This window comes from Coregonus lavaretus, assembly GCF_964263955.1.
Source record: "Coregonus lavaretus genome assembly, chromosome: 15".
NCBI lineage: Eukaryota > Metazoa > Chordata > Actinopteri > Salmoniformes > Salmonidae > Coregonus > Coregonus lavaretus.
This window is the reverse complement of record NC_140002.1, coordinates 38,122,660-38,194,182: the sequence shown is the minus strand read 5'-3', so window position 1 is coordinate 38,194,182 and position 71,523 is coordinate 38,122,660. Positions and strand designations below refer to the sequence as shown.

At 42.3% G+C, this 71,523-nt stretch overlaps 4 protein-coding genes across 9 annotated transcripts; 2 read left to right on the top strand and 2 right to left on the bottom strand.

The window, feature by feature from the left end:
• Window positions 1-16,722: 16,722 nt before the first annotated feature.
• LOC311143037 (uncharacterized protein) lies at window positions 16,723-23,924 on the bottom strand. Of its 5 annotated transcripts, XM_084178836.1 has the most exons (7): window positions 23,585-23,670; window positions 22,571-22,689; window positions 19,619-19,746; window positions 18,414-18,471; window positions 18,162-18,194; window positions 17,831-17,982; window positions 16,751-17,641 (listed from the first exon to the last, which is right to left on the bottom strand). In XM_084178836.1, the coding sequence occupies exons 4-7, from the start codon at window positions 18,460-18,462 to the stop codon at window positions 16,925-16,927; spliced, it is 951 nt and encodes a 316-aa protein (XP_084034962.1). In that variant the 5' UTR covers window positions 18,463-18,471; window positions 19,619-19,746; window positions 22,571-22,689; window positions 23,585-23,670; the 3' UTR covers window positions 16,751-16,924. The 5 variants fall into 5 exon arrangements, with proteins under 5 accessions (XP_084034961.1, XP_084034962.1, XP_084034964.1 ...); XM_084178835.1 differs by lacking the exon at window positions 19,619-19,746 and having other exon boundaries at window positions 16,723-17,641; window positions 23,585-23,702; XM_084178838.1 differs by lacking the exons at window positions 19,619-19,746; window positions 23,585-23,670 and adding an exon at window positions 23,886-23,924.
• Window positions 23,925-26,150: 2,226 nt separating this feature from the next.
• LOC311142294 (trimethyllysine dioxygenase, mitochondrial-like) lies at window positions 26,151-33,412 on the top strand. Its single transcript, XM_084177914.1, has 9 exons — window positions 26,151-26,261; window positions 26,986-27,086; window positions 27,318-27,495; window positions 29,136-29,312; window positions 29,936-30,215; window positions 31,316-31,435; window positions 32,091-32,327; window positions 32,680-32,818; window positions 32,992-33,412. Exons 1-9 carry the CDS (start codon window positions 26,213-26,215, stop codon window positions 33,121-33,123), a joined length of 1,413 nt encoding a protein of 470 aa, XP_084034040.1. The 5' UTR covers window positions 26,151-26,212; the 3' UTR covers window positions 33,124-33,412.
• Window positions 33,413-33,734: 322 nt separating this feature from the next.
• On the top strand, window positions 33,735-41,092 carry LOC311142785 (H/ACA ribonucleoprotein complex subunit DKC1-like; the record flags this gene model as incomplete). The annotated part of the gene is made up of 15 exons (XM_084178459.1): window positions 33,735-33,798; window positions 34,811-34,872; window positions 34,975-35,061; window positions 35,413-35,504; window positions 35,698-35,882; window positions 35,996-36,060; window positions 36,468-36,594; window positions 36,870-37,000; window positions 37,278-37,421; window positions 37,530-37,650; window positions 37,851-37,969; window positions 38,076-38,179; window positions 38,528-38,573; window positions 38,886-39,056; window positions 39,470-41,092. The coding sequence occupies 15 exons, from the start codon at window positions 33,735-33,737 to the stop codon at window positions 39,533-39,535; spliced, it is 1,584 nt and encodes a 527-aa protein (XP_084034585.1). The 3' UTR covers window positions 39,536-41,092.
• Window positions 40,667-65,645, bottom strand: LOC311142786 (55 kDa erythrocyte membrane protein-like). Of its 2 annotated transcripts, XM_084178461.1 has the most exons (12): window positions 65,297-65,645; window positions 51,683-51,811; window positions 51,202-51,280; window positions 50,939-51,024; window positions 50,724-50,792; window positions 44,039-44,235; window positions 43,649-43,752; window positions 43,430-43,510; window positions 43,236-43,316; window positions 42,929-43,131; window positions 41,571-41,645; window positions 40,667-41,411 (listed from the first exon to the last, which is right to left on the bottom strand). In XM_084178461.1, exons 1-12 carry the CDS (start codon window positions 65,417-65,419, stop codon window positions 41,235-41,237), a joined length of 1,404 nt encoding a protein of 467 aa, XP_084034587.1. In that variant the 5' UTR covers window positions 65,420-65,645; the 3' UTR covers window positions 40,667-41,234. The 2 variants fall into 2 exon arrangements, with proteins under 2 accessions (XP_084034587.1, XP_084034586.1); XM_084178460.1 differs by having other exon boundaries at window positions 43,430-43,752; window positions 44,039-44,256; window positions 65,297-65,513.
• Window positions 65,646-71,523: the final 5,878 nt, after the last annotated feature.

Here is a 71,523-nt window from a genome sequence, read left to right as displayed (position 1 = left end):
AGCATGGAGGTGGAAACATCATTCTTTGGGGATGCTTTTCTGCAAAGGGGACAGGACGACTGCACCATATTGAGGGGAGGATGGATGGGGCCATGTATCGCGAGATCTTGGCCAACAACCTCCTTCCCTCAGTAAGAGCATTGAAGATGGGTCGTGGCTGGGTCTTCCAGCATGACAACGACCCGAAACACACAGCCAGGGCAACTAAGGAGTGGCTCCGTAAGAAGCATCTCAAGGTCCTGGAGTGGCCTAGCCAGTCTCCAGACCTGAACCCAATAGAAAATCTTTGGAGGGAGCTGAAAGTCCGTATTGCCCAGCGACAGCCTCGAAACCTGAAGGATCTGGAGAAGGTCTGTATGGAGGAGTGGGCCAAAATCCCTGCTGCAGTGTGTGCAAACCTGGTCAAGACCTACAGGAAACGTATGATCTCTGTAATTGCAAACAAAGGTTTCTGTACCAAATATTAAGTTCTGCTTTTCTGATGTATCAAATACTTATGTCATGCAATAAAATGCAAATTAATTACTTAAAAATCATACAATGTGATTTTCTGGATTTTTGTTTTAGATTCCGTCTCTCACAGTTGAAGTGTACCTATGATAAAAATTACAGACCTCTACATGCTTTGTAAGTAGGAAAACCTGCAAAATCGGCAGTGTATCAAATACTTGTTCTCCCCACTGCCTCATTATTGTTATTTTAATGTGTTACTTTTTATTTAGTAAATATTTTCTTAACTCTATTTCTTGAACTGCATTGTTATTTAAGGGCTTGTAAGTAAGCATTTCACGGTAAGTTCTACACCTGTTGTATTCGGCGCATGTGACAAATACAATTTGATTTGATTTGATTCTCTCTACCACATGCGAATGCCTCCGTGGAGCTCATAAGTGTAGCCATGCCGCCTATTTTGGCGGTTCACAATATCTGCCGTACGGATGTGGAATGCGAGTGGAGGAAGCCAGGGTGCCCAACCAGGTGCAGTCAGTGGAGGACCTACACCTGGCTGAAGACTACAACCCTCTGTCCCGAGAGCCCACAGAGGAGGATCTTCAGTGGCTAAGGAACCGTCTCCGGGACAGGTTCAGTGGATGGCATGTCTCCTTGAACCTGAGCCAGAACATTGGCTACCCTCCCTGTCATGCCTGTCTGTACTGGACATTGTTAAAAAACAAGGGCACCTGGGGCATGCAGGCATCCTGGCTGGCATGGCACTGTCGGTGGAGCAGGCTATACGGCAGGCAACAGTTGGACAGCGCACCAACCCCAACTGGCACACTATGAGGAGAGGGAGGTTGACGGCCAGCAATTATGGAGCAGTGGTTAGGGCCAAGTGCGTTACTCCGTCACAGCTAAAAAGCGTTCTCAGATCACAGTCGTTGGATGGGGTGTTGTCTGTAAAGTGGGGCACAGACAACGAAGAGGAGGGCACCAGACCATCCAGTGAGGCATCAAGGCAAATGGCTACCGGGATGGATGTAAAGAAGTCAGGGCTTTGGGTCTGGGATCCTGGGCGCCTCACAGGATGTTCTGGTGGGCACCACAGCAGTGGTGGAGGTCAAGTGTCCCTATGGTGCAAGGGACCTTACCATTGAAGAGGCAGTGAAGTCTAATAATTTCTATATCAAGGAGGGAAGGTCTTACAGCCTCCGTGGTCCAAGGTCTGCTCCACATCACTGGACCACCAAAGCCTCCACCTTCCCCATCAGCGTGACGACCTCTGACAGACTCATATTGCTCCTCCTGTCAGTACCTGTTTTCAGAGAAGCCAATAGTCCAAAAATATTCCACATAGTTCATACACACACTCTAGGCTCCCAGAATAGGATATATTATAAGCAAGTTTTGCACAAAGCAGCCAACTAAAGTAATGTAGTTAACTGTATCATGGGCGCAGTGGGAATTTATATCTGTGAATCTTACCCCGTGTCTTACTTGCTGAAGGCCCCAGTCATCCCTGCCTGTACCTGACATTGTTGAAAAACAAGTAAACTATGATTAAAGATCATACACAAACAATGGGCTCCTAGAATAGATTATATTACATAAAAGTTTTGCTCAAAGCAGCCAAGTAAGGTAATGTAGTTAACGTAAGTTCAATCACAAAGGCTGGTCTGAGTGCATCTCCTCAGTTTATTCTGACCTGTCCGTCCACAGGCTCGATCTGCTGTAGTCCCCACAACCGGACCACACTGGCACAGGATGTCCATGCCTGAGGGATGCGCTCCTGTTGGACTGGAAAACAGAGACATGGTCAGTGGTAGGTATTTTCCAATGCTGTATCACCATCTTTATCTGGACAGAAAACGCATTGTTTATCATACTCAACACCCAATCCTCATGACTCATTGTTTGTTCTTGTTTCCTCTTCTGCCACGATGGACAAGCTTCCTTTTCTGGTAAATACAGGGCAACTTCTCTTTCCCACCGGAAAATGGCAGCTACAGACCCAAGTGTTGTCACTGGGTTTCCGGTCCACCCATCTGAAAGACCAATTTTTTTTTTACTTTTACTAGCTAACTAAGTAGATTAACATCTGTATTAAAATACCATAACCCACAAACTTGACTATAGTAACGGTAAAATAGACTGGGCTTTGTTCTATCTGGAGATCTACAATCCTACTATGTGGATGGGACATTTCTGCTGGGATGGAGGAATTATCTGGAATGCTCAACTAGATGATCGGACAGTCTAGGGTACTATTTGCCCGAAGAGGTGAAGTATTGCGATGAGCTATATGACTGTACTTCTAATTCTAATTCTCAAGAGGAAAGTTAAAACCCTCAGCCGTAAGGTCACTTAGGAGGACCAACAGTGATAGGTGGATCGTCTGAAAGGGACTGACATGCAGGGATGTAACATAAGGATTTGGGGCACTGGCCAGCAGACCACGATTTCTACATTCTGGTCCTAAATCTGTGGCATGCGATGTTTGAAAAGGCAACATTTTACTGCTGTGTCAGGCTAGTCAATTAGCCCAGTCTGAAAAGTACTAGACTCAGGCTAGCTTAATTTCCATCCCTGCTGACATTTCTAACTGACTTCACAGGTCATTTGATTAGTCATGTACAACAGATGCCCTCATAGAACAAAACCGTTTCTGTGTTTTTGTATGGGAAAAACATTGAGCCCATAAGTCCTTTGTGAGCTAGCTAGCTAGCCAACTTTAGCTAATGTCGCTAACTAGCCAACCAAGGTGCCTAACTAGCTAGCCCACCAGGTGATATTTAGCTAGCTAACATTAGTTCACAGTTCGTGTAGTCAGACTTTTCTAAGTGGTGACATGCTAGCTAACCAACTATCCTTGCCATGGTGCCGGCCTAACGTTAGCTAGTCTGGTTTATGGGTATTATGATTCATACTGTGGTACTCAATTGTGGGAAGCTGTATTGCCAGCCAATCATTAGGGTGTTTTTGTTTGACCCACGCGAACGTGACTAAAGACGTGACTGAAACAGGAACCATCTTTGTCGCAATTCATTTATACCACGTGTCAAACTCATTTCACAGAGGGCTGAGTGTCTGCAGGTTTTCGCTCCACCCTGTACTTTATGAATTAAGGTTACTAATTACTAATTAGTAAGGAACTCCCTTCACTTGGTTGTCTAGGTCTTAATCGAAAGGAAAAAACAAAAACCTGCAGCATTTGGACCTCTGGGAACGCTCCGCAAAGCAGACTCGAAAGACCAGAACGGTTGTCACTAGTTACCACAGACACAAAAATTCCCTTTTGGTCTTAATATAAGGTTAGGCATAAGGTTATCTGTGTGGTTAAGGATAGCTATGGTTAGGGTTAGGTTTAAACTCTGATTTTTAGAAGAAAGTTACAGATGCACAAACATCACAAAGTGATTCATCCATTGATTCTGAGAGACAATTACTAAAAATATGGCTTTGTTTTCTTTATTTACTTACCCATCACTGCTAGTGAAGCAATGGGAGTGGTAGGGCCTATGGCAGGATGCTTCAAAATGCATGCCCAAATCCTCAGTCACTTCAAACCAAATGTTATAGCAAACCAAATACCATAACAAGTTACACATATAGAATATTGGAGGCTGTGGCGATTTTAGCATGTAAATCTTGGTGGGGCAAAAAAAAAAATGTTTTAGATGCATGCCAGCAAAGCCACTACACAACACTAAACATTACATTAATTACACTATAACGGTGACAAACGGTGCCCACAAACTGTTAGGGCCTACATAAAGCTGTCCCAAGAGCAGAGTTTTCTTTTCAGCACCATGGAGTGCATCCTTACCACCGCTACACCTGGCTGGCTATCAGCGGAGCCTTGTCTGGCTGCGAAACAGTTAATTCAGCCTAATTTACTACCTTTTTAAAAAACATAGCTGATATGGCTGACTTGCTTAAACAAATGTGGTTTCTACTGACAATTGAGATGTACAAACAATGACATAAGGGAACGACGAGCGATTAAGACATTAATAAACGAGCTAGGACGGACATAGTCAATATAACTATTTGTTCAGCGCTTTTGAAATGTACAGTGACAGAATTCAGAACATGGGCCGTTCTTACAGTATTCTCCCTGTACACCAAGTCAGAACCGTAGGATAAATACCCATACACAAAAATGTATGCACGCATGACTGTAAGTCGCTTTGGATAAAAGTGTCTGCTAAATGGCATATTATTATTATTATTATTATAAATAAAGGGGGCATATAAGCAGACAATGAAAGCTCTTACAATATCCTGGTTTGAATCCAGGCTCTGTCGTAGCCGGCCGCGACCGGGAGACCCATGGGGCGGCGTACAATTGGCCCAGTGTCGTCCAGGGTAGGGGAGGGAATGACCGGCAGGGATGTAGCTCAGTTGGTAGAGCATGGTGTTTGCAACGCCAGGGTTATGGGTTCGATTCCCACGGGGGGCCAGTATGAAAAAAATAAAATAATTATGCACTCACTAACTGTAAGTCGCTCTGGATAAGAGCGTCTGCTAAATGACTAAAATGTACATATTCAATTATAAAATTTCTCTAAAACAGGCTATAGGCTACATGTGCACAACCAAGTCAGAACAGTAGGCTAAGTTATGAGGGGGAAAGGGACCACATTGTTATGGTGAGGCACATGGGCTACTAACAGCTTACTACACAACATACACTTAGTATTACTTAGCTACAGTATGCATATCTCCCTGATATATTACATCATTTATGCAGCAGCATACAATACATTTTTGGACTCACCTTGTTGTGCTGTGCTCACTTGAACAGGAAGGTGGCGCGGCGGTCCTTCTTGTGGGCAAAGTTTTTCACCAAACTTTGTCATCAAAGTCTGGCATTCTCTGGATTAATGGTGCTTTCAAAACAACTGGGAACTCGGAAAAAAACAATGTTGAATCATGACGTCAGTGATCTTCAGGTCGGAGTTCTAGAAAGAGGCCCAAGCTCCCGACTTGGAATTCCGATTTGGATGACCATTCAAAACGTATTTTCCCAGTCGGAGCTCGTTTTTTTCTGAGTCCCAGTTGTCTTGAACTCACTGAAGTCTGAGATTTCCCAGTTCTGAGTTTCCAGTTGTTTTGAATGTGGCCGGATTGACAGCATGGCCAATGTATTCAAACTTTTCTGGCCCATGCTGTTGCATGTGAATGTTTATCCTTTTAAGCTTGGAAAAGAGACCCTTAAATCCAGACTTGGACCACACAACCACTCCACTGAATAGCAGGCTAGTGATTGCTTTGCAACGCTTGCAGTTAGCCACTGATTCCTTCCAAACCACTCACTGTTGAATTTGCAATTTCCAAATTGTTGTGTAATGTTTATGTTCAATGGCCGATGAGCACCGATACGTTTTATCTATAATTTCTCTTCATATGACAAGGATTGAAAAGGATTTGCCAGTAGATTGTGTGAGAGAAAAATTAACATGTAACATGTTTACCTGCTTTGTTTAATATTAATAGTTAACAATTATATACTGTTTTACTAATGCTGTGTTTTTTTCAATGGAAGTTTTCTACTCCAGCTCCCTGCAGCTAGTCTAAGCGTGTGGTCAAGGACATGGGTTTTACTTGAGATAGGGGTATCTGGAGCTGACAATTGATTTATGAATGGTTTGGTGATAAAACCTACAGCATGCATTCCATAGAATTAGTTGGTGTTTGTGTAATGTAAAATACCAGGGAGAGATGGCTCGGGTATGGATAATGATGAGAGGAACCTTGTCTTGGGGGCCAAACCTTGTCTTGGGGGCCAAAGAACAGTCTTCATAGCAAATGCTATCTGGCTGGGGGATACTCCTTTCTCATATATCAAGTCTCACCTTTTGACTCATTCCACACATCTGCTGTTTGTCATGTAGACAGAGGGTGTATCGTGCTCTAAAAGATCTTTGTATTTTTGTATGTCAGAGCTCTCTCGGCCCAACACTCAAGAGTGTTGGGTCGACCAGCCTCACTTACTACCTTATTAATAAGTTTTAAATAAAGTAATATCCTGATTGGTGATTGACGTTGTCTCTCCTCATTATTGATTAGAATTTCCACTACAATTGTCGACTTGATTCATGACGGCTTGTCTAGCTAAGATTTTGAAAGTATGATGTTGATATGATCAGACCAATCAAACCTACAGTAGATATAACATTTTTTTAAACATTTTTAGTCATTTAGCAGACGCTCTTATCCAGAGCGACTTACAGTTAGTGATTACATATTTATTTTTTTATACTGGCCCCCCGTGGGAATCGAACCCACAACCCTGGCGTTGCAAACGCCATGCTCTATCAACTGAGCTATATCCCTGCCGGCCATTCCCTCCCCTACCCTGGACGACTTGTGCGCTGCCCATGAGTCTCCCGGTCGCGACAGAGCCTGGATTCGAACCAGAATCTCTAGTGGCACAGTTAGCACTGCGATGCAGTGCCTTAGACCACTGCGCCACTGACGTCATTTTATCTGTGGCCAATGACCTTGAGCATTCTTGGATGGGCACTTCTAATGTAAATATATGGCAGCACCCAAGGGGCTTGAATTTTCGAGCTCTCCCTGTAGATTTTGCGGTGACGTAGTGTCCCCATGAGTGACAAAACACTGAGCCAATCACTGAACAACTAGAGAACATTGCATTTTGGAGCTGCCTTACTCAAGAAAGCAAAAAAGAGACCATGTTTGTATGCAGCTTTATTAACTCAATTTTTTTAAATGACATTGTTTGCAAACTGATATGTGACACGTATTAATGACAAAATAACATGCGAAACAGGCAAAGAATTACAATATATACAGTACAAGTCAAATGTTTGGACACACCTACTCATTCAAGGGTTTTTCTTTATTTTTACTACATTGTAGAATAATAGTGAAGACATCAAAACTATGAAATAACACATATGGAATCATGTAGTAACCAAAAAAAGTGTTAAACAAATCCAAATATATTTGCGATTTGAGATTCTTCAAAGTAGCCACCCTTTGTCTTGATGACAGCTTTGCACACGCTTGGCATTCTCTCAACCAGCTTCACCTGGAATGCTTTTCCAACAGTCTTGAAGGAGTTCCCACATATGCTGAGCACATGTTGGCTGCCTTTCCTTCACTCTGTCGTCCTACTCATCCCAAACCATCTCAAGCGTTCTCTAGACTGTGTGCTTAGGGTCATTGTCCTGTTGGAAGGCAAACCTTCACCCTAGTTTGAGGTCCTGAGCGCTCTGTCGCAGGTTTTCATCAAGGATATCTCTGTACTTTTCTCCGTTCATCTTTCCCTCTATCCTGATAGTCTCCCAGTCCATGCTGCTGAAAAACATCCCCACAGCATGATGCTGCCACCACCATGCTTCACCGTAGGGATGGTGCCAGGTTTCTTCCAGACGTGACGCTTGGCATTCAGGCCAAAGAGTTCAATCTTGGTTTCATCAGACCAGAGAATCTTGTTTCTCATGGTCTGAGAGTCCTTTAGGTGCCTTTTGGCAAACTCCAAGCGGGCTGTCATGTGCTTTTTACTGAGGAGTGTCTTCCATCTGGCCACTCTACCATAAAGGCCTGATTGGTGGAGTGCTGCAGAGATGGTTGTCCTTCTGGAAGGTTCTCCCATTTCCACTTAGGAACTCTGGAGCTCTGTCAGAGTGACCGTCGGGTTCTTGGTCACCTCCCTGACCAAGGCCATTCTCCTCCGATTGCTCAGTTTGGCCAGGCGGCCAGCTCTAGGAAGAGTCATGGTGGTTTCAAACTTCTTCCATTTAAGAATGATTGAGGCCACTGTGTTCTTGGGGAACTTAAATGCTGCAGACATGTTTTAGTACCCTTCCCCAGATCTGTGCCTTGACACAATTCTGTCTCGGAGCTCTACGGACAATTCCTTCGACCTCATGGCTTGGTTTTTGCTCTGACCTGCACTGTCAACTGTGGGACCTTATATAGATAGGTGTGTGCCTTTCCAAATCATGTCCCCACTTGCCCTGAATGACTGGTCGCCACTGATTTGAGGATATTAATTAATTAAGGGGTTTTATGGTATTTATATAACATTTCGCGTAGAATAACTATTTTTGAGAGAATACATACCAATACAGTACTATTGTAGCGGGTGATTTTGGACAGAGTGAGGCACAGGAGGGTAAATCACAGAATACAATGGTTTATTCGGCAATACAGCGGTACGAAGCAATGTGTAAAACACTACAGTGCGGTATAACGGTGCACTGGAGAAAACAAGGCACACGGGTCAATATCCCGGCGATACAAAATACAATATAGCTCCATTGAGCTATAGTAACCTCCACAATAAACAATCACACACAAAGACATGGGGGCATAGGGAATACTAATAAAGGTACTGATGAGGGGATATGAACCAGGTGTGTGTAATAAACAAGACAAAACAAATGGAATGATGAGATGAGGAGCAGCAGTGGCTAGAAGGCCGGTGACAACGAACGCCGAAGCCTGCCCGAACAAGGAGAGGAGGCAGTTTCGGAGGAAGTCGTGACAGTACCCCCACCTTGACGCACAGCTCCAGTAGCGCGCCAACAACAGCCTCGGGGACAACCAGGAGGACATGGAGCAAGGCGAGCCGGATGCCGACGGTGGAAATCCTGCAACAGGGATGGATCGAGGACATCCCTCACCGGGACCCAGCACCACTCCTCCGGACCGTACCCCTCCCACTCCACAAGGTACTGAAGGCCCCCCACCCGATGCCTTGAATCCAGGATGGAATGGACGGAGTACGCCGGGGCCCCCTCGATGTCCAGAGGGGGCGGAGGGACCTCCCGCACCTCAGACTGCTGGAGCGGACCAGCCACCACCGGCCTGAGGAGAGACACGTGAAACAAGGGGTTAGTACGGTAATCAGGAGGGAGTAGTAACCTATACGTAACCTTGTTTACTCTCCTCAGGACTTTGAGCGACCCCACAAACCGCGGGCTCAGCTTCCGGCAGGGCAGGCGGAGGGGCAGATTCCGGGTCGAGAGCCAGACCCGATCACCCGGTACAAAGATCTGGGCCTCACTGCAGTGGCGGTCAGCGTTGGCCTTCTGGCGATGCACGGCGCGCTGGAGGTGGACGTGGACAGCGTTCCATGTCTCCTCCGCGCACCGAAACCAGTCATCCACCGCAGGAGCTTCGGTCTGGCTCTGATGCCACGGTGCCAGGACCGGCTGATAACCTAAAACACATTGAAATGGAGATAGGTTAGTGGAGGAGTAGGGGAGAGAGTTCTGGGCATATTCAGCAAGAACACCAACCACTCCCCCGGCCGGTCCTGGCAGTAGGACCGCAGGAACCTACCCACATCCTAATTCACCCATTCCTCCTGCCCATTAGACTCGGGGTGAAACCCAGAGGTCAGGCTGACCGAGACCCCCAGACGTTCCATGAACGCCTTCCAGACCCTGGATGTACACTGGGGACCCCGGTCAGACACTATGTCCTCTAGCACCCCGTAGTGCCGGAAGACGTGAGTAAACAGGGCTTCCGCAGTCTGCAGGGCCGTGGGGAGACCGGGCAGAGAAAGTAGGCGGCAGACTTTAGAAAAGCGGTCCACAACGACCAGGATGGTGGTGTTACCCTGAGAGAGGGGAAGATCAGTGACATGGGGGCAGAGGGAATACTTATACAGGTACTGATGAGGGGATATGAACCAGGTGTGTGTAATAAACAAGACAAAACAAATGGAATGATGAGATGAGGAGCGGCAGTGGCTAGAAGGCCGGTGACGACGAACGCCGAAGCATGCCCGAACAAGGAGAGGAGGCAGCTTCGGAGGAAGTCGTGACAACTAATTGTACATTCAGAGGGTAGCTGATTTCTGTATGACAGTTCTACCAAGTATTCATACCACTGACAGACTTTTATGAGCTCTTTGGACTGCAACAAAGCATACATCTGAAGTTATTTTGATTTTTGTACACGTCATACCAATATATAACCAGTTATGGCCATAGACGAGTACATGGTGCTCCATCTCTGCAAGTGATCTATCAGTTCAGCATCACTCCAACAGGTCCCCCTCCACCCTCTGAGGATATGTCTTACTTAATATTATGTCTCCAGAGAAACCTGCATTCTAATAAATAATAAAAAATGTATTTGCCCTAGAATAACTACTTTTCGGAGAATACACACCAATACAGGTCTCTGCGTAGATTCAAAGTGTATCTTTTTTTGGCTGGTGTGAAAATGAAACCCAAAGGACTTGAATGTTTAAAAAATCCATATTGATACAGAAACACCAAACAATAATTTAGATTTATTAAGAACAAGTTGATTGACAAAGTCATGACATTTTTCAAAAATTGAATAAACCACTTTTGGGCTATGAACAAAAATATGTATTTGGGGTCAAAATGACTCCAGTAGGTAGTATGAGGGTTAACTCTGGTTGTCATAAGAGATAAATTCTGTTGAAAAGAGTATTGCAATGACTTAACTCTGGCTAGATAAAACATTAAACAGTGATGGGGCGTCATATCCTGCAAACTGTAGGATAGTGGCGAATGAAATGGTGTTCCATTACATTGGATAGAAAGTGATAATAGGCTAGGACCAGATGACTTGAAACAATGAGGCAATAATTTAATGATGTAACTATAATGAATCAGTAAATTCATATTGAAATCAATTGGGTCAGCATGGGTTAGCCTACCTACTACAGTCCTGCTGCTGAAAGGGTTTTCTGAGTGTGTTTCTTTCTGTCACGGTCTCAATAATAAGCAAGTGCAAATGCAATGTTTATGGGAGCAGCACAGTCTTGTAAGTTGTTTGGTGTGGTGATGTCGTTTTACTTTTCTGCCGCGGGGAGCAGCAGCCACTCGCTTTTTGAAGGCAGCAGAGAACCTTTGCTAGCACGAGTGCGGTATAAGGAATGGAGTAGCGGTCTCGCTACTTTATTTCCGACCGTTCTCTTTTGTATTTATTCAGCGAAATAATACAGAACATTTGGACGAAGTTCATCACAAAACATTTGCTTGTAGAAATAGGTTGTTGTGATTAAGATGATAGTACAAATGTGCCACTTTAAAAGCAAATAAACCAACCAGAGTATGCACCAATGGGAAGGCTGGTGGGGCTGAGGTTATGCTAATATTCGCCGCAAAGCATTCTCAAATAAGCTGAAGACACTGACTTTCCATGACATGTACGTAAATGTAACGACAGGGATACAAAATATACATTTTTAGATAGGGTTGACATGGAATTACGGTTTGAAATGTATGAGCATCGGCTCAAATGTAATCCTGTAACCATGACCTAAAATGAGTTGCCACGCATACTTCTACATTGCTGCCATTGAATGTTAGTATCGTCAGTGAGGTACATCCTTACCTGTTACTTCAGTAATGAAGTATCAGAACATGATGAATGGAATTTCATGAGAAATGATTATTCTCACCTGGTCCTCGGAGAAACGCAACACTCCGAGGATCCCATTCTGATTAGCTGACGATGAAATAAGTCATGTTAAAATAAAACTGAAATTCGGTGCGCTTGCCACAGTCTTCCGATTTCTGATCAACAAGTCTTCCACCCACGCACACCTTCAAAATACTGCGTCCATTGTGATACTGTATACTTGAGACTTAACCTCTAATGAGAATTGGGAAATATAGTTGAAAACTAAAATTTGTTGGGAATAATTATTTTTGTTCATGAGTGTTTTAAACAATATGGAACTGGAACAGCGGTTACACATACGACGAGGTGGCCGAGTGGTTAAAATACTGCGTCCAATGTGATACTGTATACTTGAGACTTAACCTCTAATGAGAATTGGGAAATATAGTTGAAAACTAAAATTTGTTGGGAATAATTATTTTTGTTCATGAGTGTTTTAAACAATATGGAACTGGAACAGAGGTTACACATACGACGAGGTGGCCGAGTGGTTAAGGCGATGGACTGCTAATCCATTGTGCTCTGCACGCGTGGGTTCGAATCCCATCCTCGTCGTGGGAAGAGATTTTGTCCTCGATGGAAGATTTGTAAATGGAGTTTTCTGCTAAGATCAATATGGTTGGTAATGTTACGTATAGCTGGAATTCTACTCGAGTATTTAGGAAGATGTGTTGGAAACAATATCTGGTTGCGGAGCTGTATAGTTAAATGTAGGCCTATTCACAAAGATACCACCATGCTTGCAAATACTGTAGAAATTAGTTACATTTTCTATATTTGACTAGTTTACAGACTAAATTATTTCGTCACCTTTAAATTAGCGTGCTATTAATTACTACAGTCGGAATCATTTTCGCAGTTAATGCACTGACTGGACAACCTACAAAAAAAACACTTCGCCCTACGAACTGCAGGCGGTGCCGTGGCTTAGATGGTTAAAGCGCCTGTCTAGTAAACAGGAGATCCTGAGTTCGAATCTCAGCGGTGCCTTTTACCTCTATTCACTTGATCATAAATACATTATAAAAGGTGTATGAAGTATCAGTCACTAATTAATTTAACAGAAATGCAAATGTTGGGTACAGTTATTCATATATTAGGTGCTTTGCAGTTCAACCGTCTATATATCTAAAAAAAAATTCCTGTCAAATACTCTAGCTACATTACTGTCGCTGTTAAATATTTTATACCACCATGTTTACTTGTCTGGCTACCAAAACATATTGCGTCGGCCAAACACTACGCCACCGCGATAGACGATTGGGGGCACACTGGGCTTGTTTGAGTTGTACGGCGAAGCAACCGACTGTAGACGAAAGTCGAGGAGTGAAGTCCGAGGAGGTGCATCTGCAAAAACCCTAATGATTGGTTGACAATAGAGGCTCCCACAATGCAGGCAAAGGCTGCAGGATGAAGTTCGATCGAGTACAGGCTTAAAGCTGCAATAGTCACTTTTTGGGCGACCTGGACAAATTCACACACAAATGTGGGTTATAAATCTGTCATTCTCATTGAAAGCAAGTCTAAGAAGATCTGGCCCATGTGTGCTATTTCTAAGCTTCCCGTTCTTAAGTTTGTTTTTGCATCTTACTTTCGGTTTTGTACACCAGCTTTAAAGAGCTGAACACAATATTTTTGGTTATGGAAAATATATTTCACAGTGGTTTAGATAGTACAATGATTCGCTACACTACACTTGCTTGTTTTGTCACATAAACTGAAATTAGGCAAACTATTAGAATTTTAGCAACCAGGAAATAGCAGCGCGATTTCGGCATAGTGCATCTTTAACTGAATGACAACGGATAGTTTGGGGGTAGGCTGGGCAGCTGGCATCGACTGTTTCTCCTGATGTTAGTTTCTTCTCAGCAATGACTCTGGATGATGTTTTTTCTGAGGTCTTGGCTGATTTCTTTTGATTTTCCCATGATGTCAAGCAAAGAGGCACTGAATTTGAAGGTAGGTCTTGAAATACATCCACAGGTACACCTCCAATTGACTCAAATTATGTCAATTAGCCTATCAGAAGCTTCTAAAGCCATGACCTCATTTTCTGGAATTTTCCAAGCTGTTTAAAGGCACAGTCAATTTAGTGTATGTAAACTTCTGACCCACTGGAATTGTGATACAGTGAATTATAAGTGAAATAATCTGTCTGTAAACAATTGTTGGAAAAATTACTTGTGTCATGCACAAAGTAGATGTCCTAACCGACTTGCCAAAACTACAGTTTGTTAACAAGAATATTGTGGAGTGTTGAAAAACGAGTTTTAATGACTCCAACCTAAGTGTATGTAAACTTTCGACTTCAACTGTATGCAGCGAACATAGAACAGCGGAAGAATTCTGTTTGGAGTCGTCAGGCGACATATTTACATGATACTACAACAGTTGATTAAGTGAACATTTGATCATAGGATCACGCGAGAATTGCTATTAAAACTCAAATGGCAGCAGTGGGATTCGAACCCAAACCTCCAGAGAGACTGGAGCCTTAATCAAGCGCCTTAGACTGCTCAGAGGTGAAAAGTAAAAAATAAAAATAAAAACTATGCACAGCAAGCGACTTAATAAGAACATAATTGTTTTGCTTCTTTGCCCGTAGACCATTATACATACTAACATATTATGTCGACATACTCACACACTATGTTGTCCTGCCAATTACCCAGTCATAATACTCTAGCATAGTGTGTTGTTACAGTATCCAAACCTTAGAAAATGCGAAAACTACACATTTACTAAACATTCCAGTCTATTTTCCTAACACTGTCTGGAGAACTCGTTTCATTTTCTGTTTCTCACCACTGGAGACCGCCCTTTGGCCACAAACAATCTAAAATTTGACTATATACAGTGCATTCGGAAAGTATTCAGACCCCTTCACTTTTTCCAAATTTTGTTACGTTACAGCCATATTCTAAAATTGATGACAATTTTTTTCCATCAATCTACACACAATACCCCATAATGACAAAGCAAAAACAGGTTTAGGAATGTTTGCAAATGTATTAAAAATAAAAAACAGAAATACCTTATTTACATAAGTATTCAGACCCTTTGCTATGAGACTCGAAATTGAGCTCTGGTGCATCCTGTTTCCATTGATCATCCTTGAGTTGTTTCTACAACTTGATTGGAGTCCACCTGTGGTAAATTCAATTGATTGGACATGATTTGGAAAGGCACACACCTGTCTATATAAGGTCCCACAGTTGACAGTGCATGTCAAAGCAAAAACCAAGCCATGAGGTCGGAGGAATTGTCCGTAGAGAGCGCTGAGACAGGATTGTGCCGAGGCACAGATCTGGGGAAGGGTACCGTAAAATTTCTACAGCATTGAAGGTCCCCAAGAACACAGTGGCCTCCATCATTCTTAAATGGAAGAAGTTTGGAACCACCAACTCTTCATAGAGCTGGCCGGCCGGCCAAACTGAGCAATCGGGGGAGAAGGGCCTTGGTCAGGAAGGTGGGCCTTGGTCAGGGAGGTGACCAAGAAGCCTCAGTAAAAGGCAAATGACAGCCCGCTTAGAGTTTGCCAAAATGCACCTTAAGGACTCTGACCATGAGAAACAAGATTCTCTGGTCTGATGAAACCAAGATTGAACTCTTTGGCCTGAATGCCAAGCGTCAAGTCTGGAGGAAAGCAGGCACTGCTCATCACCTGGCCAAATCCCTACGGTGAAGTATGGTGGTGGCAGCATCATGCTGTGGGGAAGTTTTTCAGCGGCAGGGACTGGGAGACTAGTCAGGATCGAGGGAAAGATGAACAGAGCAAAGTACAGAGAGATCCTTCATGAAAACCTGTGTCAGAGCGCTCAGGACCTCAGACTGGGGCGAAGGTTCACCTTCCAACAAGACAACAACCCTAAGCACACAGCCAAGACAACGCAGGAGTGGCTTCGGGACAAGTCTCTGAATGTCCTTGAGTGGCCCAGCCAGAGCCCAGACTTGAACCTAATTGAACATCTCTGGAGAGACCTGAAAATAGCTGTGCAGCGACGCTCCCCATCCAACCTGACAGAGCTTGAGAGGATCTGCAGAGAAGAATGGGAGAAACTCCACAAATACAGGTGTGCCAAGCTTGTAGCGTCATACCCAAGAGGACTCGAGGCTGTAATCGCTGCCAAAGGTGCTTCAACAAAGTACTGAGTAAAGGGTCTGAATACTTATGTAAATGTGATATTTCAGATGTATATTTTTTATACATTTGCTGTAAATAAAAAGCTGTTTTTGCTTTTTCATTATGGGGTATTGTGTGTAGATTGATGAGGGGGGAAAAACTATTTCATCCATTTTAGAATAAGGCTGTAACATAACAAAATGTGGAAAAAGTGAAGGGGTCTGAATACTTTCCGAATGCACTGTATACACTGGAGTGTACAAAACATCAGGAACACCTGCACTTTCCATGACAGACTGACCACGTTAATCCAGGTGAAAGCTATGATCCCTTATGATCCCATGTCACTTGTTAAATCCACTTCAATCAGTGTAGATGAAGGGGAGGAGACATGTTAAAGAAGGATTTTTAAGCCTTGAGACAGCTGAGACATGGATTGTGTATGTGTTCCATCCAGAGGGTGAATGGACAAGACAAAATATTTGAGTGCCTTTGAATGGGGTATGGTAGTAGGTGCCAGGTGCACCGGTTTGAGTGTATCAAGAACTGCAACGCTGCTGAGTTTTTCACGCTCAACAGTTTCCCATATGTATCAAGAATGGTATCAAAGGACATCCAGCCAACATGACACAACTGTGGGAAGCATTAGTCTGTGGATTTCAACACCTTGTAGAGTCCACGCCCCGACTAATTTCCTAATGTTAAGGAAAATAACCGGCACACATACACACGTTGAATACAAGATTTTATAAGACTTGTCTCTAAAACTGAACCCATATCCTCTGATGGAAGTGAAAAAGTGTCATACTTGGGGGAAAATTGTGTACAATTGGGTTTTTAATGGTTTTGTTCACAGTTCTACCTGTATTTGTTTACTGACCTGTTGTAAAGTAGCACTACTGTGTTTTATTTGTACGTAGTTTTTTGTGTAACCGTCTACTGGGGGTCAGGGGCTTGGTCAGAATAGCGGTAAGGGTCAAAGAGGTGACGCTGGTAATCATAGGGGTCAAAAGGTGATACAGTCTCCTCAGCAACAACTTCTTCCTTCACCACCTCCTCCTTCTCCCCCACAACAGCGGGGAGAGTAGGGGGTGGTGGTGGTGGCTCAGTCGCCTGGACAGGGCGAGGTGGGTGATCGATCAGGCAGTCAGGGTCCCAGTAAGGGTCACAGTCATACGCCATCCCTTTAATGACGATGGGAGGAGGAGGAGGAGGTTGGAGAGACTTCTTAGGAGGGGGTGGTGGTGGGGGAGGTACTTCAACAGCTGGCTCCAGAGGTGCTGCAGGAGCTGGCTCCATAGGTGCGGCAGCAATGACCACCTTGCCAATTTGGGGTTTGCAGGCAGGGTTGTAGCGTGGGTCACAGAGGACCGGGATGGCCCCTGCAGGCAGGTAGACGATGTGAGCTTTACAGAGGGGGTCTTTGGGGTTACACAGATACAGGACGTCAGCCTTAGTAAGAGAAAGTGGTGCTAGGGTAGTAGGAGGGGGCTGAGTGGTAGGAGGCAGTGTGGTGGTAGTAGGAGCTGCGGTGGTGGGTGGTGGGGTTATCACACCCAGGGCATTCTGGTAGCTTGAGGCGTCTGGGCCATAGACCTGCTCCAGGTGACGCATCTGCTGATACAGTATCCTGATCCTGTCAATCTCATACAGCTGCGAGGAATAGAGAGAGATCCACACAGGGTTTGAGAATGAGAGAGGGAGGGAAAGACAAAATAAGTGATCAGGTGGGTTGAGGAATGTGCAGATGACAAGAACCTGTAGTAAATCCTGTTTAACATTCATTCTAATGATGCAAAAATCAGCTTTAAGTGTCTCTCATGATATGATCCCTTTACTCACTCCTTCAATATGGCCTATGCTGTTGTAGAATTTGTAGTAGGACTGGAAATCAGGCGTGCCGCGGTGCCACTTGGGGTCGACGTTCCGTTTGGGGCGTGACTGAGACAGGAAGCCATGAGCCTGGGCGGAGTCGATGCTGACCTCCCCCACAGCTGCATTTAATGACAGGAATCATGGTGGGAGAGAGGGGGATGGGGACAACACATTTAGGCAAAATAATAAAACATTTTTTTCTCACGTGCCAACACTCTCTCGCACACACGTCAAACATAAATCAAACAGTAGGCTACACAATCAAACAAGCACGTGCCGTTGTTGTATTTTCTTTTACCTCTAGCCTTCAGAGGTGTAGCATCCAGCAAACCTGCAGAGAGGGATAAGGTGTCGAGAATACAAACAGGGTCAGAGGTGTTGAGAAGGGTCTCGCTGCAGAAATATCTGCAGACTCAGAAGTTTCTGAAAAAAGTTATTTCATAAAATCTGTTTGCGTTATCACGTTTGCAATAGAAAGCTATGCCCCCGTTCTATAGGCTATATTTAGTTGCCATCTAGGCATACATGTTAGTTTAGAGTGGAAACGGACCTGGCAGTAGGCAGCATAGTGTCCCCGTCAGGAGAACCTGAGAAATCATCCTTGCCACCTGGATAACACACAAAAAGACACTTGACTGGCGTAGAATACAGTATGAATTCTATTTGCTTCTGCTTTGATCATAGAACACACAAACATAACTTGCTGTTCACTTAGTAGTAGTATTGGCACATTGGATGATAAACTGACTTGTTTCTTTCACATTTGAAACTACATCAAAATATCCTTTACTTTTATCAGACTACACAATATTTCAATTTACCACATGAATCAATTCAATTACCAGTCCATAATAGATTAATTACATTACACATGACCCTAAACTGACAAGTTACGCCTTGACTGAGCAGCAGTGACATTTTATATAGAATATAAAGATCTTCCCACTTCACTCCAGCAAAGGCTCTGGTGCTCCAACTTATGTCTACAGCATCAATTAACTCATTTAAAATATCCTGTTTTAGGCACACAATCAATCATTGATGCATGCAATCAAACTTATCCTTATACAATAATGATACATATATTAATTGAATTAACCTAGTCAGGCCTCTTGACCAGCCTAATGATCAAAGCACATATTATATGAAGCAGATCATTTGCAAATTATATTCTTACTTGCCTGTACTTGTATCGCTCTTCACAGTCCAGTGTCAGTCTGAGACAACTTTACAGTTCATAAATACTGAACTCAATGCCTCTCATAATTTGGGCGCTTTCCATTGGCTATTGACCCCAAATAACTCCACCCTTTGCACCTCTACCATCCTTTTCTTCTTGAGACGTGGAAATGGTTAAAGCGCTCATTAAGCACTATTAGAAGTGTGTACCCGAGGGAATTCACGATAAAAGTGAAACTTCAAATGAAATAGGCTTACAACGCATTGTAAAATCATGACAGCCAGGCACCCGCTGAGGGCAGAAACAGTGCATGGGGCAGTAGGGTCCCTTGATGTTTTGGCCTCACTACAGCTGCATATGATCCTGTTAGAAATACTCTTCAGAAGAGATACATTGTAGGCTCTCTCTTCATTTCATATTACTACCAATATGGTATTGCATGATGAACATCAACTGACACATATACAGAATACTTGAAACTTTTCAACCCCTTTTCAAGTTTTTAAGCTCTGTTGAGACATGTGTTGGACTCCAAGGGGGTAATATTCGCAAAACAGCCCTTTTCTTGACGATACCTGCTTGAACAGCAAAATTAACGCCTTCTCTCAAAACAGCTGGGGTTTTCCGTTTTAACTTCTGTTACTTGGCAAGACAGAAATTAGGTTGGGGGTGTAGGGTTGACTTCTGTTTCAAGTAAATACTGCTGAAAAAGGAAAACAAAAGTGGTCTTTACTGCCTTGTTGTCACAGGTTACTAACAAATGACAACACTTTAGTTTCTTTGAGGCAGGCCTACATCACTAAAATACACCGAACATAACCACAGAACACCCTTATAGGTCATCATTAGCAGTTTGCACATTCAAATTCTAGGGCTCTAGGTCTAGGACACTGCCAACTAAAATAGAGTCTGTATGAGATGGATTAGCATAGAAGGGTACATACACACACAGCAAGCTTCTGCCACATTGCTGTCAGAGCTCATATTGCGCTACTTTACTATCACCCTAAGAGAGACAAATACATTGTACCTCTGCGATCTAAGGCAAATACCAGTACCTTGTCATCATGTTCTCTGCAGGGCATTGAGAAAGCACAAAGAGAATCACTACCCTTCATGAACCAGACAGGCGATGTGGCATGGGGGCCGCCTCCTTTAATTCTTCACTTTGAGAACACAGTCACTACTATCTAAAACACCTAAGAGGAACATTAGGCCTATTTGTACACCTACAGAAATGTTAACATCAATGAAAAAGGGGAACTGAGGGGTGGCAATATGACTGTAGGGGCCTTCATCTGGGCTGTAGTCGTGGCATAGAGTCAGAGGCCCCCTGAACGGGCAAGAGCCATACTTTTAAGGAGGCAGAGAGGCGTCTCGGAGAGATGCTTAAACAGGTGTGAGGGGGACAGGGCAGGAATCTGAGAAATGCGCTAAAACAGTGGGGAGACCCTGACAGAAACACACTCACCATAATAAGAATATCCTGTAATGATACAGCAGAGGATTATAAACCACTTTCATGGCCAGCCTGTCCTGACCAGTCTATCCCCACCCCCTTCAAAGACATACATTCCAATGAAAATGAGCAGTTGTGTTTTGGGGCACACATTATGACAACATATTACACAACTGCCATTATATGGCAGACAGTGAAAATGACTAATATTATATCCTTTAGGGGCACTTCATCATAATACTGCTAAAGATATTCTTCCCCAGCCATGCATGACACCTCTCCAATGCTCCACATTAGGGATAAAACACAATGTTCAATAGTATTTGGGGTTTTAGGCTGGGTATCTGTAAAACACTTTATGACAACTGCTGATGTAAAAAGGGCTTTATAAAATAAAATAGATTGATACAGTACAAACAACAATATGGCACGATGTTCAAAATATGTTATTCGTCACTGGCCTTTGCCACAAGTTGGGATGTTGTAGCTAAGAGACTGCTATCCTCCTCAAGACCAAGGGGGTTTATTGTCATTTCGAATATTTGATTTGTCATCAACTTAATAACAAGTACTATTTTGATTTACTAGTCGACACTGAAAGCTGTATTATTACTATTGCATGATTATAAAATACCTTCAAGCTACAGTAGAGTTCACTTCATTCTGTGGCACTTCATTCTGTTATACTACAACAAAACAAAGTCTCAATGCAAGATGGATAGGGTCCAAACAAACACTTTATTTCTGACTTGTTCATCTAAACATACACTTCATGTCACATTTCAAATACCTCTCATGTACTGTTTGTCATGTGATCTTACTATCCTCCACTGTACAATCCTTTACAGAAATATGGTTGACATTCTTGCCCTGCCTGTTCTCTGTGAGTTAACAGGCCTGTTTGTGCTGTCACTTCCCATGTTGCCCCCATCTGATCTGCTCCAGTGGTCGCGCTCTGCCAGTGCTGTCAGACCGAGACAAGTGCAATGCCTCTTAAGATTGCCGGCAATTGCCCAAGACTCCGCCTCTCAACACAAGCTAGTCTTAGTGGCCCCACTTAGAATGTAAAACCACACGGAAGCATAGCACGTTCCACGACCAGTTGCAATAAATTCCAATAAATTAGAGAAAATGGTGAAACACAAAATGACTCCTGGGCTGTTCAGGGAAAGAGACAAGCTGTGTAACTCAGTCAGACAGCTATCATAGTAGCTAAAGGGCCCGGGCCCTATTTGGGTCAAAGAGGAGACAGCAAAGGTGCAAGTCGATATTAGGTTTATTTGTGTTGACAAGGGGTAGTGAGTCAGGAAGGGTGATCAGTTCCAGTCATAGTCAGTTTTGCATGGGTTTGCACAGCGACTCCGAGGTGCACAGGCTGACTGTTCACCCAGCAAAGCTGACCAGAACCAGCAGCAACGTGGTTGGATGTTTTCAAGGGATCTAAACCTTTATGAATTCACATCAGAGACACAGCATCTGGACTGTGCTTTCATTATAGTGCAAAACCCACACTAGAGATCCCTGGCAATGTTATTTGCAGCAACTGTGACCAAGGAATTCCTACCCTCTGGTGGAAATGGATGAGTGGTGCACCCTGTGAGTCAGGAAGTGCTGGTTTTGCAGTAGGTCTGATTAGTTTATCTACCTGCACAAACAGCACTTTGGACACCAATGGGCAAAAATTGCAAGTTCAGTGGATCCCACCAATTACAGAAACGATGTAATTGTGGAAATAGAATGAAGTGGACTTCTTTTTATCACCAAAATGTTGGATGACCACGTCAGATTTGAGCAGATAGGGCGTCTGCCTTGTGACAGAAGTGCTCACATTGCGGTAGGTAGGGCATAACCATTACCTGCACTGTAAGCACTTTATTACATAGCAGACAAGCTCCCCACAAAGCACCAGCACAGAACATTCTCAGTAAACCTTGTAAGGCATCTGGGGTCTCAAAACATTAATTAAATGAAATGCAGCGGTATGTAATTAGGGGGTGAAGTGTTCAAAAGATGCAAGCAAAATGTTTATGTATAGACTCTCCATGTTCCCACAGTCCATAACACTTACCCTCAGGCCTTATGAATGGTCAGTTTGACCCAATCCTAGGGAACTGAAACTAGGCATTGAATTGGCAGGTACAGTATGTCCCACGGTCTGAATAGACTGCTCCAGGCCAGTTGCAGGTACTGGGGAAATAATATTGCATGTTAATGTCTGAATAGCAAATCATGAATCCACAATATCAAAGTCCATGAATAATGTAACATTGTAAAACATACGTGTAGCATGACCATGGCCTAACCTAATGGAGGAACTGGTGTGTGTGTGTGGGGGGGGGGGGGGTTGCAGAGATTGATTGTAAACAAACGTTTCACCCACGTGACCTTCCCCTCCCCCACCTAAAATCCACACGAGGACATCCCTGTAATAGTAAATGTACGCTCTATGCAATGTTATTAGAGCGCCAATCTATTGCAGAATAGTTAGCTGGCTTCGAGTAAATAGGTTTCAGTGCGCAGTCAATTATTCTCCCACACACCGAATGTTAAAGTGCACTTCCAAAATTAGATAAGGCATGAGTCATGACACATTTAGCTATTATGACAAATCAAACAATATAACTAGGTAAATCTGGTGATGCAGTTCAGAGCTAAACAAACTTTGGGCTCGTTGAGATGTTCGTCCTTACAAATGCAGCTAATGAAAGGTAACATTTGTGCCACTTTCTTCAGGGGTCTTTACCCTCCTTCCGAAATCTCTTTGTTGCGTAACTAGCTAGCTAGCTAACGTTAGCAAGCTGGCTAGTGGCTACACACCATCCGGTGCTTCCACACCTGATACCGCAAAGTTACTGGCAAGCTCCATAATGCTAATTGCCGAACGATTTGAGTAATTTACGCAAACAATTTCTGGTTTGATGGTCAAAGCAACATTGATACCAAAATAATCCGAAATATGGGCGCGCATGTCAAAGGCCACCTACAAAGTAAATATACGCGTTTTATGTCTCATGCAACAAAAAAAAGGACAACAAATTCATTAGATTATTCTTCAACTACACTAAAACGCAGACTTTCTCACCGGTTGTGCGACTCACTTCTTATATGTCCAAATTCCAGGTTCTTTATATAACTATTCACACAATTTCACCACTCCACAAACAGCCGCTGTTTTTGTAAACAAAGAAGCACATGGCTTCACAGCCATATATCTTAAGCGAAATACATTTTCCTACGCTCATCAAATAGTACCTGCACTCCATTTCTCATTTATTGGCTTTTCAGACATAAAACAAAATCGTTGCTCTATTGAAACGTCCATCCTATATCAACGAAAGGATACATTTTAATTCGTTTAAAAAAAATGAATGTCTTCAAAATACCGCTTCGATGTTGCAAAACAGGGCGAGGCAAGCCGCGAGTACTCCGCCGACATCCCTGTCAGTGCACACCGGATGGATGGAGCCTGTGACGCATGGGGTCAATATGTTTAGGAACTCTGTGGTACAACACATATGTTACTTTACCTAGTTACAGTATTTGATCATCTTGGGTAAACATTTATCCCTCACAAAATTAGCCTTTGTAATATCAGCCCTGAGCCTCAAATACATTTTTGTTTCAACATTTCAGAACTCGGACCCAAGCTGCATTATACCAGTCTACCAGAGGGAGGCAGAAGCAAGCACGAGGACTGGGAGACGTACGACTCGATTACACCGAAAGTGCTATTGCATTTTGGTACACCAGAAGTACATTCATTTCCAATAGAACGCTGCCTTTGACTTGCAGCGTTGCAAAGGCAGTTTCAGTGCGTTCTGTGTGGTGCATACATTGGATTTATTGAATTTATGAATCAAACGACAAACTGTATGCGTAGACGGCTTGACAGAAATGGTAGCAGAGGGTGAATGTTGAACTTTTGTTCACACATATCCAGATGATGCTGCGTACCATTTTTGTGTTACGCCTCGATCACACCGACAGTGTAATTGCATTTTGGTACACCAGAAGTACATTCATTTCCAATGGAAAGCTGCATTTGCCTTGCAGCATTGCATTGCAGAGGCAGTTGCAGTGAGTTCTGTGCAGTGGCGGTCGGTGCCATTAAAGATAAGGGAGGACGATTTTGGGGCCTTATTTCTATTACAACATATTGGATAACTGTCATTCATATTCCATCTATCCAGTTTAACATAGATAGGTTTAGGCTACTACATGATACTCAAATTTTCCCTATACCCATCATGAGGTTGCTACAACCTAGCCTATGAATTCAACGTAGGTGCACACAGGTCGAGAGAAAGATTTGAGGTGGAAGATAGTGACACACGGACAGACAGTGACACATTCAATACCGCCTTGCACACTCTTGCCTGCATCTAGCTAACCTAGGGTGTAATCATTAGTCCAACAGTTGCAAACAAGAGTTTCTGTTAGACAAATTCAGGTATGTTTATCCCCGTTTCGTTCTGTTTGCTTCCGTTTAAGAAACGTTTTTAATCAGAATCGGCGGAATTAATACACCCCTGATCACACGCAAATAGTTCACTTTCATAGCCACATACAAACAGCTCGCTGTATTCCTTCTCGCATCTACGCGCTCTCGTCCTCTCATCTTTTCACTTCGCTTGTGGACTTCAATGCACAACACATCAGCTGTCTGTGACCAGGCGAAAAAACCTTTCCAAGCCAAACCTTCATATCATAACCGCAGCTAGCTCACCATATTAGCTAAAGTAACGTCATAGTCAACATAGCTAATAGAACTAATGCGTTAGTAAACCCGCTAAAGTAACGTCATAATCAGCATAGCTAATAGAACTAATGCGTTAGTAAACCCGCTAAAGTAACGTCATAATCAACATAGCTAATAGAACTAATGCGTTAGTAAACCCGCTAAAGTAACGTCATAATCAACATAGCTAATAGAACTAATGCGTTAGTAAACCCGCTACAATCATGCAGTTCCAGTGTTGGATAGTCATAGCCAGCTAGCTAACATAGCATTCCTCTGTTTGAGCCGGGTTTTTGAGTATGCTAAACTAGCTAGCTGCATTTGGTAGCCAGCTAAATTAAAGTGAAAAAAATGAAATATAGCTATTTCTCGCTCTCTCAATCTCTCTTGCTCCTCCTTCATTTTTGAATAAATTAATTTGTTCAAAACTGTTCAACTATTGTCTTTCACTCTCTTTGAGTCAACTACACACCACATTTGATGTACTGCAGTGCTAGCTAGCTGTAGCTTATGCTTTCAGTACTAGATTCACTCTCTGATCCTTTGTCTAGGTGGACAACATGTCAGTTCATGCTGCAAGAGCTCTGATACGTTGGAGGACATCCTCTGGAAGTAGTCATAATTACTGTGTAAGTCTATGGAAGGGGGTGAGAACCTTGAGCCTCCTAGGTTTAGTATTGAAGTCAATGTGCCCAGAGGAGGACGGAAGCTAGCTGTCCTCTGGCTACACCATTGTGCTACCCTACAGTGCTGTTGAGGCTACTGTACACCTTCATTGCAAAACAGTGTGTTTTAATCAATTATTTGGTGACGTGAGTATATTTTGTATAGTTTGATTTAAAAAGGATAACTTTTTAAATGTAAAAACTATTTTTATTTTTCTGAAATTCACTGACAAGGATGGTCCTCCCCTTCCTCCTCTGAAGAGCCTCCACTGGTGTGGTGCATACGTTGGATTAATCTACTGAACGTATGGCACAAGCTGTATGCATAGACGGCTTCACAGAAATGTTAGCAGAAGGTGAATATTGAACTTTTGTTGCACACATATCCAGATGATGCTGCGCACCATTTTGAGCAATAACACTGTTGGTGTGATCGAGGCATTAGGTCGCATTCCTCTGCTCAGATGTAGCATGCATCAACCAATGGTTGCGTGTCACCATTGACTGTGTCATCGAGTGACAGATTGATATAACATATGATGTGGTTAGCTAATACATAAAATACCCATCCAGGTGTTGTAATGCCTCGATCACACCGACAGTGCTGTTGCATTTTGGTACACCAGAAGTACATTCGTTTCCAATGGAACACTGCGTTTGCCTTACAGCATTGAGTTGCAGATGTTGTACGTTCTGTGTGATGCATACGTTAGATTTATCGAACGTATGCGTGAAACTGTATGCGTAGATGGCTTGACAGAAATGGTAGCAGAAGGTGAATGTTGAACTTTTGTTGCACACATATCCAGATAATGCTTCGTATAATTTTGCACAAGAAACTGTCGGTGGGATCAAGGCGTAAAATCTGGCATGCGACAGCAACGCCTATGCAAAGGAACGCGCCCTCAGACTGTTTTGTCCCTGTTTTATCGCTGCTATACTAGCAGTTCTCAGCGCCAATGTTAGCAAGGTACGAGGCCAAAGTTTACAATACTGCAACCCTAGCCAGAAAAAGCTATAAATGACTAGGAAAAACTAGCAAACTTGCTTAATAATTAATCTCCGTGATTGTCATTGTAGCTGTTAATCGAAGCCGAAGAAAGTCCACGAAATCTGAATTACACCCAAATCACTGTACTGCTATCAACATAATTGACTGGAACACACACGAGATCCGTTCTGTGAGTATTGCATACTCAGATTATCAGACCATACGAGTTGATTTGTTCTCAATCAAAGCAATTAGGTAATTCGGGGAAATTATAATTTGTGCATGAGTCTCTGACGCAATTAGGTAATTCGGGGAAATTATAATTTGTGCAGGAGTCTCTGACGCGAATAATCCACATCAACTACTGTCTATAGTTGTGAATCTGTCCAGTGTTCCGTCTAAACCTATTTTACATTCACAGACAATGTATTTGGCTCGGGTGTTTTGCCGTTTACATGGCTATTTGCAACCCATTTCGAAAGCACAGGCTCCTTTGGTCTCTGGACTCATACGGACCCAGAATGAAGTGAGGTGTTGGAAGTATACTGCTGCTCCACAGTCGACGAGTTGTCACTGGCAACTTCAGGAAGAATGCCTTGGTGAGTGTCTTGGCTATTGTTTTTTTAAATATGGGCTTCCCTTTACGAAAGGCTATGATTATTTGGCATTTGATTCGCTCTAGCTGCCTATGTGTGAAGTTCAAATTGTTCATATCAAATACAATTGTATTCGTCACATGCTTCGTAAACAACAGGTGTGGACTAACAGTGAAATGCTTACTTACTTCCTAACAATGCAGAGAGAAAGAAAATAGAGAAAGAATAAAAAAAAACAAGTAATATTAAAAGTAATAATAGATACACAATGAGTAACGATTAATTGGCTATATACCAGGGGTACGAGGTAATTGGAGGTAGATATGTACATATACTGAACAAAAATATAAACGCAACGATTTTACTGAGTTACAGTTTAAGGAAATCAGTCAATTGAAATAAATAGATTAGGCCCTAATCTATGGATTTCACATGATTGGGCAGGGATGCAGCCATGGGTGGGCATAGGAGGGCATAGGCCCACCCACAGGGGAGCCAGGCCCAGCCAATCAGGATGAGTTTTTTCCCAAAAAAGGGCTTTATTATAGACAGAAATACTCCTCAGTTTCACCAGCTGTCCGGGTGGCTGGTCTCAGACGATCCCGCAGGTGAAGAAGCCAGATGTGGAGGTCCTGGGCTGGCGTGGTTACACATGGTCTGCGGTTGTGAGGCTGGTTGGACGTACTGCCAAATTCTCTAAAACGACGTTGGAGGCAGTTTATGGTAGAGAAATTAACATTCAATTCTCTGGCAACAACTCTGGTGGACATTCCTGCAGTCAGCATGCCGAATGCACACACCCTCAACTTGAGACATCTATGGCATTGTGTTGTGTGACAAAACTGCACATTTTAGTGGCATTTTATTGTCCCCAGCACCTGTGTAGTGATCATGCTGTTTAATCAGCTTCTTGATATGCCACACCTGTCAGGTGGATGGGTTATTTTGGCAAAGGAGAAATTCTCACTAACAGGGATGTAAACAAATGTATGCACTACATTTCAGAGAAATAAGGCTTTTGTGAGTATGGAACATTACTGGGACCTTTTATTTCAGCTCATAAAACATGGGACCAACACTTTACATGTTGCGTTTATATTTGTGTTCAGAATAACTAGGAATAAAGTGACAGATAGTAAACAGTAGCAGCAGTATATGTGATGAGTCAAAAAAAGTTAGTGCAAAAAGGAATCAATGCAGTCTTATGGCTTGGGGGTAGAAGCTGTTTAGGGTCCTGTTGGTTCCAGACTTGGTGCATCTGTACCACTCCAGACATGGTGCATCTGTGATAGCAGAGAGAACAGGCTATGATACCCACTGGTATAGAGGTCCTGGATGGCATGGAGCTCAGCCACAGTGATGTACTGGGCTGTACGCACTACCCTCTGTAGCGCCTTGCCAAGTTGCAATACCAAGCGCTGATGCAGCCAAAATGCTCTCAATGGTGCAGCTGTATAACTTTTTGAGGATCTGAGGGCCCATGCCAAGTCTTTTCAGCCTCTTGTTACTTGAGAACCAATGTTGGACTTTAATCTGGTACAGTGGTTAGAACAGTGTCTGGACCTGGCACTTCACACTTGAATAGGCCAGTTTCCACATTCTACGCTAATATTTACTTGTAAATCTAACATTTGAATCTTCAGAGCTCAGCTATGGAGGGCTTATGATGCACTTTGACTATGTGTGGCTACGGGATCATTGCCGCTCTGCCTCCTGCTACAACAGCAAGACCAACCAGAGGAACCTAGATACATCAAATGTGGAGCTGAACATACGTCCCACCAACACCAGGGTGGATGATGAGAATCTCTTCCTCACATGTAAGTCTTGGTTTGAAGATTGCTTCTCTCAACTAAGGGGGAGGAGGGGGGGCTGAAGAAACCCAGGACCAATTTCGTCTCATATCACATACGTTTCTTTCTTTGTTTTGATTTGCTGTAAAAAAAAAAAAAAAAAAAGTAATATGAATAACTACAGTTGGTTTTGGCATTATACATAGTTTTCTTTGGAATCAAAGTGAAGAATTACTTGTTTTTTTCCTTTAGACCCTGTGGGAAGCCCACATTGTGAAGTAGCCTAGAACTTCTCCACTGCCAAACCTGAGATAGTTACTGCATTGTTCAGGGAGACCTTTGCCTCTTGTAAAAGGCTGTAATGACGTACTGTAGACATTGCAGACATTGCTACCATATGATTTATTTTACACTGCACCCAGAGTAAGGGATATAATGGTTACAATCAGTCATTTCATTTGAGGTCGTATATCTAGGTCTGTTTGATATCGACAAGAACTCTAAATCCATGCCAGTCATTCATGTTTTTTATTTCATCCCATTTTCTCTTTGGCAGCACTTTGATATATGCACCTATTGTTGCTCATCATTCTTTTTAACAGTTATTGAATGTATAATAGAAGGAATTGTCTTTGATTTGTCTATTCCAGGGCCCGATGGTCATGTGACAAGGTACAACCTGAGTTGGCTGGCTCAGAACAGCTATGAGGGACAGAAGCAGAGTGCCATGCAGCCACGCTTCATCTGGAACTCAGACATCTATAGCAATGCCAAGGTGCCCTCTGCCAACTGGGACAAGTTTATGACCTGTGATGATGAACTGAAGAAGTTCCTTAGGAACTTTCTGCTGTATGGCATTGCTTTTGTGGAGGGTGTCCCACCGACTGTTGAGGCCACAGAGACGGTTACCCAGAGGGTCAGCCTCATCAGGTACTGGCCTCTGTTAGGGAATGAGAAGGGGGTGTTCAGGGGTCTTAAAAGTAGCAGCATACCACCCACCACAATACATACAAACATAAATGGTTTTGGAATGGGAGATTATTTAATAAGGGGTTAGGACAAACACCCCAGACATCCCTGGGATAAAGTATTTTGGGGGGCATTTCAAAAGCTTGATATTTATCAGGGTTATTTATCAGGGTTAGCTTGTTTACAATGCTTGTGTTACAAAGCAACAGTGCTACAGGGAAGATGTTGGTTTCCTTAACAACAAGCCCCTGATACTTTACTTTTGCCAAGTTAAAATGCACAACAAACTTTCTCAGCACTTAGAATGGAGGGTGGTTTTGTCAAAGAGGAGAAGAGAGAGTAGAGGTACTTTCTTCTCATTCATCCACCAGGTTCATTAAGGACTCCACAGGTGGTGTGGGTTTGAAGTTTCCAATGCCTGAACCAGCACACTAATCCCTCTTTATACTAGACTCTAATTTGGAGTGAAGAGGGAGGAAGCAGTGTCTTATAAGAAATGCATTGCTGCATTGCACATGTTCTTCTAGTCCAGTAACGCTACCACCCGGTTACTCAACCCTGCACCTTAGAGGCTGCTGCCCTATATACATAGACATGGAATCACTAGTCACTTTAATATTGTTTATATACTGCTTTACTCATCTCATATGTATATAATGTATTCTATTCTACTGTATTTTAGTCAATGCCACTCCGACATTGCTCGTCCTAATATTTATATGTTTCTTAATTCAATTATTTTACTTTTAGATTTGTGTGTATTGTTGTGAATTGTTAGATACTACTGCACTGTTGGAGCTAGGAACACAAGCATTTCGCTACACCTGCAATAACATCTGCTAAATATGTGTATGTGACCAATATTTATTTTAATTTATTTGATATTTGGTCATCATAAGTAATCGCCCTCCTCCTGACACCCCAAAAAAAACAAAATATCACTATTTGGAGCAAAGTTGCCATTATAAACCTGCGTTTTGAATTGTTCTTGTATGATGTTGTCGGTATTATTTTTGAGACAGCTGACTGTACTTTGTGTTTTCATTCTGGTTTCCTATTAGGGAGACTATGTATGGCAAGATGTGGAACTTCACTTCAGATTTCTCCCGAGGAGACACTGCCTACACCAAACTGGCCCTGGACCGTCACACAGACACTTCATACTTCCAGGAACCTTGTGGGTACGTATTCAGATAGAAGATGTTCACACACGGATGGGTGTTAATTGAACTGTGTTTGAGTTATCATGTCAGGTCAATTTAGCAAGGCAGCACACATGCTGATCTGTATCTGGGTTAGGTTGAGATTCCTCTTCAGATGAAGAAAGACGTTAAACATCTGTAGGTTATTGTGTTAGGCTATTACAATGATGTGGTCTTCTGTAGCTGAGTTGGCAGAGCATGGCGCTTGCTACGCCAGGATAGTGGGTTCAATTCCCGGGACCACCCATAATTGAAATGTATGCACGCATGACTGTAGGTCGCTTTCGATAAATGCGTCTGCTAAATGGTGTATATATATATTATATATTATTGTATTGTTAGTCAAATGGACAGTTGTAACAACAGATTCAGCATTGTGAAACAGGCCATTTCTTTTGGAAGCTGCAGTTTGACACCTGTTTGACACCTGTTAATGGATTATTTTAACTGATAAGATGCAAGCCAGATGCACATTGCTATGCCACAGATTTATTGAATCTTGATAAAAGAAGATAAAGTACACTGTGAAACTAGGCTCCACCTTGGTGTCCCATGAAATGACAGGGCAATCTGCCATCTACTGGGCATTTCATAACATGTGACTTACTTTGATGCCATTGACTTTGATTTGCAGGATCCAAGTGTTCCATTGCCTTAGACATGAGGGAACGGGAGGAAGAACACTACTTGTGGATGGATTCTATTCTGCAGACCAAGTGCTCCAGAAGATGCCTGACAACTTTGAGCTGCTTGCCCGGGTGCCTATCAAGCATGAGTACATTGAAAATGTCAGCGACCACCGCAACCACATGATAGGCATTGGCCCTGTGCTCAGCGTGTATCCCTGGAACAATGAGGTGTACATGATCCGGTATGACCAGTCTGTTTTAATTGAGATGTGAATGTCTCCCTGAATGTCTTGCTTTAAACATATCTTCCAATGTCATCATAGGCCATGCAACCTCTAACCAGTCTTGGTTAGCTATTAACTCACAATGTTGTATGCATTTAAGAAATGGTACACCCATCAATATGAATTAAGTCACTTGGGAAGGTTCTTTGTAGAAGGCTCAGGATTTGTTGCTCATAATAAAAATAATAATGCATACACAGTAACACTTGTTAATCCAGAGCTAGCTCCTTTGAGATCAATGTAATGAATATATGATCTAATATTGAGGATTAATATGGTATCACCTCCTGCTTGGTTGCATCTCTTACAGATACAATAACTATGACCGTGCAGTCATAAACACTATCCCTCATGACATTGTCAAGCGATGGTATGTGGCTCACAGAGAGTTGACCACAGAGCTGAGGAAGCCGGAGAACGAGTTGTGGGTCAAACTGAAGCCTGGAAAGGTAAAGAAAAAAAGATGCCTTTTCATTGATCTAGCCAGAAAGGATTAATCACTACATGTTGATATAAGAGGGGGGTGGGGGCATTCTGAAACCAGGATTGGTTTTCAGGGGACGGGTGAAGTCTTACAAAATCGTACACAAACAATACAGTATGTTCCCTCTTTTTCTGGTAGGTTCTCTTCATTGATAACTGGCGTGTCATGCATGGTCGGGAGTCCTTCACAGGCCTGCGGCAACTGTGTGGCTGCTACCTGACCAGAGACGACGTCCTGAACACTGCCCGCTCCCTGGGTCTGCAGGCCTGAGTGAAGAAGAGTCTCCAACCCTTCCAGCCAACAGCAAAGTATTTTATTAGATGTGTTTAAGTCAAGAACATGGACTGTGATCTGTTTGGGATAATATTTGTACACACGCATTATGCATGCATATGCTCTTGTCACAACAACAATCATCTTTTGAACTGGAACCTAACATGTTGAGGTGTTTAACATATTGGCTTTGTTTTATCGGATTAGTTATTAATCTTAAATTCTTCTAGTACGTCTCAATCACTACATAGCACTTTTACCAGACATTTAATTGTTGATTCATGTATTTAGGAACTTTTGTCTTGTATACATGCTGAAATAAATGTGATTTTTTTCCTGATTTCTATTGGGTGGCTGTCTTTTTTGTTGTTGTCATGCCCAGACAGACTGACATGCATTAAAACGTATCCAGCATCAAAGGAAAGTACAGATGAGAGTTATTTTGTATGAGTGTCATGCATTCTTTTATAGTTTAATGGTGGCATGTAATCAGAAAATGTTTAACTTTAGTTAGTACTGTTCGATTTCCTTTTTTTTCTCGTTGTGGTGATTCTAGAATGAACTATCGCGTGGCTTGGTTGGGCGGTAGCACTTTTTCTTAAAAAGTCATGCGCATTGAGCACACGTGTCCACCTCAGTCTCGTTGCACACCGAAGATGGCGGACGTAGAAAGTAAGTGGCCTGCAGCCCGCCTTTGCACATCCTAACGTTACTATCTATCAAACTAGCAAGCTACAAGTACTGTGCAATGTGATGTGTTTGTTTTTGAAGGATGTGTAGCTAGCTACGACGTTTCTTATTTGGGGTTAATTGTTACATAATTTTATCAGCACCCTCAACATGGAGGCATGATCAAGCAGGCGGCCACGTTCGCAATAGCCTTGCATGACCTAGTGTAAACCATGTGGCTATCCAACTAGCTAGGTCTATGGCATATATATTTACCTGCGTATGTTCCTAGATGGTATTGCAATCTTGCCGAATTTTGTCAGCAAGATGGCCAGCTAACTTTAGTTAGCTAAGCAAGTCATAAGTAGATAAACTTAGTAAGCTGCTAACGTAACTAGCCTTACTGTACTTAGTTAACTTCATAGCTAGTACTATCAACAAACTAAATGTTTCTGGGTAACGTTAGTGCCTAATGCCATTCCCAAAGCTAGCTACTGATTTTGTTAATCACACAGCCGAGGTGGTGGCCACGCTGTCTGTGAAAGGGTACTGCAAGTTTATGAATATAAACTATTTTCGGTTAACTAGCTAGTTAATTTGACATATCCGAGTTGTATGTGGATGTTTGTCGATATACAAGTTGATGTGACTGCTGACATACAACCTCGTTTGGTAAAATAGGCCCTAAAGGCAGATTATATTGTTGCGCCACCAAAAGTACCACGTGCCCGCCGTGTCGGCCACGTGGGTGCGCCTTACCAAATCCAGTGTGGGCTTCCAATGATGGATGACTTGGAACTACCGAAATTAAATATAATTTCTTACTCAGTATATAACCATTTCTTTATGGTCTGAAATAGTTGACAATAATGGTATGTGTACGGAGATGACATTTAACTATTAGTTATCAACCACCACCTCTGAAAACGGGGGATCCCCCAGTAGATAAATCTCATGCCATGGAACAATACATTTTGTGGGTAGTAACATGTATCCCTTTGTTTTTGCTTTCAAGTGAACTCTGCCAAAAAACAGAAGAAGAAGAAGGAAAAGACAGTTGCTGGTGATGACGTTGGGGTAAGTCCTTATTATAATTGTTATGCACCAGTTGGCTGAAAGCTTTTCACTGTTATAGATTAAAATGGTAGTGTACATTTCCCCCCAACATTTTTAAAACAGGATATTCAGGAGAGTGGTGATTTTCTCATCAAACCAGAGTCCAAAGTTGCCAGTCTGGACACATCTCAGTGGCCATTGCTGTTGAAAGTGAGTTTGGCTTCTCTTTGTCCTTGTCATCGATCTGTAGAAGCAGGATGCTATATCTGAAGTGATGAACTTGTTTATCCATTCGCTGAGTGCTGCTGGGCCCTGGCCTTGCAGCCTCCTGTGTCTGTTCTTGACTCAGGGGGTTCAGCGGCCTGACTCTGTGCTTTTGCCCCCAGTGTTCTACTGGGGTAACTGCGTGGGGGCAGGTGTGCTGGTGCATGGGTCAAGGGCCCGGCCACAACTAAGACGAGCGTAAACTCCTGATCACATGCACATCCCTTACTTTGCAGTTACATTTTGGTATTTGTAACCAAAATGACTTCTCCCCAATGACTTTTTTTTGCCTTTCAGAATTTTGACAAACTCAACATCAGGACAGCTCACTACACACCCTTGCCAAATGGCTCAAACCCTTTGAAGAGGAACATTCAGGATTATGTCCGGTAACCTTTGGTCCATAATTTTTTCTTCTTCTTCCAAGCCACATGATGAATGTAAATAGATTGCACTAGCACTATGTGCAAAGATGACTTCTTATCTATCACCCTTGTCTGATTATTAAATTATTGATGTCTTGTCTGTGATTTCATTTTTGCTCCACTTATCTAACCCCATGTCGATCCATGTGATGTGCAGGACAGGCTTCATCAACTTGGACAAGCCTGCCAATCCCTCCTCTCACGAGGTGGTGGCCTGGATCCGACGTATCCTGCGAGTGGAGAAGACTGGCCACAGTGGCACCCTGGACCCTAAGGTGACAGGCTGCCTCATTGTGTGTGTGGACAGAGCCACACGACTGGTCAAGTCCCAGCAGAGTGCAGGTGAGTCACCTTGTAAACCCAACCCCTTCCTGCTCTGACTGTTTACCTCCTGATGGTTATGTAAACACATTAAGATTGGCCTCTCCTTACTACTCTTCTGCCGTCTGTTTCAGGCAAAGAGTATGTGGGAATTGTTCGGCTGCACAATGCTATTGAGAATGAGCACACGCTTGCTAGGGTAAGTTCACTTGTTAATGCAGTTAGTCTTATCTTAGCATGGCTCAGCGTTTAATTTAACTGTAAAATGATACTTTTTCATATGAAAACCATATGAATGGTTTTCGACATAGATGTGAGATGATGAACGTGTTTATCCATTCTCTGAGTACTTGCTAGGGTCCTACTTTCTCTGTGGTGCTCATGTCTGTTTTAGCCATGAGTGTCTGCTGTGTCCCTGGCTCCACTCTGCCACCTCAGTGTTCTACTGGGGCAGCTCATGCTGGAGACTGGGGCAGGACCGGAGGGCCCTGCGATAACAAAGACGAGTTGACACACCTGATCACACATTAGAAAGGAAATGGGTGTTATACCTGTGTTAGGGGACATCATGGTTAATCCAACACTTCTCTTTTTCAATTTTTTTAGGGTATTGAAACCCTCACAGGTGCTTTGTTCCAGCGACCACCTCTCATCGCAGCCGTTAAGCGCCAGTTGAGAGTGAGGACTGTTTATGAAAGCAAACTCATTGAGTACGACCCAGAGAGGAGATTGGGTAAGGAATCTAATGTATTATTTCCTCATGCTCAGGGGGGGGGGGGAAATGCAGTACTTTAATTACAATTCAATGTCATTATATAATATGCCATTTAGCAGACGCTTTTATCCAAAGCGACTTACAGTCATGTGTGCATACATTTTTACGTATGGGTGGTCCCGGGGATCGAACCCACTACCCTGGCGTTACAAGCGCCATGCTCTACCAATTGAGCTACAGAGGACTAGAAGCTGTTAGCTTAGAGAATAATCTAACTGTATTGTTTGTTGCAGGTATTTTCTGGGTGAGCTGCGAGGCTGGTACATATATCAGAACCCTGTGTGTCCACCTGGGGCTCCTCCTTGGTGTTGGTGGTCAGATGCAGGAGCTGAGAAGAGTTCGCTCTGGTGTTCTGGGAGAGCGGGTGAGTCTCACCTCTTTCTCAACCCTTTGGCTGTGTTTTGTCAGTGGTTAAATTTAAGTCCAAAGTGTTGAGTTCAGCTCTGGGCCTCTCCCCAGTCCTGGTAATTATTCTTTGGCACAGAAATGGCATAGAGTGGCTCTGAATAGAAAGTAGACATGCCAGCCACTTTATTCCACTCTAGCCAACATGTTATGGAAATGTTGATACTTAGGCCTATGTTCTGTTTAATGTATCATGTGTTCTAGACCCATTCAATGTTGGAACTTGTTCTCTGCAGGACAATTTGGTGACCATGCACGATGTGCTGGATGCTCAGTGGCAGTATGACCACAACAAGGACGAGACGTACCTGCGCAGAGTCATCTACCCACTGGAGAAGCTTCTGGTGTCGCACAAACGTTTGGTCATGAAAGACAGTGCAGTGAGTTGATTTTTAATTGGTAGTCTGGGTGTCATTTTCAAAATGTGACCTTGTTTAGAGGACTGAAAAATGTATTTAAATAAATGGTATGCTTTATTTTCTCCCCAGGTGAATGCGATCTGCTATGGCGCAAAGATAATGTTGCCTGGTGTCCTACGATATGAGGATGGCATCGAGATGAACCAAGATATTGTGGTTATAACGACCAAAGGAGAGGCGATTTGTATAGGTGAGCAATAGAAATATGCTGTTCTGCAAAGCAATTGGAAGGTTTTTCAAAGGCCACATGATGATCTCATAGACTGCATTAGCACTTTGTGCAATGATGACCTATTATCTATCACCCTTGACTGATGGCTTTGAAAAACTAGATTTCCTCCATATAAATGTTTTATTTTCGTATCTCAAGTTTCCCCTTTCATTTTTCAGCTACTGCCCTCATGACTACTGCAGTGATCTCCACATGTGACCATGGTGTGGTGGCCAAGATCAAGAGGGTCATCATGGAACGCGACACTTACCCCCGCAAGTGGGGCCTGGGGCCCAAGGTAACACCTCTTGTGCAAGCTATTGGTAGTCTTCCCATTTACAACTGTTTATGCTTTTATTGCATTTATTATTATTATTAGGAATATTCTGATTTCTAATTAACAGGCCAGCCAGAAGAAGATGATGATCCAGAAGGGTCTGCTGGACAAACATGGCAAAGCCAACGACAGCACTCCATCAGACTGGAAGAAGGGCTATGTAGATTACAGGTGTGAAGCCAGTCTAATATGGGCTAGATGGAGCAGTGTGGTGTTGAAACCTACATGCATGTTCTGATTCTAGTCAGCACACGGTTATCCCTTTCTGGTCTGCCCCGTGGTCTCTGAGGGAGTCAGTCTGCAACATTAACTCTCATAGCTCAGCAGAGGTCTGGTCATCAATTCTGCATGTCTGGCAGCTGAGCTGTGTGAACATGCATAGCTATTAGTTCCCACCCATGTGGGTTAACTTGCGAGAAACTTGAGGACTATTTTGTGGATGTAGGTGCATTTGTAAATCAGTCTTAAATAAGGAATGAGTCTGATACAAAGACTGACATGTTGCCTTCTCATTTTCAGTGCGTCCAAGCCCAAGGCTGAAGGAACCGGCAATGGTGAAGCAAAGGTATGCTAACATAAGTTTATACTCTGGTATTGATTGATTTTAAATGGATCAGTATTGGCCACAGGAGGCTGCTCTGGGAGAACAGCTCATAATAATCTCTGGAAGGGCGCAATGGAATGGCATCAAACACCTGGAAACCATGTGTTTGATACATTTAACTAATTCTGCTCCAGTCATTATCATGACCCCGTTCTCCCCAATTAAGATGCCACTAACCTCCTGTGGTATTGGCACATGCTAAATAAGCAGTTTATGCCACATAAGTTAAGGTCATAATGAGATCGACTAAATGACAATTTCTCAATTTTTCAGAGGAAGAGAGAAGACAGCGATAGTGATGCAGCAGCCACCCCAGCACCCTCTGCACCTTCCACTCCATCGGCAGAAGACCTCAAGAAGGAGAAGAAGAAAAAGAAGAAGGAAAAGAAGCAAAAACTAGAGGAGGCGGCGGCACCGGAGCCAGCAGCAGAGACAGACGGAGAGGTGGGTTACTACTGCTGGACCGCTGCATAACATTGTGGCTCTAGAGAGAGATTCTGGTTGCAGGGAGGGACATACTGACGTTATGGTTTTCAGCAGTAGTTTCTCAGTAAATATACTGGTAATGTACATTGAATTAATAATGTGCCATGCCTACTAGTGCACAACCAGTGCAGACAGTTATCCCTTTCCAACCTGCCTGTGGCTTCAGAGGGAGTCAGTCTGCTACATTATCGGGGGTGTGAGTCTTTCTAGCATGAGCATCCGGTCATGTTGGTTCCTTACATTTTCCACATCTACTTTGTTAGCAAGTCGCTACACCCAACATGCACTTAAACTGCAGAGGGCATTTTCACTTAGAATTTTGAATTGCTTTAAACATTTGCCCAAAGAATAACACATGTATTTATGTGCAGGTGGGTGAGAGTGCCAAGAAGAAGAAAAAGAAAAAGAAGAAGGAAGTGGAGGCAGAAGCGGAGTGAAGAGCTTATGGACAATGAAAGGACCATAGAACGTGAGGGTCAGAATGAGTGCCTGCAGATAGTTATCCTACAGATGCAACGGGCGCTGAAGAGGCAGCAGGCTGGGCAAGAACCCAGAGTATAATCATTTTTTTTGTTAATCATGTCTGTCCAGAATGACCACACATGGATAATCATAAGGGGCTTAGACTGGGTTAGTCTTATGATCATACGGTTGTGACATGTCAACTAGAGCCATGCACGGGTATGAATTTTAAGCCATTCAGGCCCTACCCATGCCTGCGACATTCAAGCCCTACCCAGGCCCGATTGCTTCTGCCAAATTTAAAGCCCGGCCCTAGCCGAAATCAGAAGTAACTTCCTCCGTTAATAAATCCATTAACTGCTCCTGTCTGTCACTCACTCCCTGGGCACAGGCAGCTTGCTCTACATGCACTCTGCTCATGGCGCTCTGCGTCTTGATAATCCACAGCACTGGCTCCGCTTAGGCTTCTCTGCTCAATGACGAGACATGAGAGCAGTGAGCTGTTCGTTACTTTTCGTCACTCTAAACTCAGATAACTCAAGGAACATTATTTTCTGGGAAATAATCTCTTTTATATTTGAGGTTGAATCACCATGTTATGATCTTAGTCAGATATGACTACTGCGCAGCAGATCACGAGCAAATGGCCCAGCTTCAAAATGTTAGTGATACCCGTATCCTAGTTATTTTGGGGGGGAAACAGGCCCTACCCAGCCCTAACCTGATGTATAATGTCTGGGTTGGGTAGCAGAGCTCTAATTTCAACCGCCCCTGTATGACCTTTGTTTTTGTACTCAAATTTGGTTTTTACACATTTTAGGTACTGTCCCTGTGTGGGCGTTGGTTTCCTCTGGGCGTACCCTCAACTGTGTGAAATGCCATTGGCAGGTTTTTATATTGTACTGTAAATACAAATGAGCTGTAATCATTAATTGTAATTTGAAATGAAATGTTTTTTTTGTTGTAATGCTGCCTTTGTCCTTTTTCTACCTAGTTTCTAGGATCTGAGGCCATTTTCTACAGTTTAATGACTTGAAGGGCAGAGGTAGAATAATTTTGTATTGACACACCTTTCACACCAACTGACAGTGAAACTCGGCCAGTAATATGGAGTAGGAGGGAAATGTAATTCAGTTTGAAAGTGCCTTACACGAGGTATACATCTGAGTTGAGACCATTGAGGTTGTCAACAATTCACTCAAGATAAGACTTGACAATTTCATGTAGATCACATTTTCCCTGTAATTTTAACACATTACCATATTGACAATATAGCCACGTAAAATCATGACACCCTGTTACAATTAAACCCGAGTTAAGGATACTGATGATGAAACCCTGTCGGGTAAAGTTGTGTTACGTTCACAGTAGTGGTTCTCTATGCATTAACATGCTAACAATCATAGCTGCAGCCATATGGCACCAATCATTCAGCACCTAAAAAGCCAGAAGCACGAAGAGCTTACAAATGTAAAATATCCCTTTGTGGTGAGGTTCACTACTTTCTGAAATAAAATGTTATTGCTTTTTAATGCATTTGTGCAAAACTTAATGACAGTAACCATAGTGATTAGCTGCTACCCAAACAGTGTGGAGTATCAGTAATGTGTGGCCAGGTCTTGTGGTGTGATATTGCAACAGTTTTTGTTAGACTGTTCTTTAGGGGTACACAGGTCAGTAGACCCAGGAAACCGGCACCCATTGTGGGGTGGAAGTGGCTTGCTCTATGGCCGCCTCCACGCCTTTCACACTCTCATCAACGTCGTTGTTAACCAGCAGCACATCAAAGAAGTGTCTGTAGGTGGTGCGGATGGCATCCGACTCCTCCTGGATCAACTGCACAGCTTCCGACTACAAGAGAAGGTACAGAGATGTCAAACTCCTGAGAGTTTCAGGATTTCATTACTTATTAGAAAGGTTGATATGGTATAAATGGTTGGAGAGAGATGCATTTTGAAAGGTCCTCAAATAACCAAAATACCTGGATATAACGAATGAGTAGTAGTGTACCTGGGTAGCTGAGTTGGTAGGTGCAATGAACACCACTAGAGGCGCGAAGTCTGCCGTCCGCAAGAGTTTCAATGTCTTGATAACAAGAAAACGTAAGCGCCATATTATTCATCGGACACAAATGAATTGCAATTCTAACCAACATTAGTATTTTGTGTATATAAAAAAAAAACCGATATATACAAAAGTATGTGGACACCCCTTAAAATGAGTGGATATCACTATTTCAGCCACACCCTTTACTGACTGGTGTATAAATTGAGCACACAGCCATGCAAACTTCAGTAAGAATGGTCTTACTGAACAACTCATTGACTTTCAACATGGCACTGTCAGATAGGATGCCACCTTTCCAACAAGTCAGTATGTCAAATTTCTGCCCTGGTCAACTGTAAGTGCTGTTATTGTGAAGTGGAAACGTCTAGAAGCAACTACGGCTCAGCCGCGAAGTGGTAGGCAGAGTGCTGAAGCGTGTAAAAGTCGTCTGTCCTCGGTTGTTACCCTCAATACCGAGTGCCAAACTGCCACTGGAAGCAATGTCAGCACAATAACTATTAGTCGGGAGCTTCATGAAATGGGTTTCCATGGCCGAGCAGCTGCACACAAGCCTAAGATCACCATGTGCAATGCCAAGCGTCGGTTGAAGTGGTGTAAAGCTCGCTGCCATTGGACTCTGGAGCAGTGGAAACGTGTTCTCTGGGGTGATGAATCCTGCTTCACCATCTGGCAGTCTGACGGACAAATCTGGGTTTGGCGGATGCCAGGTGAACGCTACCGGCCCCAATGAATAGTGCCAACTGTAAAGTTTGGTGGAGGAGGAATAATGGTCTGGGGTTGTTTTTCATGGTTTGGGCTAGGCCCCTTAGTTCCAGTGCAGGGAAGTCAACGCTACAGCATACAATGACATTCTAGACAATTCTGTGCTTCCAACTTGTAGCAACAGTTTGGGGAAGGCCCTTTCCTGTTTGAGCATGACAATGCCTCCGAACACAAAGCGAGGTCCAAAGAAATGGTTTGTCAAGATCGGTGTGGAAGAACTTGACTGGCCTGCACAGAGCCCTGACCTCAACCCTATCAAACACCTTCGGGATGAATTGGAATGCCGACTGCGAGCCAGGCCTAATCGCCCAACATCAGTGCCCGAACTCACTAATACTCTTGTGGCTGAATGGAAGCAAGTCCCCGCAGCAATGTTCCAACATCTAGTGGAAATCCTTCCCAGACGAGTGGAGGCTGTTATAGCAGCAAAGGGGGGACCAACTCCAAATTAATGCCCATGATTTTGGAATGAGATGTTCAATGAGCAGGTGTCCACATACTTTTGGTCATGTGTAGTGTACATTAAGTTCTATGCCTACCTGTGGCTCCACATCCAGCAGGGCGATTTTGCCTTGCTCATGGATCTTCTGGATAGTCTCCATTTTGGTTCCAAACATGAACCCCTGGAAGCTGCCATACTCCAGCAGCTCATTCCCAGTGATGCACTTGGTCATGGCATCGTTGGAGATAAAGAAGTACTCCTGCCCGTTCTCCTCGTCCTTACGTGGGGGTCTGGTGGTGTCTGTTGTTTGGATCGAGCCACAGTTAATGCAGGTTGGTGGATTTGGCAAACCAAATTGCTTTCAAATCAGATAGAAGATCATTAGAAGTAAAGGTCATACTTACGTGGTGCGGGGTAGGCAAACTTCTCTGGGTATTTGGTCAGCAACGAGCTTTTGATATGGCTCCTTCCTACACCTGGTGCACCTACACAGAGAGATTACAGAAGGCATTGGAGGTTAATCTACTAACTGTTATTGTGATTTTAAAAAAAATATGGCAGGCAGGTCTTGATTATGACGATCACATAGGGAGCTTACCAATAAGCACCAAGGTTTTTCTGCTGAAGGCAGGGAGCCGAACAACCTCTTCATAAGAAATCACGTCCAACTGGTCAAAGACTAACATGGGAGAAAATAATACACATGGGTGGTTTAGGGATCTAAAACAATACCATGCAATGTAGAATACATTATACATGTAGTTAGTATAGGTAGTTCTCAAGATTGTATTGGGTATAAACAAATCACAAGTATTACTAGAGCTGTGCTTGGCCAGATACTTGTCTTTACACTTCTTCTTCTTTCCAAAGGGGCTGCAGGATTGGGTGCCCACTGTGGCCCTGCTTTTACTTGCCACCCGCCTGGAGCAGAGAGGAGAGACTAGGGGTTACTCACACTGAAAACTATTCTCACCTACAATCCATACAACGTTTTTAACTTTAACATATTACCGCTATATATTCGAGCAAAGTGTTCTTTATTTTTGGGTTTAGAGCAAAGTGTGTTTTTCAGCGTCTAATGTTTTTGTTAGGATTAAGATCATGCCAGCTGATACTTGGGATTCCAGTACTTTAGAGCAACTTTGAGGCAAAAGCTTTTTTATGAGTAATCAGAAGTGGGTGGACTACTCTACTTTGCGGATCATACCTTTCTTGAACTTCTGGGGAGGGGATGATTCCAGCAAAGTCGGCGGTAGAGCTGTCCACCCGGCCTTGCCACCAGTTTGGATCATGCTTGTTGATGATCTGAATGATGTCTCCTGTTTTGAACTTCAGCCCTGCTTCTTTGCATGGGATGAGGTCATCCTTGGCAGGGTCGTAGTCAAACTGAGCCCTCATGTACATCTGTTGAGTAACACACAACAGCTGCACACACAGAGATGGCTGAGAGGACATGATCTCCTTGCTGGGAATTGGGCAAAAATGTTTGGAATATGTGTATTGCGGTTAATATGGTCTTTGCAATGATTTATAGCACTGCAGTTTCCAGCATATGGTAGAATCGTATATTACTCTAAATTAAGGAGATAGTGCAGTGGAAACTTAGATGAAACTTACCTGTCTCAACAGCATCCTAGATGTTAGAGTTAGTTCGTAATCTATCAGTTAATGGGTCACAAATGCTTCCCATGGTATTATGCTCTCCGACGTAACATACAGAGGACATAGTAGCATCCACAGGAGGGATTTGGGCTCCAAAAGGTTATTGTTTTCTATATAGTTACCATCTATCAATGGGCTTTAAATTAGACTGCCATCACTGACCACACTACTCGAGCAGTTATCATAATGCCTGGACATGCTTCTTTTATTCTGGAATTGACAAACATGACTTTGGTTGAAGCGTTTGTCATTGTGTTGTATAACACTGTTTTTCAATTAGTTTACATTTAAAAATTATACTAATTTCTTGAAATGTTTAATTATTTTAGGTTGCGAGGCAGAACAATCATTATCAACTGCCGCAAATTGGGGGGGTATGATGGTATAATGTGACCAGCAGATGGCAGAGTGAATGAAACGCTGAACACTACCAATGTGTTTCAGTTCAGTTCGCCAGACTAACATGAGTGATGATCTGTATATCAGGCCACTAGTGGAATCTAATGGTTGTATAGTCACCTGTGTCTTTCATTGGCTTAAGGGGAGGATTCGCCTGACAAAGAACAAACTCTATTTAATATAGAGGATTTGGGAGAAGACATGATTGGAGGTAGAGGGGGGTACCGTATCAAAGATGTGGTTACGTTTCAAGCATGGTATCATAGAAAAATAACCTTAACACTGTGGTACCTAGTTTATTTGTCTTATTACAATGGAGGTAGTGAATAATAGGAACAGTATTTCGATGATGTTATAGCACGTGAGTAGAGTAGGTTATGAGTCAATGGCACGAATAGATGACACTATAGTGACTGAGGCCCTCTGTAATGACTGTCAACCCCTTGCAAACTAAAGGATGTACTATACAGTGGGGAGAACAAGTATTTAATACACTGCCGATTTTGCAGGTTTTCCTACTTACAAAGCATGTAGAGGTCTGTAATTTTTTATCATAGGTACACTTCAACTGTGAGAGACGGAATCTAAAACAAAAATCCAGAAAATCACATTGTATGATTTTTAAGTAATTAATTTGCATTTTATTGCATGACATAAGTATTTGATACATCAGAAAAGCAGAACTTAATATTTGGTACAGAAACCTTTGTTTGCAATTACAGAGATCATACGTTTCCTGTAGGTCTTGACCAGGTTTGCACACACTGCAGCAGGGATTTTGGCCCACTCCTCCATACAGACCTTCTCCAGATCCTTCAAGTTTCGGGGCTGTCGCTGGGCAATACGGACTTTCAGCTCCCTCCAAAGATTTTCTATTGGGTTCAGGTCTGGAGACTGGCTAGGCCACTCCAGGACCTTGAGATGCTTCTTACGGAGCCACTCCTTAGTTGCCCTGGCTGTGTGTTTCGGGTCGTTGTCATGCTGGAAGACCCAACCACGACCCATTTTCAATGCTCTTACTGAGGGAAGGAGGTTGTTGGTCAAGATCTCGCGATACATGGTCCCATCCATCCTCCCCTCAATACAGTGCAGTCGTCCTGTCCCCTTTGCAGAAAAGCATCCCCAAAGAATGATGTTTCCACCTCCATGCTTCACGGTTGGGATGGTGTTCTTGGGGTTGTACTCATCCTTCTTCTTCCTCCAAACACGGCGAGTGGAGTTTAGACCAAAAAGCTCTATTTTTGTCTCATCAGACCACATTACCTTCTCCCATTCCTCCTCTGGATCATCCAGATGGTCATTGGCAAACTTCAGACGGGCCTGGACATGCGCTGGCTTGAGCAGGGGGACCTTGCGTGCGCTGCAGGATTTTAATCCATGACGGCGTAGTGTGTTACTAATGGTTTTCTTTGAGACTGTGGTCCCAGCTCTCTTCAGGTCATTGACCAGGTCCTGCCGTGTAGTTCTGGGCTGATCCCTCACCTTCCTCATGATCATTGATGCCCCACGAGGTGAGATCTTGCATGGAGCCCCAGACCGAGGGTGATTGACCGTCATCTTGAACTTCTTCCATTTTCTAATAATTGCGCCAACAGTTGTTGCCTTCTCACCAAGCTGCTTGCCTATTGTCCTGTAGCCCATCCCAGCCTTGTGCAGGTCTACAATTGTATCTCTGATGTCCTTACACAGCTCTCTGGTCTTGGCCATTGTGGAGAGGTTGGAGTCTGTTTGATTGAGTGTGTGGACAGGTGTCTTTTATACAGGTAACGAGTTCAAACAGGTGCAGTTAATACAGGTAATGAGTGGAGAACAGGAGGGCTTCTTAAAGAAAAACGAACAGGTCTGTGAGAGCCGGAATTCTTACTGGTTGGTAGGTGATCAAATACTTATGTCATGCAATAAAATGCAAATGAATTACTTAAAAATCATACAATGTGATTTTCTGGATTTTTGTTTTAGATTCCGTCTCTCACAGTTGAAGTGTACCTATGATAAAAATTACAGACCTCTACAAGTAGGAAACCTGCAAAATCGGCAGTGTATCAAATACTTGTTCTCCCCACTGTATATGTATAGTATATATACAGTGAGGGGAAAAAGTATTTGATCCCCTGCTGATTTTGTACAGCATATGCAAATGAACTGTACATTTGTGATAACATTATTTACATGTCTAATGATGTTTTGATAAGAATTTAGTAAATATTTTGCTATAATGTTGCTTTTTACAATAGTTTCTTCTTGGGGTCAAAATGTACATTTTACATTTTAGTCATTTAGCAGACGCTCTTATCCAGAGCGACTTACAGTTAGTGAGTGCATACATTTTTCATACTTTTTTCATACTGGCCCCCCATGGGAATCAAACCCACAACTCTGGTGTTGCAAGCGCCATGCTCTACCAACTGAGCTACAGGAGGCCCCAGTTTGTAATCCATGTACAGTGAGGGAAAAAAGTATTTGATCCCCTGCTGATTTTGTCCGTTTGCCCACTGACAAAGAAATGATCAGTCTATAATTTTAATGGTAGGTTTATTTGAACAGTGAGAGACAGAATAACAACAAAAAAATCCAGAAAAACGCATGTCAAAAATGTTATAAATTGATTTGCATTTTAATGAGGGAAATAAGTATTTGACCCCCTCTCAATCAGAAAGATTTCTGGCTCCCAGGTGTCTTTTATACAGGTAACGAGCTGAGATTAGGAGCACACTCTTAAAGGGAGTGCTCCTAATCTCAGTTTGTTACCTGTATAAAAGACACCTGTCCACAGAAGCAATCAATCAATCAGATTCCAAACTCTCCACCATGGCCAAGACCAAAGAGCTCTCCAAGGATGTCAGGGACAAGATTGTAGACCTACACAAGGCTGGAATGGGCTACAAGACCATCGCCAAGCAGCTTGGTGAGAAGGTGACAACAGTTGGTGCGATTATTCGCAAATGGAAGAAACACAAAATAACTGTCAATCTCCCTCGGCCTGGGGCTCCATGCAAGATCTCACCTCGTGGAGTTGCAATGATCATGAGAACGGTGAGGATCTTGTCAATGATCTCAAGGAAGCTGGGATCATAGTCACCAAGAAAACAATTGGTAACACACTACGCCGTGAAGAACTGAAATCCTGCAGCGCCCGCAAGGTCCCCCTGCTCAAGAAAGCACATATACATGCCCGTCTGAAGTTTGCCAATGAACATCTGAATGATTCAGAGGAGAACTGGGTGGAAGTGTTGTGGTCAGATGAGACCAAAACGGAGCTCTTTGGCATCAACTCAACTCGGCGTGTTTGGAGGAGGAGGAATGCTGCCTATGACCCCAAGAACAACATCCCCACCGTCAAACATGGAAGTGGAAACATTATGCTTTGGGGGTGTTTTTCTGCTAAGGGGACAGGACAACTTCACCGCATCAAAGGGACGATGGATGGGGCCATGTACCGTCAAATCTTGGGTGAGAACCTCCTTCCCTCAGCCAGGGCATTGAAAATGGGTCGTGGATGGGTATTCCAGCATGACAATGACCCAAAACACACGGCCAAGGCAACAAAGGAGTGGCTCAAGAAAAAGCACATTAAGGTCCTGGAGTGGACTAGCCAGTCTCCAGACCTTAATCCCATAGAAAATCTGTGGAGGGAGCTGAAGGTTCGAAACCTTAATGACTTGGAGATGATCTGCAAAGAGGAGTGGGACAAAATCCCTCCTGAGATGTGTGCAAACCTGGTGGCCAACCACAAGAAATGTCTGACCTCTGTGATTGCCAACAAGGGTTTTGCCACCAAGTACTAAGTCATGTTTTGCAGAGGGGTCAAATACTTATTTCCCTCATTAAAATGCAAATCAATTTATAACATTTTTGACATACATTTTTCTGGATTTTTTTGTTGTTATTCTGTCTCTCACTGTTCAAATAAACCTACCGTTAAAATTATAGACTGATAATTTTTTTGTCAGTGGGCAAACGTACAAAATCAGCAGGGGATCAAATACTTTTTCCCCTCACTGTATATATTATATATATATATATATATATATATATATATATATATATATATATATATATATACAGTACTAGTCAAAAGTTTGGACACACCTACTCATTCGAGGGTTTTTCTTTATTTTTACTATTTTCTACATTGTAGAATAATAGTGAAGACATCAAAACTATGAAATAACACATATGGAATCATGTAGTAACCAAAAAAGTGTTAACCAAATCAAAATCTATTTTATATTTGAGATTCTTCAAATAGCCACCCTTTGCCTTGATGACAGCTTTGCACACTCTTGGCATTCTCTCAACCAGCTTCACCTGGAATGCTTTTCCAACAGTCTTGAAAGAGTTCTCACATATGCTGAGCACTTGTTGGCTGCTTTTCCTTCTCTCTGTGGTCCAACTCATCCCAAACCATCTCAATTGGGTTGAGGTCGGGGGATTGTGGAGGCCAGGTCATCTGATGCAGCACTCCATCACTCTCCTTCTTGATGTTGGGTCATTGTCCTGTTGAAAAACAAATGATAGTCCCACTAAACGCAAACCAGATGGGATGGCGTATTGCTGCAGAATGCTGTGGTAGCCAAGCTGGTTAAGTGTGCCTTGAATTCTAAATAAATCACAGACATTGTCACCAGCAAAGCACCCTCACACCATAACACCTCCTCCTCCATGCTTTACGGTGGAAACTACACATGCGGAGATCATCCGTTCAACCACACAGCGTCTCACAAAGCCACAGCAGTTGGAACCAAAAATCTCAAATTTGGACTCCAGAACAAAGGACACATTTCTACCAGTCTAATGTCCATTGCTCGTGTTTCTTGGCCCAAGCAAGTCTCTTCTTCTTATTGGTGTCCTTTTGTATTGGTTCCTTTGCAGCAATTCGACCACGAAGGCCTGATTCACACAGTCTCCTCTGAACAGTTGATGTTGAGATGTGTCTGTTACTTGAACTCTGTGAAGCATTTATTTGGGCTGCAATTTCTGAGGCTGGTAACTCTAATGAACTTATCCTCTGCAGCAGAGGTAACTCTGGGTCTTCCATTCTTGTGGCAGTCCTCATGAGAGCTAGTTTCATCATAGCGATTGATGGTTTTTGCGACTGCACTTGAAGAAACTTTAAATGTTCTTGACATTTTCCTTATTGACTGACCTTCATGTCTTGAAGTAATGATGGACTGTTGTTTCTCTTTGCTTTTTTGAGCGGTTCTTGCCATAATATGGACTTGGTCTTTTACCAAATGGGGCTATCTTCTGTATACCCCCCCTACTTTGTCACAACACAACTGATTGGCTCAAACGCATTAAGAAGGAAACAAATTCCACAAATTAACTTTTAATTCCAGGTGACCACCTCATGAAGCTGGTTGAGAGAATGCCAAGTGTGTGCAAAGCTGTCATCAAGGCAAATGGTGGCTATTTTGAAGAATCTCAAATATAAAATATATTTTGATTTGATTAACACTTTTTTGGTTACTACATGATTCCATATGTGTTATTTCATAGTTATGATGTGTTCACTATTATTCTACAATGTAGAACATTTTACAAATAAAGAAAAACCCTTGAATGAGTATGTGTCCAAACTTTTGACTGGTAGTGTATTTATACCTGCAGTATTTCTCTGATGACATAATTTGGGATATCATGGCAGAACTAGTCCAACAATGAGCATAACTGTGCTTGAATAGTAACCATTTATTTGATTATGCATGCAATTGAAATGTGATTTAAGGGTGAAAAAAATTAAATAAAAAAATCAGTCCAGATAGTAATTATAGCCATGTCCATTCAGAAAGGGGAAATGTGCAAATTCAATGGGTCATTTATTGGCTTACCTCACACACAAGAGAGAACCGTGGCTGGTTGGGGATGATTTTCATTGTGACTACTCCGTTGGTATCTTTCTGTAATGGAGGATGACAACCATTTTACTTGCACTCCACACTATCAAAACTATGACTGTGAGATTGCAACATGTCACCCATTCTCTCAGGGGCAGAGGGTTCTTCAGTATATTTTCTTTGTTAAAATAGAGACAGTAGGGACTTGCCAGGATCTTTTGTAGCTGGTCAACAGATTGGTTGGCCACACTCGTTCCATTGATCTCTGCTATTTCATCCCCTTCATGTAGGGAACCTGGAGAAGGACAGGAAATTATCAGCACCAGTACAGAAGACCAGTATGGCCAGAAAGTGTTATCAGGCAAATAACCAATGTCTATTTGCCATACAAGTATGGGGATACTGTTGCTGTTCTAATACAAATTCATTCCAATCACTTCAGTATGTTTGTCGATGTGGTTGAGTTCTGTACCTTGTCTATGTATCATGCCCCCATGTAATATTCTGGCCACAGTGCACTTCTGTTTTCCATTAAATTTCAGAGTCACACCCTAAAGGCAAAAAACATTAAACCAGCACACATCAAGCTGTCGTCAAAATGACAGAGTGAGTCACAGAGATAGAGAGGAGAGACGGGAAGGGAAAGGATAGAGAAAGACATTGGCATCTGAATGATTTACCATGGGCTCTGAGGGATTTACCATGGGCTCTGAGGGATTTACCATGGGCTCTGAGGGATTTACCATGGGCTCTGAGGAATTTACCATGGGCTCTGAGGGATTTACCATGGGCTCTGAGGGATTTACCATGGGCTCTGAGGGATTTACCATGGGCTCTGAGGGATTTACCATGGGCTCTGAGGGATTTACCATGGGCTCTGAGGGATTTACCATGGACTCTGAATGATTTACCATGGACTCTGAATGATTTACCATGGGCTCTGAATGATTTACCATGGGCTCTGAGGGATCTTTTTCAAACGCCACCTCACGTATCCTAGTTGTCTCAGTTCCGTTCATGTGACCAGCACTGCCGTTGGTGTATTCTTCTGCTCCTTTTGTCTCATAGGCTGGCATAACCCCCTATGGAAAAACATGTCAAGACTTAACATCAATAGGCACAGGAGATGGATTCATTTACAATAGGATACTGGGGGGAAAACTCACTGTGAACACAACTGCAGTGTGCTTCTATACGACATGCCATTTTGGATGTTCATCTGGACAAAATGTCATAATCCATCCAAAACATCCAAGTTTGCAGGGCTACCGGGTGTCAATGGTTGGCCCTATTTGTTTTATAAGTTGTGGCACAATGCAATCATGGATAAGCCTTTTGACAATCTCATGCAAAGCACCCAAACAACTCAAAACTCAAAAGCATTGCCAGTTGCAGCAATACAGCTACAATTAGTATCATTTTGTTGACTAGGAATAAATAAATAAATTGTAAATACAATGAGCTTAACATCCTGATCATCTGATGTCAGATTATTGGAACATTGGCATTTCTAGTGGCGTTATAAAAGCTTTTTTCGGCTGTGTCCCAAGAGCCATGTTTAATTCGCAGTTTCAGCATCTGTTCAGGTTTGAAAATTAACTACACATTTTCACCAGCTCATTAGGCAGGGACAACCCATATCCGCTGCTCTGGTTCCCCTGCTAAAAGGTTGTCATGGCTACGCCTGAGTGAGATCATGTTTCGAAGAAAAGTATTGATATGAACAAACAAATCCCTCGTAAAGATTAAGACATCCATTACATCAACACATAGCAACCCTGGCCACTTGACCACTGTCTGGCTGCGAGAACACTGAACTGTGTGTAATGTAACTCAAAGGAATGTGGCCTTTACTGGTGATCCCTCACCTCCACTCCACCCGTTCCATTTCAGCAATGTGCAAACCAGGTTTGATTGAATAGAAGTACAAATGCCAAATGCTTAAGTACACCAAAGTACTCTATGCGAATGACCTTTTTATGACCTTAAAATACCACAGCAGCTAATTCGAAACAGGGATCCAAAAGTAAACCATGAAATTATTTTAAGCAGATTGGAGACACTGGTGCCTTTCCTTTCCTTAGTTCCACACATGGAGAGGACAATAGAAGAGGAGCGGTCCAGATGGGACCTCCTGTGGGATTTGGCCTGCTCTGCTGTGTGGATGTCTCTCCATTAAACACAGTGCTGCACAAGCTTTTATCACACTACCTAATTCACTTTTACTGCTTTCACCCCCGGCCCCATGGGCATTATCATATTGCTAGCCCTGCCAGGGATTAGTAAAACCACTCACGTGGATGGCCATCATACTAACCTAGCCCCTGACTTCTCTGTACATGGACCCCTGGGTGACAAAGGTTACTTACCACCCGTAAGGTGCAGTAATGGAATTAAGCCTCCTATACTCCCTGATGGAACATGCTGCCAGCTCCAGCAGTGTGAGTTTGTGTAATACAAGCTCTGTGGCTTGAGAGATGTTATTTAACATAGATAAGTTTGAGTATCTTTTAACTGATAACTGCAAGTGTCTCTTCATTGTTAACGATCTGAAGCTCTATGGGGACATGGAACGTAATAACATTAATTCAGAGAAATCACAAGGTGCCTTTATCAACCATAGATAAGCTAAGAATTTGTTCAATGTGTTTGACCACATCACGCTGACACAAGTTCATTCGCAATGACTCTGATAGCTCTGTTTTGTTTCCACAGTTATCTGCTCACCCAAAAAATCATTAGGCCTATAAGAATGGGTTAATCTGTCATAGTTCTTTATATGAATAGGAATCAGTACGCCAGTAGTCTTGTCTAGTGTAGTCAATTCCAGTGACTAAATAACGGGAGATGGCAGTGATGTCTTTGAGGGAAAACAACAAGGCCATAAAAATGACTAACAACTCCAATGGCAATGAGCTGGTCTTCCGTCATCATATTTTCACAAAGCAATTTTCCTTTATCTTATTGGTTTTAGTCTCTCCTTGTCCCTTGTAGCTGAGTGGGTCATCATTAGAGTGTGTGTTCTATGGGCAACAATGGTCAATTCTATTATTGAACAATCGTGTGGAGGTTTTAGGACAAGGTCTATTATGCCTATTTCTATACTCACCACCCCCCAGAAATCCTCCTAAAGTTGTCTGCCTCGGAGGAATACAGATAGATTTTGAACAAAGATTGAAAGCCAACTGTCAAACTTGTTACCGCTGTTACTTACAGCCTGATCCTTCACCCAACCACTTTGACTGGGTCTAAAAACATTTCAGGAACAACCAGTTTGATGTTTGTCTGTTTTCCCCCTTTAAAGAGGAGCTGTGTACACTCTGTACACTATCTCAATATGGACAAGCCCAGGCTCTATTGTGAAAAAAACTGGTTGTGGGGAGCCTTGAGAAAAATGCTGAGGTAGGAAAAATTAACCCTGATCCTGACCATACCTCCCCTGACTGAGAATGACAAAAGGATACTGTCAAAGCTTGACAGAGGCCATTTTCCTTTCAACACAAACCACAATAGGCTGTGGATTCTTTCCAACATGTGAATAGACTTTAATGTTAAAACAACAGTGAAAACAAAAATGACCAAAGACAGATGTTAAGATTATGTGCCCTGTTTGGTGCAGCTGCAGCAGCCACTGGCCATGGGGAGTGAGGGGGCCTAATCATGCAGAGTGCATGGGAGATTCCTCTTCCCTACGGGGGATACATTCCCTACGGCGTGTCTGTGTATCTGAGGTGGAACACAACAAGGTTTCAACACCATGTGGACTAGTCTGCAGTGTTCTAGTAAAAGCCTAGAGGTGTCTTGTGGTCAATGTGAGTAAACAAGTTGTTTACTCTGCAACATAATACAGATATTTACAGGAGACCAGTACCAGGAGTGTAGAAATAGTCTCTGTCATAACACATGTAGTGGAACACTCTTCAGACTGGATCCAAGGTAAACACTATTATAACATCCCCATAGGGCCATAGAGTGCAGTATGCTGCATGTTTACCAAGACGGACCTGTCGTGGCCTGTTTTGAAAGAAACTGGTAGGGGACACATCACAACAGTTTCATCATCATACAAACAAAAAGGTTGAAGTTCACTAATCATATTGTTCAGCACACAGGACTAAGTCATAAAGAGACAGGCTCACCCAGCCTTAAATCCCCCTAAAACGTGCTGACCCTGGTTGGACTGCAAAGGAAGTCACATGTCCAAAGGAAACTGCCAGACTTTGGTCTAAAGGGTAACTGGTATCATCTGGATAATTAATATCTTTAATAGCAGAAAACAGCTGAGGTCAGCTGAAGAACACACAGCACTTGCATTTCTTGAACAAGCTTACTACAAAGTTGAAAAACGTAGACTTTCCATTTTTGTGTGAATGATGACCCGGGCATACTTGGTTCCCACTGTTACCAGCCGACCTTGATGAACTGTCTGCCTACTGGGCTGTGATTTTAAGGTCAGCTTTGTATAATTGATGAGCTTTAGTTTTCCTGAAGCTTTTTTTGGAACTTCTCGAAAAGGGAAACCAGGGATTTTTACAAGATCCATTTCCATAGTTACAGCCAGGAATGAAAAAGGTGTGGGTCTAAAGCCAAGGTGTCAAACATACGGCTTGCAGGTGGTTTGAGTAAAAAAAAAAATATATATTATATATATAACTCAGTATACTTTAAAATGACTATCATTTGCTGAGTTTCAGTGCGGCCCTCCGGACCAGGTTGAAGACCGAATGCGGCCCCCGGGGCAAAATTAGTTTGACACCCCTGGTCTAAAGTGAGACAGAAAAAGTAGAGCTGACAGCCATTTAATACCCAATACAGTTTGAAAGTTAGTTTGCCAAGTGAGCTATCAACAGTCCAGTTACAGCTAAAGTCTCTTCTGTTATCTCAAAATAACAAATTACCTTCACCATATCTCGTAACATGGACACATAGTGCCTTTGTCCAAAAGAGTCCTGTTACTATGTCATGTGAAATACAAAACTTGTTATGCTGTTACAGTCAAATTAGGTAAGCACCCACTGTAGATATTATCAGTTTGACAGTAAACAAAGTGGGTAATCCTCCTCAACAAGTAACACCGTTTAACTATAGCATTATTAAAAGATTACAGCCGCTCATGGTATAATCCCTCCCAATGTCGCTTTAGCAGAGTAAGTATTCTCAATCATCTTCTTTATCTCATAATGCTGAACTAGTCAACAGGATTCAGGAATACCGAATGATACCCTATCTAAAAAAAAAACTTCATGCTCCAAAGTGCCAGGGTGGATTCAACTGTGGAGCTCCTTGGCATTCCCAGTCTCCCAGAAGAAAAACACTATGTTCTTCTGTGGCTTCCTACTTCCACTGCACTGAGCAGTGTCAGATTACGAGGTGGGTTGGGGGAGGGTCTCAGAGTCAAAGAAAAACAAGCTGGTCTTGAAGCCTTGGGGTCTTTTGTACATGTGATTTCCTAGTTGTCATTGGTGTTGACCCCTGACCTCAGTGTGTGAACAGCAGGCCTCTGGGAGTTGTAGTCATCCACCAGTGATGGAAGCTTGGTTATTGATGACTATTTATGACTCCCTGATAAAATAAAGGTTAAAACATAATCATAATTGAAGTGGGGAGGGGAGTAGTGTCAAAAACAACAGAGACTAAGGGCCATGTTTTGAATCAACATTACAACACAGCTATAGGGCTCAGTGTTGTGTGCTCTTTCATTCATCTGTGGTTCCCATCACCTAATCCAGTGTTGATAACATTCATCTGTTATGTTGGAATGTAGGATATTCTTCTATTCTTTTAGATAAGAAATTAACAGGAGGATTTACACTGGGTGCTGTGAATATGGCTGTGAAAACGCGATTTGAAAGACAAAGTGTTCCAGTGAAACAGCAACAACACAAAATTGCTAGACAAACAGTTCAAGGTACCAACTGGATCTAATGTCTCTATAATCAAACCCTCCCACACATACCAGGGTTAGGTTAGGGTAGAATTCCAGCCAATAGGCTGAGAACTATTGATCCACAAGACCTTGCAGGGCCACAGCGGTAAAGCTGCGTTTACAAAGGCAGCACAATTAGGATATTTTGCCACTAATTGGTCTTTTGACCAATCAGATCAGCTCTTTGGCCAATAATTGGGCAAAGGATCAGAATTGGGCTGCCTGTGTAAACACAGCCTAATGCAGTAAATATCTGTGAGCCCCTCCCTATATCTTAACATAAATGCTACAATAAATGGCATTCAAAATATAGAAGAAAATATCAGACAAGCTTCTGCCTACACTCACATATTCAGTTGTAGGCATTTTGTTTAGTCAAGCACATGTTGGATGAGTCCCACTTCACAATAAGTGTTGCTAACCCATACAGTATGTATTTATATTGTAATTACAACTACAGGTACAGTGTAAAGTGGTGTGGTTGGTACTCATTGTTACATAGTACTTAGTATGTAGAATACACAGTTAACCATTTTGTAATTACACAACCAGCAAACAGGTACCATAATTTCAAGTAAGCTTGATATAAAAAGGAGCGCAACGTTATTCATGAGGACATGTTTTTGGGTTCAATGAGAGGATGAGAGCATGGAACATAACACAAGCACATCCGCAATGTTCTAGTGTCTGTCTGTCCCTTTTTTAACTGCACCGATGATATGTGGGTTTAGGATGGGAGACATTGTGCATTAGGCAGACATGGCTGTGTGTCTATTTATAGAAAGCTGCAGTTCTTTAGCCTGGAAGATTAGGCTAGTGTCCAGTGAAACATGACTCAGCTTATGTGGCAGGCAGGAGCAGGCTGAGTCTGCACACTCCAGGCAGCTATCACACACAGGAAGCCTTATTCACACACAAGCAAATACAAACATACTGCACTCTAATCGATCTGGTTGAGTAGTTTTTCGCAAAATACACACTTGCAGTCCAGGCAAGCATCAAAAAGATGGAAAGGTAAAGTCAATGTTGGACACATACACACACACACACACACACATACACACACAAAGAACGAGACACCAGCACTCATCTCTATGATATTCCTAAGATAAGATATTCGTTTGCCTCTTCAAAGCAGATGTGATCCTGACTTGGTGAAAGTCCAGATCTGACAATAGATGATGATTTCACATTTCAGCTTCTCCCTGAGGTACTGCTGCACCAGGTAGTTACACCTGTTGCTGATGTCAGGGAAATAGTCTCCATGCAAGGCTTCCCCTCTCAGCTCTCAACGTTTAACCATGCCAAAGTTGCTACTTCAAAGTCCTTGTTGGAAGTGTCATGACTTCTTTCAAACTTGATTGCCTGGCTTACTGTATCACTCATTAGCTCCTTCTTCCCTGATCAAGCAGAGTATTTTAACCCGTCATTCCACTTCAATAGAGGGGTGACCCCATAGAGATCCTATTAAATTACTAGAGGGGCTATGTCATAATCCCTCAAAGTTCCAGAATGGGGTGATAATGGCAGCCATCAGTCAGGGAGAAATCCAAAACCAGTCTAATTGGAATGAATGGCAGTAGAGGCATAGGTGATGCATTTCCTGCTTTTACTTATGCAGTAACATAAAAGTAAGGCATGTGATGTAACAGAAATGGTGTAATAGAAAATATTGTCACCCCCAAATATTGTTGTATAATTATAAATAAAGTTCATACGGGTTTTATACAAACTATCTGTATAAATAGCCTCTAATATATATATGCAAACAGACCATAAACGTCTACATTTTTGTTTTCTTGGAAAGCTGTGAGTGTTATCATATGATACAATGTCAGTACTTGCATTTACAAGTTGTCTAAATCCTATCATCAACCGATTTCAGACAGTGTAGGGCTGTGGATTGACTGCATTGTTTAAATGGAATGTTGGCATATTGGCAGTTAATTTGAATCATTCATCTAAAACTGTGTGGCTATAGCTACAGTGAGGGAAAAAAGTATTTAATCCCCTGCTGATTTTGTACATTTGCCCACTGACAAAGAAATTATGAGTCTATAATTTTAATGGTAGGTTTATTTGAACAGTGAGAGACAGAATAACAACAAAAAAATCCAGAAAAACGCATGTCAAAAATGATATAAATTGATTTACATTTTAATGAGGGAAATAAGTATTTGACCCCCTCTCAATCAGAAAGATTTCTGGCTCCCAGGTGTCTTTTATACAGGTAACGAGCTGAGATTAGGAGCACACTCTTAAAGGGAGTGCTCCTAATCTCAGTTTGTTACCTGTATAAAAGAGACCTGTCCACAGAAGGCTGGAATGGGCTACAAGACCATCGCCAAGCAGCTTGGTGAGAAGGTGACAACAGTTGGTGCGATTATTCGCAAATAGACGAAACACAAAATAACTGTCAATCTCCCTCGGCCTGGGGCTCCATGCAAGATCTCACCTCGTGGAGTTGCAATGATCATGAGAACGGTGAGGAATCAGCCCAGAACTACACGGGAGGATCTTGTCAATGATCTCAAGGCAGCTGGGACCATAGTCACCAAGAAAACAATTGGTAACACACTACGCCGTGAAGGACTGAAATCCTGCAGCGCCCGCAAGGTCCCCCTGCTCAAGAAAGCACATATACATGCCCGTCTGAAGTTTGCCAATGAACATCTGAATGATTCAGAGGAGAACTGGGTGAAAGTGTTGTGGTCAGATGAGACCAAAATGGAGCTCTTTGGCATCAACTCAACTCGCCGTGTTTGGAGGAGGAGGAATGCTGCCTATGACCCCAAGAACACCATCCCCACCGTCAAACATGGAGGTGGAAACATTATGCTTTGGGAGGAGCTGAAGGTTCGAGTTGCCAAACGTCAGGCTCGAAACCTTAATGACTTGGAGAAGATCTGCAAAGAGGAGTGGGACAAAATCCCTCCTGAGATGTGTGCAAACCTGGTGTCCAACTACAAGAAACGTCTGACCTCTGTGATTGCCAATAAGGGTTTTGCCACCAAGTACTAAGTCATGTTTTGCAGAGGGGTCAAATATTTATTTCCCTCATTAAAAAGCAAATCAATTTCTAACATTTTTGACATGCGTATTTCTGGATTTTGTTGTTGTTATTCTGTCTCTCACTGTTCAAATAAACCTACCATTCAAATTATAGACTGATCATGTCTTTGTCAGTGGGCAAACGTACAAAATCAGCAGGGGATCAAATACTTTTTTCCCTCACTGTAGCTAACAAACATTCAGAGCAGATAATCTTCAAATTCATTGTTTTGCACAATATCTTATCACAGCACCAGCAAACCATGGTTGTCCAACTCCCTTACCAAAATGGCTGACCTTTAAGACCATCATAAGAAGGTTAATGTCCATTCTAGTATTCTGATTCCTAATTCTATGGGTGACCCATTCCTCAAGTAAATCCCCTCAAACTCCAGGCAGTAGAGGCCCTACTGTGCACCTTAGCCTTAATCCTCTGACCCTGGCCAGGCCTATTGTCCAATCATCACATACCAAGAAATCCCCCCTTGAGACAGACAAAGAACAAGAGGGGCCTTGTTCGTTAACCTCCTGCTTGCATCTAATAGGTACACCTGGCTCTGCATGTTTCCCAAGCAAGCAAACAAAGACAAGGACCTGGGAATGTCATCCTCATCTAGGGGACCAATGGGACTGAGGGGATTAACGGTCTACTATAGTAGTGCCTCATCAAGAGGCTGATAACATTAAGCCCTCACCTGTGGGGTCAAAAGTCCACAGTGAAATGTGTGATTGGAATGGGAGCATACTACTACTGTAAGACCCTTACTTGACACGTGGAAGTCTTTCACAAATAATTAAGAAGACAGATGTATTAAAACATCCAGAGCAGCTGTCTGTTTGGAAAACATCCCTTGACGTTATTGACGCTCAGGAACGTTTCTATCATTTTGGGGGCCCTAAGCGAGATTTGGTTGGGGGGCCCCCTCACGGTCTAAACATTTTAGTCGCCCCCCTCTTGGCGGAGGAGAGAAAATGTAGCAATTTTAAAATACATTTCATGAGATTCTACTCATTTTGCCATGTGGCGGAGCAAAAACCTTGCAGTTTTAAAGCTAATTTCCTGCAGTTCTACACCTTTTGCCATGGGCTGGAGAGAACATTTAGCAGTTTTAAAGCAAATTTCCTGCAGTTCTACACCTTTTGCCATGGGCTGGAGAGAACATTTAGCAGTTTTAAAGCAAATTTCCTGCAGTTCTATGCATTTTACCATGGGATGGAGAGAACATTTTGCAGTTTTAAAATGAATTGCTTGCAATTGTACACATTTTGCCATGACTCATGCCATGTTCATGTGATATCTGCGTGAGAAAAATCAATGGGGGCCGCCTGGAGGTCAGAGCCCTTGGGCACACAAGTGCCTGGTCATTAATTTGGCCATGATTACTAAGGTTTAGATAGCTGGCTAAACTAACTTACCTAGCAATCTATAAAATGTTAGCTGACATGGGCTAATTGAGTGACTGTCAGGTGACTGATATAACAAGATGAAAACTTACACATTTGGTGCATTTCCATTGAGATTTACCCCCAGCCTAGTTGGCCGCCAGTGTTTTATGTTAATGTGTGTAAGGTCTAGTGTTGTTGTGTTTCCATCAGGAGTGTGACACTTAAAGTGGAACTGACAGCATTTTATCAACATGAAATCTTATTAAAATGTGTTCATATACACCCCCAGGAAGAATATGACACCTTTTTTTCCCATTTTCTGACAAGCGAGAACTTAAGATATGGTCATTTTCACGTTTTCATAAATTCACAGAATGTTTGGGAATGACGTATGGTAAGACATTTGTGGAAATTCTATAGCAATATAGAGTGGGAAAGCGGCCGTGCGTTTGGACAATTAATAGGCACTGCAGTAAATAAAACCTAATAGTTCAGCATAGCTAGCTAGCTAGCTAGCAAAGCGATTCACATTTCTTGCTAGCTAACCAAATGACACTTGCATCTCTAGCTGTATCCACCGAAAAACGATATAAGGGGAAAAAGTCAGTCACTCACCCACTCCTCCAATGGCATTACATCCTCCCAGCAACTAGCTAGCTAGCTAACATTAGGCTCCGTGTTTTTAGCTTGCTAAATAAATAGCTACATAAGTAGATACGCTTGCCCAGGGGTGTCAGCGCACGGGTCATACTGAAAAAAGACAACGAATTTACGGGCCAGACATAGCCTATTTGTTTTAACCAAAAAATGTGCAACTGCGACCCAAACTGGCCATTGTTTTATTAGAGAAAATATAGCCTTTCTAATGTCCACTTGTGTACATAGGATGCTGTATATAGCCTTTTAACATATTAAAACAATAGAAGTGATACATTATATTGGTCCAGCCTTTGCTGCTATGCATGCAGATGTGCATAATATGCTGCGACCCTAATCAAAAAGTATTTAATAACTCCAAATAACAAAAAACATATCTATAGGTTGTTGTAACATTTAAACTTAAAACATGTTTAACATTATTTTGCACTGCATGGATCACCGGTTTTAAAAACCGAAGCCAGACTGCACTTTCCCTCTGCTGTGCGCTGTAAACGGGACACACAAAAGCAGCGCAATTGAAGTTGAATTCACTGATGCGAGCGTATCAGGCTGTAATTTCATAAAGTAGATGACTCTGTTGACTCATTTATACTCGCTTGTGACTTGTAGTGCAGCGCATCGCGGGCGCTATGATAGCGGTCCGAAATGAATTGACAACCCAAATCATTGCGTGGGCCGGATAGAAATGTGTCACGCCTTGTGTTTGACACGTGCGCTAGCCTATTAGCCACGTTATGAGTGGCTTGTGATCATTGCCCTTGCTAGTTGGATTGTATTGACATTCCCAGCCTAAGTTACAGTAGTCCGTTTTTGTTAAAAATATTGAGTCATTGAAACTGAAACAGTGCATCCTGAATGGGTGGAGGCAGCAAACAATTTACCAGGCTAACTGTGATTTACAACCTGCTAGCAATATTTTTTGGACTACCAAGAAATGTATTGGTGAATTATATTAATCATGCATTGAAGTGCATCCATCTATTCTGCCAACAATGCCTTACTGTCTGTCATGGAATTTTGAGTCAAATAGAACCTATTTTTAAAACCTCTTATAAAGTTGGTTTTGTAGCATAAACTAGGAATTTGATATTTTTTACTGATATTATGATTGTCTGTTTGTTTCATATTTGAAAAGTAGTTAAAATGTTGTCAGTTCCACTTTAAGGCCTATGGCGAGCAGAATCAACAACCTCTGCATCTTTCAAGACTGTTGCTTTGTGAAAAGGTGTTACAGTAACTGTTCAGTGAAAATCTCACTTTTAAATGTTCATATTCTGTTAACTCATACCCAATAAATTGGAGAAAAAAAACACTTAAAAACCCCCACCTCAAACTTGTATCTCAAATAGACATTTAAAAATACTTGCTATTTCCTCATAGAGGATGATGTCATCTTTCTGAGGAAGATGAGCTGGCCAATCAAATCAAATCAAATCAAATCAAATGTTATTGGTCACATGCGCCGAATACAACAGGTGCAGACATTACAGTGAAATGCTTACATACAGCCCTTAACCAACAGTGCATTTATTTTTAACAAAAAAAGTAAAAATAAAACAACAACAAAAAAAGTGTTGAGAAAAAAAAGAGCAGAAGTAAAATAAAATAACAGTAGGGAGGCTATATATACAGGGGGGTACCGGTGCAGAGTCAATGTGCGGGGGCACCGGCTAGTTGAGGTAGTTTAAGTAATATGTACATGTGGGTAGAGTTAAAGTGACTATGCATAAATAGTTAACAGAGTAGCAGCAGCGTAAAAAGGATGGGGTGGGGGGCAGTGCAAATAGTCCGGGTAGCCATGATTAGCTGTTCAGGAGTCTTATGGCTTGGGGGTAGAAGCTGTTGAGAAGTATTTTGGACCTAGACTTGGCACTCCGGTACCGCTTGCCGTGCGGTAGCAGAGAGAACAGTCTATGACTAGGGTGGCTGGAGTCTTTGACAATTTTGAGGGCCTTCCTCTGACACCGCCTGGTATAGAGGTCCTGGATGGCAGCGGTCTACTCGCGTTAATATTTTTCATGACCGGTATACGCCCACACCATTCTGTTGTTGGGGTACGCCCACACCATTCCAACACAGAAAAGCAGCTTTTTAACATACTTAATTACCATTTTTTGGAAGGAAAACGATTTCACTCATATTGTAATGAATTATAGGTCATATTTCATAGAAATCTGGAAATACTGGACTTTTACTTTAAAGTTCACAGTTATCCATTGTTATGTAAATGAAAGCTGAAAAGTACCCAGGGCCTTGCCTTGGTTCCAAGTTAAGGCAGGTCCGCCGGAGCCATGGCCCAGTGAGACACGGGTGCCGGCCCGCGTAAATGGAAACAGAAAAGTATTTTGGGTAAAACACTGGGGTAAATCCTCAATGGAAATGCGCCAGTTGTGTATTCTACTATCCTAACTAACAGTAAGTTGAGACCCCGACTGACTTCCTGGCGGCCCCCTAGCGGCTGTGGGGCCCTAAGCAGCCACTTATATTGCTTATGCCTAGAAACGGCACTGTTGAATCTTATAACTGGAGCATAACACATTGTAGAATTCAGATGCTGTACATGGTCACCACATGTCTAAACAAAAGTCACGAGTTAAAAGTAGTGTTAAAAACTACAGTATCCTAGTAGGCCTATGCTGGCTATTAGTCCCAATGTCAGTCACCTCTTCTGAAAAAGACAACTATCCATTATGTAGACATCACATGTAGGCCTATTTCCCGCTATTGCCGTGAAACAGTTAACCTGATTCAGCTATGGCTGTGTTTAGACAAATCAAATCAAATCACATTTTATTGGTCTCATACACATATTTAGCAGGTATCCCAATTCTGATCTTCTTTCCACTAATTGGTATTTTGACCATTCACAGCACATCTTTTCGCATCAGGTCTTTTTCAGAGCTGATCTGATTGGTCAAAAGTATCAGAATTGGGCTGCCTGTCTAAACGCACCCCTTCTGCCTGGTATGTGGTTTACATTTACATTTACATTTACCTCATGTTTCTGTTCCTTGTGAGATAAATAGCAGAACTGAATCTTGCTTATTACTTGTCTGGAACAAACTAAGACAGGATTTGACAAGCACTGAACTTTCATGACGCAGTAATGTCTTGGAGTGACGTAGACTGAAGCTCTGATCATGATAGCCTATATGACATAAAAGGACTGTGTGGTCATCATGTTAAACTATTTACAAATAAGAAAAACCTATATTTAATCATGTATATATTAATAATATATAAATATAATATAAAATAATATGTATAATAATGTATGAAAAACACAAAAAGCACATGAACACCAAGATGATCGTCTTAAACCGGATTGTACCAGCGCTGACCAGCGCATTAATACCCCTGCTTCTTGGACTCCTGCAATGAAGTTGACAGACACATCTGCATAGCTTTTACAACATCACCAAGGAATGTATGTAGGCTATAGCCTACCAGACAGACGTATAGGCCTCCTGCTTATCTGATTAAGACATATTTTCTATCATTATAATGTTATGGCAATCGTATGAATGTATTGTAAACCGCTTACCTTTTCAGGCTTTGGTTTGTTTTGAAGCAGCTGCTCCAGGTACAGGTCGGAGAGGGCTGTTCGAGAACTGTTGACCCGCTCAAGTATAACAGCGGGTTCGTTTTTATTGGATTTTAATGTCATCTTTACTGGTTAGCAAAAAAAGAAAAGTGAACGTAATGCGCCCTTGTTCAAGGTCCGCAATAGGCTGGCCCTATTGTAGCAGAGAAGGGAAAATGAGTGATAAGGAACCCTGGCGGTCTGATAAATTGCTGTTCTGGGTTCAAGTCCGAGGTTCTGATCAATTCGGAGGTATTGCAGGCTAGGCTGCGAGGACACAGCTGACAAAGCAAGTAAACATTCGATTGCTAAAGGGGGCAGGCCCACTGCAGCTTCCTCAGCGGTAGAGCTGTTACGTGTTGCTGGCACAGTCGGGGTCATACCAAAAGTAGGGACCGCGCTCCGAAGAACTACGCTACGCGAGGCTTGAATAAGGGCGGTATTGCACCACCAATGGTTTTCAGCTGACCGCTATATGAAAAACATGGGAAATGCCACACACCACTACAGCCTAGAAGATACTCCTCAGAAATTGTGTTTTCCTCTCATCTCTATGCACTGCAATATAGCTGTCATATAGGCTATCCATATAATAAATAGCTCTACAATACGAAAAAGAGTAGCCTAAACCAACCTGGACTCAGGGGTAGACTTAACATAGTAAACGTAAATCCAGGGATACTGCTTTGGTATGATATGTTACATTTGTATGGTATGTATTAATTTGTGGATGTCCGTCATCCATTTCAGATGATATGTTACGAATTACAATTCGTATGATATGTTAAGAATTGCAATTTGTACAATATGTTATGATTATGCAAAACATATGATATGTTATGAATTCCAATTTGTTATGGCTAATGTTAGCTAGGTGGCTAAGTGGCTAACGTTATCTAGGTTAGGGGTTAAGGTTAGGGGTTAAGGTTAGTGTTAGGAGTTAGGTTAAAGGGTTAAGGTAAGATTTAGGGGAAGGATTAGCTAACATGCTAAGTAGTTGCAAAGTAGCTAAAAAGTAGTAAGTAGTTGGAAAGTTGCAAATGAGCGAAAATGCTAAAGTTGTCCATGATGAGATTCGTTTTTTTGCCTTAAGTAATCTTCTGTCTTATATAACCATACAAAATGTAACATATCATACTACTTTGAGTGTCCTGGATTTACATTTACTATGTTATGTGTCATCTATGAGAACAGGCTGCCTAAACATGTGTGCCCCACACTAATAAATAGTGTGATAAATAGATACATAGACCCTATGATAAATAACTAAAGTGCCTTATGAAACCAAGACGCAGAATTTAATGTATACCAAAATAAGCCTAGAGAAAAGCCCTATCAAACACATTATTTCATATCTGAGTGTTCTTGATAAATAACGCTTGTCTGCCATCCTGTGGTTTAATTATGTTACTGCACCCACGGCCAGAGCCACAGTCACCGCCACATAAAAGGCCATTTTTGTTTGGACAAAATCCAATATCAAAGAAATGTCTTCTGTCTTATCAAAATATAATTGAATGTCCAACTGTAAAATTTTTATTGGTTTGTTTTGTGTGTATTTGTTGAAATAAAATAACTAAATAAAAGTTCACATATAGGCTACTCCAAAATCCAAACTCTTATAAGCCATTTCGCACTGGCAACAAACGTCAATTCAACATCTATTCCAAATCAATCAAATCAAATATTATTTGCCACATGCGCCGAATACAACAGGTGTAGACATTACAGTGAAATGCTTACTTACAAGCCCTTAACCAACAATGCAGTTTTTTAAAGAAAAAGTAAAATTAAAAAAGTGTTAAGTAAAAAAATAAAAGCATATAACTAAAGAGCAGCAGTAAAATAAAAGAACAGTAGGGAGGCTATATACAGGGGGGTACTGGTACAGAGTCAATGTGCGGGGGGCACCGGCTGGTCGAGGTAATTGAGGTAATATGTACATGTGGGTAGAGTTAAAGTGACTATGCATAAATAATAAACAGAGTAGCAGCATGTTGGTTCAACGTAGTTTTATTGAAATGACGTGGAAACAACGTTGATTCAACCAGTGTGTCGCCAGTGGGTTTCATCCCTCATCCTACCAACTGAGGAGGCATATCTTTTTAAATCATAGCACAAATGTGTTTTATTAAATTCTTCCAATTGACTTTGTCAATCCAGTTGTTCATAACAAATCTAAATAAGTATTTAGTGTCTCTGTTTCATTATGGACTTTAAAGAACACCCAGCCGAAAACACCTAATTCCAGCCTATAGTAATTTGATAGGTAGGACCTTTATTTGAATCTAAGATTCTCTGGAGACATAATAACAAGTTGTCCATACCACAAGAGGGTAGACGGGGACCTGTATCAGGGATTTTGACCAGATAGACAGATCATCTGCAGAGATATAGCTTCCCATGTACTCGTCTAAGATTGTAGTTTTCTATACCATATATCTTATGATGTACAAAACCAAAATTACCTTATCTTTGTGCATATAACAATCTGCCAATGGTATACAATATCTGCCAATAGTATACATTCTTATAACTGCAAAACAGACATTAGATTCACTCTGAATCTACACAGAGAGCTGTATTGGTGTGTACTTCCAAAGAGTAGTTATTCTAGGGAAAATATAAAAAAGTATTTATTTGAATCCAGGTTTCTCTGGAGACATAATATTAAGTTATACATATCCTCAGAGGGTGGAGGGGGCCTGTTGGATAGACAGATATCCTGCATAAATGGAGCACCTGTACTCGCCTATGGTTATAACTTGTTATAACTAGGTATGGCCGTGTACAAAATCAAAATTACCTTAGACATATGCTTAGTTGAGGTCAAAAAAGCTAATGAAAGTATGTCAGTTGTATACATACTTGGTACAAATGTGATACATAAACCAGCAGCTACCCTCTGAATGTACACATGGTGCCAAATAGTTATTCTACGGAAAATGTTATATGAATACCAGCATTCCTAAAATATCTTCCAATATTCTATATGTGCAACTTGTTATGGTATTTGGGTTGCTATAACATTTGGTTTGAAGTGACTGAGGATTTGGGCATGCATTTTGAAGCATCCTGCCATAGGCCCTACCACTCCCATTGCTTCACTAGCAGAAATGCTAATGATGGTGTACCGGCCCTTTAAATGGCATTCATTTTTACCACATAAATAATGCAACATTTATATTTACTTCAAAATTCTAAAAACGAAATTATACTACAATCAAATGATTGTAAATCAGCTATTTAGTACTAGTGTGCATTGTACTTTGGAAAAAAGCTGCACATTATTTAAGGCAAAAATGTACATTTTAGTTTGACAGCATATGCAAATGAACTGTACATTTGTGATAACATTATTTACATGTCTAATGATGTTTTGATAAGAATTTAGTAAATATTTTGCTATATTGTTGCTTTTTACAATAGTTTCTTCTTGGGGTCAAAATGTACATTTTACATTTTAGTCATTTAGCAGACGCTCTTATCCAGAGCGACTTACAGTTAGTGAGTGCATACATTTTTCATACTTTTTTCATACTGGCCCCCCGTGGGAATCAAACCCACAACCCTGGCGTTGCAAGCGCCATGCTCTACCAACTGAGCTACAGGAGGCCCCAGTTTGTAATCCATGTACAGTGAGGGAAAAAAGTATTTGATCCCCTGCTGATTTTGTATGTTTGCCCACTGACAAAGAAATGATCAGTCTATAATTTTAATGGTAGGTTTATTTGAACAGTGAGAGACAGAATAACAACAAAAAAATCCAGGAAAACGCATGTCAAAAATGTTATAAATTGATTTGCATTTTGATGAGGGAAATAAGTATTTGACCCCCTCTCAATCAGAAAGATTTCTGGCTCCCAGGTGTCTTTTATACAGGTAACGAGCTGAGATTAGGAGCACACTCTTAAAGGGAGTGCTCCTAATCTCAGCTTGTTACCTGTATAAAAGACACCTGTCCACAGAAGCAATCAATCAATCAGATTCCAAACTCTCCACCATGGCCAAGACCATAGAGCTCTCCAAGGATGTCAGGGACAAGATTGTAGACCTACACAAGGCTGGAATGGGCTACAAGACCATCGCCAAGCAGCTTGGTGAGAAGGTGACAACAGTTGTTGCGATTATTCGCAAATGGAAGAAACACAAAATAACTGTCAATCTCCCTCGGCCTGGGGCTCCATGCAAGATCTCACCTCGTGGAGTTGCAATGATCATGAGAACGGTGAGGAATCAGCCCAGAACTACACGGGAGGAACTTGTCAATGATCTCAAGGCAGCTGGGACAATAGTCACCAAGAAAACAATTGGTAACACACTATGCCGTGAAGGACTGAAATCCTGCAGTGCCCGCAAGGTCCCCCTGCTCAAGAAAGCACATATACAGGCCCGTCTGAAGTTTGCCAATGAACATCTGAATGATTCAGAGGAGAACTGGGTGAAAGTGTTGTGGTCAGATGAGACCAAAATGGAGCTCTTTGGCATCAACTCAACTCGCCGTGTTTGGAGGAGGAGGAATGCTGCCTATGACCCCAAGAACACCATCCCCACCGTCAAACATGGAGGTGGAAACATTATGCTTTGGGGGTGTTTTTCTGCTAAGGGGACAGGACAACTTCACCACATCAAAGGGACGATGGACGGGGCCATGTACCGTCAAATCTTGGGTGAGAACCTCCTTCCCTCAGCCAGGGCATTGAAAATGGGTCGTGGATGGGTATTCAGGCATGTGTGGTCCTCTGTAGCTCAGCTGGTAGAGCACGGCGCTTGTAACGCCAGGGTAGTGGGTTCGATCCCCGGGACCACCCATACACAAAAATGTATGCACACATGACTGTAAGTCGCTTTGGATAAAAGCGTCTGCTAAATGGCATATTATATTATATTATATGACAATTACCCAAAACACACGGCCAAGGCAACAAAGGAGTGGCTCAAGAAGAAGCACATTAAGGTCCTGGAGTGGCCTAGCCAGTCTCCAGACCTTAATCCCATAGAACATCTGTGGAGGGAGCTGAAGGTTCGAGTTGCCAAACGTCAGGCTCGAAACCTTAATGACTTGGAGAAGATCTGCAAAGAGGAGTGGGACAAAATCCCTCCTGAGATGTGTGCAAACCTGGTGGCCAACTACAAGAAACGTCTGACCTCTGTGATTGCCAACAAGGGTTTTGACACCAAGTACTAAGTCATGTTTTGCAGAGGGGACAAATACTTATTTCCCTCATTAAAATGCAAATCAATTCATAACATTTTTGACATGCGTTTTTCTGGATTTTTTTGTTGTTATTCTGTCTCTCACTGTTCAAATAAACCTACCATTAAAATTATAGACTGATCATGTCTTTGTCAGTGGGCAAATGTACAAAATCAGCAGGGGATCAAATACTTTTTTCCCTCACTGTATGTAAAATATGTTGGTAGTATGAGGATTAATATGAATGTTGAACCATTTGTTTTACCTCATTTGCTTTCCTAATTGATCTGTTATACAGTCAGGTCCATAAGTATTTGGACAGTGACACAATTTGCATCATTTGGGCTCTGTACGCCACCACAATGGATTTGAAAGGAACCAATCAAGATGTGCTTTAAGTGTAGACTTTCATCTTTAATTGAAGGGTTTTGTCAAAATTATTGTATGAACCGTGTAGGAATTACAACCATTTTTACACATAGCCCCCCAATTTTGAGCAGATAATATAGCCCTAAACACTTCAGAATTCATCCTGCTGCTTTTGTCAGCAGTCACATCATCAATAAAAACAAGGGAACCCGTTCCATTTGCAGCCATACATGCCCACGCCATAACACTACCTCCACCATGCTTCACAGATGAGGTGGTATGCTTCGGATCATGAGCAGTTCCCTTCTCCATACTCTTCTCTTCCCATCATTCTGGTACAAGTTGATCTTTGTCTCATCTGTCCATAGGAGGTTGTTCCAGAACTGTACAGGCTTTTTTAGATGTTTTTTGGCAAACTCTAATCTGGTCTTCCTGTTTTGTAGGCTTACCAATGGTTTACATCTTGTGGTAAACCCTCTGTATTTACTCTGGTGAAGTCTTCTCTTGATTGTTGACTTTGACACAGATACGCCTACCTCCTGGAGGGTGTTCTTGATCTGGCCAACTGTTGTGAAGGGGGTTTTCTTCACCAGGGAAATAATTATTCTGTCATCCACCCCAG

Excerpts from the sequence above, each read along its gene's own strand:
- LOC311143037 (XM_084178838.1), bottom strand. The coding sequence starts at position 18,462 with ATGATTTCTCAGGTTCTCCTGACGGGGACACTATGCTGCCTACTGCCA. Across the intron at positions 17,983-18,161 it reads TACACCTCTGAAGGCTAGAG|CTGTGGGGGAGGTCAGCATC; the intron begins GTAAAAGAAAAT and ends CATTAAATGCAG. Across the intron at positions 17,642-17,830 it reads GCATAGGCCATATTGAAGGA|CTGTATGAGATTGACAGGAT; the intron begins GTGAGTAAAGGG and ends TATTCCTCGCAG.
- LOC311142294 (XM_084177914.1), top strand. The coding sequence starts at position 26,213 with ATGGCACAAGCTGTATGCATAGACGGCTTCACAGAAATGTTAGCAGAA. Across the intron at positions 27,496-29,135 it reads ACTTCAGGAAGAATGCCTTG|AGCTCAGCTATGGAGGGCTT; the intron begins GTGAGTGTCTTG and ends TTGAATCTTCAG. Across the intron at positions 29,313-29,935 it reads TGAGAATCTCTTCCTCACAT|GGCCCGATGGTCATGTGACA; the intron begins GTAAGTCTTGGT and ends TGTCTATTCCAG.
- LOC311142786 (XM_084178460.1), bottom strand. The coding sequence starts at position 65,419 with ATGACATTAAAATCCAATAAAAACGAACCCGCTGTTATACTTGAGCGG. Across the intron at positions 51,281-51,682 it reads AAGATCCCTCAGAGCCCATG|GGTGTGACTCTGAAATTTAA; the intron begins GTAAATCATTCA and ends TTTTGCCTTTAG. Across the intron at positions 41,646-42,928 it reads TGCTGGATGTGGAGCCACAG|ACATTGAAACTCTTGCGGAC; the intron begins GTAGGCATAGAA and ends CTTGTTATCAAG.